Raw genomic sequence first — 72,089 nt, 5'->3', positions numbered from 1 at the left:
CCTCTACAACCCTCATAGGGTGCCATCCTAAAGGATTTTGACTTTACATTAAAGATAGAAGATGCATGTAAGGAGTTACAACCAAGACATCCACCCTTCACATGACTTCACATGGCATTCAAGGTCTGTTTTATACATAGTAAATAAGGCACATGTATACATATTAAGATTAAGAGTGTCCTTTGAGCCTTAACACCTAGCACAACTTGGTGGATGACTTGGTGGATGACTGCATGGTAGCCATCATTTGAACCCACATATCCCTTCATCCAAAGTGAATAATGGTATAACCATTTCAAAGCTACATGCCATGGTTGGAAACCCATTAAGCAAAATACCAAGAATCTTTGCCAATCTTCATTATTCTAAAAGAGTTTTCACCAATTGTTAGTGGTGAGTCATATTGCATCAAATTTTTTCTTACACAAAGTTGTGGTTCAAAATTTTCATTGTAATACCATGTGTGACGTGTCTGCTTTGAGACAACCTCAATTGTTGTTATTGAGTTTGCTATAGCACTTCTTGTTGCATATCATGCATTTTAAAATGCTAGCTTAGGATTTGTTTCTGTCATTTTGTTTGATTTGTTGAGTGTGAAACTTGATAGCCTTGGTCGAGCTTGGTATTTTTTTTGGATAGGATGCAGCTTGTGTTTATCAATAGCTACTGAACATTGAGGAGCTAGGTATGTTTTCTTGTCGAGACTTTTGCACATCACGGGGATTATGGGTTCACGTTGCACTTGTTGATGCACTGCACTCAGGGGTCGTCTCCTGTTCTTATCAAATACTTCCATGCCATGGATTGGGATTATACACGCTTTGCACCATCGTTGAGTACTTGCGCCGCATGAGATCCGCTGCAACTATATGCAGTAAATTTTAGATGCATGCGCATATGAGAGAGCACCTCTCATTGAGCATACACATTTTTGCATGCATGATATTTGGGATGCTCATCACTAAGTTAGGAACCTCTGGTTGAGAGTGTAAGGTGGTTGGGTGAGTTTGATCGTTGTGTAAAGGATGCTACCAATTGTGTGATGGGTTGTTCATATCTGGTCAACATCTTGAGGACCATCATTTTCTTGAGAGATTATGAGAATTGGACGGGTGGAGCAGAGATTGATATTTTATTGATGAGAGTTGAGAGGTGAGGATAAGGAATTTTAAATTAATCAAGAAATTATGTTTGCATTTTGCATGACGCATTAGCACGTCTAGATAGGCTAGGCACAACTTCTTTAGTGCATCCATATTTTTGTGTGAAGCATCGATTGAATGGTTGCATAGCATCGATTTTATATTGCATGTTTTCTCAAATCATGTATGGTTGTGCACGGAGTTCATTTAAAAAAACCATATTCCTACTAGGGCACACTACATAAAAAACAGGTTCATATCCAGAGAATGTTTATTTTGAAGACTCAAGGATCAAAGGAAAAGGTCGTAAGTTTTACATCGTCAGTGAGTATTTCTTGAAGAAAAAAAGGGTATATGTTCTGAAAGTGTGTGTAATTACAAGAACAATAGGCCAAGGAAGGGAATAAGTCATCCAAGATAAAAGATAGAGAAAAATGATGTGATTTACAAAAATCAATATTTTTGCTCAGTTTTGATGGATTTTTGTAATTCTGCTCGCGCAACCTTGTCGACCAAATGCATTCCAATCGTTTTTAGTACCCAAACAACTATATTCGGAGTTCAAATGACGAAGTTATAATCCAAACAAGTTGCAAACATGCATAGGGCAAAAAAAATGAAAATAGTGAAAAGCAGTAGAAAAGCAAAAGCCAAAAGCCTAATGTGTGTGTGTGGATAGAAAACTATATAAGGAGATAAGAATGGAGAGTTAAGGGCCTTCCCCCTTGATTACAATTGTATTTTGTGAGAGAGAAGAGTGGAGGGTCACATGCTAGAGTGAGCTCTTGTCATGCCAATTTGTAAGTTGGAGCTTTTAGGTGTCGAAGCGCTGAGCATCGGCTCAAGGTTGTTAAGGTACGAAAATATATCTCACTTGGTTTGTTTTCGAATTGTTGCTATTTTTGTTGTGTTGTGGTTGTGTGATGCTCTACCCACATTCGGGGTTTTAGTTGTTTTGAGCTTCAAGAGGCATTGTGTGTTGTCTTGTTTTCGTGTGTGGTTCATGATGTTTTGTCAAATATTTGAATTTTTCAAGTTGTCTTGTGCATCCGACAAAGTCAATTACCCTAATCGGCACTCCTTATCATCTCGTTATCGGGTTGTGAGTGAGGCTTGCTTTCGATCACTGCTCGTGTAACATCTCTTTTTTGGTGCCTCCACTGAGGAGTGCCAAAAATTTTTTGATTTTGTGTGTGATTTGTGGATTGATTTCTTGTTTGTAATTCGATGGCTAGCTCTTTTCCTAAATTTTATGGAAAGAAGGGAGAGGATCCTCAACGATTCCTCGAAAAACTAGAGCTTGGATGTATTATCTAGTGAATAAATGACTCAACCCTGAAAATCCAAATTCTGAAATTTCAATTGTTGGATGAAGGTCGTAATTGGTTTGAGGATTATGAAAAGACCCTTAGATTGAGAAATCCTCTTGTTCCTATGGAATATGAAGCAACTAAGTAGGCATTCCTTGACCGTTTTTTAAGGAAACTGAGACTTCCCATGACCTTTGGAGAAAAATAGAAATTTGCAAAAAGAGAGAAGACCAGACCATAGAATTTTTTGCCATGGAGTACGTTAGACTTTGGGATCGTTGGAATGTACCTTTAGGTCCAGGAGAGAGAGCCCCAGAAATGTTGAAAATTAAACATTTTATTGAAAAATTACAGGGAGAGGTTAGGAAAAAATTAGAAATTAAAGAACCTAGAAAAAAGAGAGTCATTTAGAACACCTGTTGAAAATAGAGACCAAAATTGGCAAGGACAAAATTTTCAAATGTTAACGAGACAAAATGCCCAATTAGCACCAGAGATTGAGGATCAATTGTCTAGCCAATTAAAAAATATGAGATTAGGAGCTATGAGAGGAAGACCTTGGGGAAGAGGAAGTGGAGGACATGTAGGACAGACCAATCAGGAAAATTTAGGAAGTGGGAGAGGAGCAAATGGTAGGCGATATTTTCGTAGACTGATGGTGACTTGTTTTTCCTGTGGAGAGTTAGGTCATGTGAGCACAAATTGTCCTTATCTGCCTAGAGCAGGAGGGGATATGTATCCTTTACCTCAAAATTTGCTTAACAGACAGAATGATTTTGGGATAGAAATTAAAAATGATTCTACCTTGCAAGAACCTAGGTTGACTGAAGAAGAGAAAGAAAAAAGTGCCATAAATTGTATTCTTTTAGAAAATAAAACTGTTGATGTAATGCCTGCAATTAAAAGAAGAAGAGATGTTGAGAGAGATGAACCTGAACCTAGTAAGGCTAGTGAGAAAAGAGGATGAAAAACAAAGGGAGGAGAGAAAAAAGAGAAGAGAGAGGAAAATAAGTCAAGAGCATCTAGGAAACATTATCATGCTGTGAACATTCCTTTGGGAGAGGATGAGAGTCAAGAAAGTTTTGATATTTCTGATGAGGGAAGGTTTGATGAAAATTTTGATAGTCATGGCAGTGTTGAAGAGAGTAAAGACAATTTAGAGAGTGAGCTTGTTTGCCTTGGTGATAGTATAGATGGATCTAATTGCTTAAAAGTTGAAGAGAGAATAGAGGATGAATTTTTGAGTTTGTTAGAAGACCATGAGGGGGAGGGCTTAGAAACTGTAAGTTTTCAAGATGAAGTTAAGGGTTCGAATTTGTTGCCTGATGAGTTTGTTGAGTTTGGTTATGAGTTTGTTAATCAAGAGAGTATTGAGGTTTTGGGTTCTAACTCTTGTTGTGATTCTGGTATTAGTGTTGTTGACTCTGATGAGTCTTGTGAGTTGGTTGTTGATGGTTTGAGTAGCCCTGGAGAGGCTTTTGTTTGTGATGTTGATGATGTTGTGTTGAGTAGACCTAACCTCATGCTTCTTGATAGCTGTGTAGATAATTGTTTGGTTGATATAGGCAACAATGACGAAGAGAAAACTTCATCTAATAGTCTTTTAGTTTCTTTGACTTCTCTTGAAGTTTGTGATGATGTTTGTGAAGATTCATATTGGGGTTTTGATGACCCTGAGAGTGACATTGAAGAGGATGTGAGATAAAATTTAAATAAGGCTTTGGAAAGGATTGAAAAATTGAGGGAAGAGAGATCCAACAATAAGGGTAAAGAGTGTGAAGAAAGTTGTGAGGTTGAAGAAAATTGGACAATTGGGTGTTTGGATGAGGATAATGACCTTAATGTGTTGCCTAAAGTACCTATTTGTGAAAAGTATTTTGAGAATGTTTGTGATAAAGAAATAGAAAAAGTTGACTCTTTGAAGTCTCGTTGTTTAGATGGATGTTTTGAAGAGATTTGTTTTACTGAGATTTTTGCAATGTTTGTGGATGAGTTTGATATTGGCAGTATAGAAAGGGTTCAAACCTTGTTTCAAAACCCTAGCTTTGTCATGTTTTTCTTATGGGAGGATGGGATGGGTATGTGGATTGTCATTGTGGGTGATGAAATGTTTTGCTTTGACAATGTGAGTTGTTTTAAGAAATTTCGATTTGAAAAATTTGAGGATTTTAAAGAGAAATTTATGGATGATGTTTATGTGTCCGTTCAGAAGTGGTTTGAGAATGGTGTGTCATGCTTTTATTTGATTTATGAATTTGAAGAACTCAAAGATAGATCGTTGGACTCGATTATTGATTAGCTCATAAATGTTGCATCGTTTTATGAAAGCAACTGCTGCACATGAATGTTTGCAGACTAGGGGAAGGGCTAAATATGTCAAGCGTTTTTGTGAAAATAGAAAAACCCTAGTCAAATTGTAGTTAGGTTTGATTTTTGTTAGCTTAGTTATTTACGTGATAGTTTGTTTTGTTATTTCGTAATTGGATTTCTTGTGTTTGTCTAGCTTAGGATTTGTTTATGTCATTTTGTTTGATTTGTTGAGTGTGAAACTTGATAGCCTTGGTCAAGCTTGGTATTTTTTTTGGACAGGATGAAGCTTGTGTTTGTCAATAGCTACTGAATATTGAGGAGCTAGGTATGTTTTCTTGTCGAGACTTTTGCACATCACGGGGATTATGGGTTCACGAACACTTTACGTTGCACTTGTTGATGCACTGCACTCAAGGGTCATCTCCTGTTCTTATCAAATACTTCCATGCCATGGGTTGGGATTATGCATGCTTTGTACCATCATTGAGTACTTGCACGGCATGAGGTCCACTGCAACTATATGCATTAAATTCTAGATGCACGTGTACATGAGAGAGTACCTATCATTGAGCACACACATTTTTGCACGCATGATATTTGGGATGCTCATCACTAAGCTTGAGGATCATCATTTTCCTGAGAGATTGTGAGAATTGGATGGGTGGAGCGGAGATTGATATTTTATTGATGAGAGTTGAGAGGTGAGGATAAGGAATTATAAATTAATCAATAAATTTTGTTTGCATTTTGCATGACACACTAGCACATCTAGATAGGCTATACACAACTTCTTTAGTGCATCCATATTTTTGTGTGAAGCATCGATTGAATGGTTGCATAGCATCGATTTTATATTGCATGTTTTCTCAAATTATGTATGGTTGTGCACAGAGTTCATTTTAAAAAACCATATTCCTGCTAGGACACACTACATAAAAAACAGGTTCATATCTAGAGAATGTTTATTTTGAAGACTCAAGGATCAAAGGAAAAGGTCATAAGTTTTAATCGTCAGCGAGTATTTCTTGAAGAAAAAGAGGACAAATGTGCTGAAAGTGTGTGTAATTACAAGAACAATAGGCCAAGGAAGGGAATAAGTCGTCCAAGATAAAAGATGGAGAAAAATGATACGATTTACGAAAATCAATATTTTTGCTCAGTTTCAATGTTTCTGCCCGCGCAGGCTTGTCAACCATATGGCTCAGATCATTTTGAATACCCGAACAACTATATTCGGAGTTCAAATGATGAAGTTATGATCCAAACAAGTTGCAAAAAAACACAGGGCAAAAAAAACGAAAATAGTGAAAAGCAGTAGAAAAGCAAAAGCCAAAAGCCTAATGTGTATGAGTGTGGATAGAAAACTATATAAGGAGATGAGAATGGAGAGTTAAGGGCCTTCCCCCTTGATTACAATTGTGTTTTGTGAGAGAGGAGAGTGGAGGGTTGCATGCTAGAGTGAGCTCTTGTCATGCCAATTTGGAAGTTGGAGCTTTTGGGTGTCAAAGAGCCGAGCATCGGCTCAAGGTTGTTAAGGTGCGAAAATATATCTCACTTGGTTTGTTTTTGAATTGTTGGTATTTTCGTTGTGTTGTGGTTGTGTGATGCTCTACCCACATTCGGGTTTTTAGTTGTTTTGAGCTTCAAGAGGCATTGTGTGTTGTCTTAATTTTGTGTGTGGTTCATGGTGTTTTGTCAAATATTTGAATTTTTCAAGTTGTGTTGTGCATCCAACAAAGTCAATTACCCCAACCAGCACTCCTTATCGTCTCGTTATCGGGTTGTGAGTCAAGCTTGCTCTCGATCACCGCTCGTGTAACAATGCTTCAAACTACAACAAGATTTAACTTTATGGCATTCATGATCATCATGCCACTCATAAGCATTATCAAGTACATTCTCAAAAGAACTCAAGTTTTCCCATGCTCTATCCATCCTTGAACTTGCACCCTTCTTTGTTGTTGAAGAAAGCTACCGAACTGCATACATAAATCAACTATGAAGAAATACTTGCAAGATTTCCCTCTTTCACACGACTCATAAATATATAGGCAACATCTTGAGGTATGTCCATGGTCAAAGCAAACTTTGCATCTCTTTTTCTTCTTCTTAGATTTACCCATGATAAAACATGCATCCGGTTTGCAAATAGCCTACTTTTCTTTTAGCCAACCTCCTAACTTTTGCAATGATGAAGTATTAGGTTTTCAGCCTATGATATTCAAGTTATTCTTGTAATTTTTGTAGTTCAGGTTGCCTGAAAAACTATTTTGCAAGTATTTGAAAATTCCTATATTAATCAAACTTCTCTCTCTTATCAGGCTGCCTCTTATAGATATTTAACAATTCAAGTTACTCATGCCATTTCTATAGCTCTTGTCACTTTTCCACTTTAGGTTATACTTAAAACTACTATAATTTAGGTTATTCGTGTCATTTTTGGAAATTCTTGACACTTTTGCACTTTAGATTATTCTCTCAAGATTGATTGTGGTAAAGCAAAATCCTTTCTTCTCCTTATTCTTTATCTTATCTTCTTCTAGATCTTCCTATTTGTCATCTTAACTTGAGAAGTATTTCCTACCAATCCATTCCCCATTAATGCATTTTCTTGAAGTTGCTTCTAATCTCCTTCTTTGTTGGTAGCACTTTTCTGGCAAGTCTTCTTTATATTATTTTCCACCATCTCTTGAATATCCAAATTATATGAATTGCATGAATTTGCCTAAATTGCAGGAAACTACCTAAGTTGTAGAAATTTGCTTGAATTGCAGGAATGTACCTGAGTTGTAGGAAACTCTATGAATTAGAGGAATCTGCTTGAGTGCATGTCTATCATGAAATTTCCTGAATCTCTATTTTGCTTTAAAATAGTTTGAATGCAATACATTTTAAAGAAGGGATAACTTGTACCCTCCATTTATAGAAATGAATCATAATGTCTTCCTAGATAAAGATCGCCTTTCTTTCATCATCTCTAGTTGCCTCTCAACATATTGCACCCTCTTTTGTTGCTCTTGTATCTTCTTCTACTAACATTTCAATTTTGAAGAAGAAACCTAAAGACTTGAAATTAGGGCTACATCTTGAAACTCCCAAAACGAACCCTTGAAACTACTAGTTGTCATAGATCTAAGATTTCAACTTGGACCAAACTACTTTGAATCCACAACTTGAGAACTCTTGAGTAGATTGAGATTTCATACTATCGACTAAATCATTGTAATGTTGTGTTGTTTCCATTGCATGAATCTTGAAATTCAAGCATCAAAAAAGAACTTATAGCAAGGACTTCAAGAAGGAAGACGAAACTTGAATGATCTGCCTTATAGACATGACCAAAATATTTTTTGAATAGATTTGCATACTCTATTGCATCAGATATTCAGATATTATAATATTGTGCTTTCACATGCTACTCCTACATATTTCTTTCTTCTAGGGCTGACACCTAAATCATGAGTGCAATGCAACATGAACCAAATAGCAAGATCGCCAATGTGTATTGGCCTATTCTACCACAACAAAACAAGAATGCCAACCAACACAAAAATCTACCCCAAAGAATACTCATAATTCAGCCCATAGATTCTTGAATCAAGAAATAATAGAACACACCAAAGATTCATTAGGAAAATAGTGCATAAGTTCAAGTTACATCATTGTAGACAATAGAGGGAAAATGTTGTCGTGAAAATACTATAGTTGACATTCTTCCTAAATGAGAAAACGATAGGAAAGGACATTAAATTTTTAGGAAACTCGTATAAGATTTTAGGTCACATCATAAATAGCCAAGAACAACCATTGTCTTGAATATTACTGATCACATATTTCCTAAATGAAGAAACCATAGTAAATGACATCAAAATTTTAAGAGACAAAGATAGACATTCAATTACGACATGTATAAGCCTCATAGGGTGCCATTCTAAAGGATTTCAATCATTCGTCAAATATAAAGGATTTCAATCATAGGTTGTTGATGATGTCGAAGATAGATGGTTGGTTGAAAAAGGCCTTCATAGTTGTTGGCTTGTCATGTTGCCGCACGATGTACCTGAAAAGAAGAAGAGTGCACTTTCTAGGGGGTGTGTCTACCTTATTGTGCAGTGTACTATACAAGTGATGGTGGAATTGGGAGATGGGTCACGTTGTCCCACACTTGAGGATCCAGTTCATGTAAAGAAAGTGTTGTAAGTGACTTAGGGAGATAGATTTGTCAAAATGTCCTACCCTTGATGTGCCCTAAGTTTTGAAGTGGGAGAGGGCTAGGGTGGTCCCTAGGTGCAGTGATTGTGATGCTCATAAAGTACAAATGGATAGACCTCATTTTTGTTTCCTTTCCTTTTCCACTTCATTATCTTCTTTTCTTTTCTACTCTTTTTATTTTTCTCTTCTTTTTTTCTTTTCTTTTTTAAATTACAAGGGAGCACATTAAGTGGCATCCTATTCATGGGCAGGGGCCAAGCTCTTTGGGGAGGCTTAAGGGATTTTCTTAGGAAGGCCCTACTTTTCATGTAGCCCTTCAAGTTAACTCATACATTGAGGGGCATAGATGACAAAAAGGGGTCATTACACCCAATGAACTTGTTGTCACTTATATCCTCCAATAGACTCATACAAAATGCTAGCAAGAGGGTGGCTCTCATCATGAGGTGGACCATTGCGTAGCTATCTATTCCTGCATTAATATCAAAAAAGAGAGGCGGTAACCTCTCTCCTCTGCAATAGGCTTTTGTTTTAGTAGTATTCACAAAAGGTGGAGATAATTACAGGTGGTAATGAAAGCCAGATCTAGACAAGAGAATAATTCTTTGAGGAACCCTGCTATTGATGGACAAAGGTCCGTTTTAGTGAAGGTTGAGCATTCTTCAGGAGACAAGGCATTCCCATTGTAGATAATAAGGAAGTCATAAAATAGTGACCAAAGTTGCAATTTATGTTGCTAGATAGTTCAATAAATAAAATTTCATTTTGACAAAATAGTATAGAAAGGTTGAAGGAGTGTGGAAAAATCATTACCAAATCATGAGGACCACAAGATATGTAGTATAAAGCTACACTCCTCACCAACCTACTTGAGAGAAGTGACTAGCCATGGGCAAGAACCTCACCCTTAATCGAAGGCAACCACCTTGCAACAACTAGACCTAGGGATGGGAGCTCAATCTACTAGATGAACAACCAACAAGGTGGATGCATGACTACTATCAACTCTTCTGTCAACACAAGTATCGTTGCCCTTGGGGTAACTAATGAGGTAAAATCAGGGGTTGTGGAACACCTTTAAAGGTGTGAGTTGAGAGATGAGAAAACTATGCAACCAGATGGAGTCAATAGTGACACTCACATACCTAGTGTGACACCATCTCTAGTGGTAGGATCACTACAAATAAACACATTTTGAGAAGGGACCAAGATGGGGGATACAACACAAAATGGCATAGTAGACATAGGAGGAGTGAGTGTCCTTAGCCACGCTGTACTACAAGCTTGGCGAAGTCCATATGTGGAAATTACTAAATTCAATGTCACCTTGGCTAACAATATGAAAGTTTTCCCATTTGAAGTACTTAAGGATTGGCCAATCGAGATAGACAAAGGGCATATTTCCATGAATTTCATCGTGATTATAGGCATGGACTACAATATCTTGCTGGAAAGAGCTTAGATAAGAAATGCCCATGTAATAGAGAACTGGGATAATGGAATAATATTTTTTGGAAATAGAAAGGTAGTAGTGAGAGTGAGATGGACACTTGGAAGACCTCACCTATTGACCTTGATGCCATCTCAGCCATGCTCAAAGGAGAATCATAGAGTAGTCCCAACTACAGTCCATTAACCAAGTATGTACCATGTCTAGAGGATGAGCGAGATGCATGTACTTACAACCATCGGCTTGCTACTCTCTGACGATGAGGAGGACTACAAAAGGGCTATGGAAAAGGCAAGCACCTTCATTTCCCAAGCTAAAACTCGTGTAGAAAAGGATGACATCTTGCCTATGGTACCCCTGTGCATGTTGGGATGAAGCTCGAATATGAAACCATCATCCATGACTTATCATATTCCATTGAACAAACTAGAGCTCCACAAAATCTTTGAGTATCTAACGAGAGAATTGGCCTACAGCCCTGTAGCTAACCTAAAGCCCATCAAGGATCACCTGGAAGAAACAAGATGGAAGTGGACCCGAGTGCATGATCTGAACCCTATATACAATTGGGCTTCATTGAGAAAAAAATAAAAAATATGCAGGACAATGAATTAGTGGAGGATCAGCCGAGAGGATTCTGATGACTAGTATGTGGATTGTGACTCTAGAAACGAGGAAAGTGAGGAAGAAGCAAAAACCATGGACTACAACACTGACAAGTGGACCATGGAGCAGATAATTATGGACTCTAAGCCTAAAGGTACCAATGCCTTCAAGATAGAGAAAGGGATAGTGAGGGTGGATTTCAATTAGACCTAGTTGGAACATCTAAATGTAGTGGATTACGAGCATATAGGGCTAACCCATCATACTATCACAACTTCATATGAGTTGAGCTTTGACCACTTGGTGACTCCTTGTTCCAATGAAGGTTGTGAATTCAACTCCGATTTTGAAATAAGCTTTAATAGCGATCTTGGAATTTTGAAAACCCATAGGACCTAATGCACCAAAGGAGACCTCCCACTCCACTTGAGGTGTAGATGACTAAAGGAAGAGGCAATGAAACAATCTAAGGACTTTGATGCTAAAAAGCAGAAGAAGCTTCAGGATCTACCCAAAGTCAAACTAGCAAGGCCATTAAAGTACTTACCAAGGTTAAGGAGGTCAATATGCCTGGAAAAGGTGAAAAACCTCGGTCAATGTTCATAACAGATGACCTGACCACCGATGAGGAGGTTAACCTCATCAATCTCCTAAAAGAGTTCTTTGATGTGTTTGCATGGTCCATTGAGTAGCTGAAGGGTATCGATCCAAGCATAGTAATCCACAATATCTCTATGGTGCTTGATGCAACATATATAAAGCAAAGGCCATACACAATGAATCCTATGCATGCTTACATGATGAAAGAATAAATTAATAAAGTCTTGAGTGAAGGATTCATCTATGAAATTGAGCATACGGACTAGTATCACCTATTGTGATTATACTAAAAAAGAATGGTAAGATTAGAGTGTGCATAAACTTCAAAAAAGTAAATGCAACAACTAAGAGAGATAACTATCAATTGTCATACACCGAGCACATGCTTGAGAGTGGTAGGAAAGGAGTCATATAGCTTCCTAGATGGATTTCTAGGCTATAATTAAGTGCAAGTCCACCTTGATGATACGCACAAAACAACATTCCCTAGTGTTTACTTGCATAGTCATGCCATTTGGGCTTACTAATACCCCAATCGCCTTTCAATGCCTCATGTGTGCAATCTTCAAAGACATGCTCAAAAGCGGTTAGAAGTATTTGTTGATAACTTGTGTGTTCACACCAATTGGACAAAACACCTTAAAAAACTATTCATAGTCTTTAACAATGTAGACAATACGGTCTCTCATTGAACCATTTGAAGTGCCAATTTTTGGTAAAACACGATTGCATCTTAGGGCACGATGTGTTAAGGATTGGAATTGCCATGGACTTCTCAAAAGTTAAGGTAATTGTTGATCTTCCACCTCCGACCAACTACAAGGGAGTTCAATGCTTCCTAAGCCATACTAGATACTATTAGAGATTCATATTGAACTAATGCCTTGATTACTAGACCGTTATACAAACTAATTATTGTATTTGAATGGACAAAGGAGTGCCAACAAATCCATGAATGACTTAAAGATGCTCTGACATCACCGCCTATCCTACGAGACCCAGATTGGACCATTACCTTCCATGTGCATATTGACACATCAAAATTTGCAGTGGGAGCAATGTTGTGCCAACCTAGTGAACATAACACAGATTTCCTAGTGAATTTCGCAAGCAAGCAACTCACTGATGCATAGATGAATTACTTAACAACAAAGCGGGAAGGGTTGGTAATGATATTCATTGTTAAAAAGTTTAGACATTACCTTTTGGCTACACCATTCACCTTCTTCATTGATCATCGAGCATTGCTTTATCTGGTTAACAAGCCTTGTGTAACAGGATGCATTGCTAGATGACTGCTACTCTTGTTAGAGTTTGACTCTTTAGTAGTTGTGTGAAAGGGGAAACAACATTACATGGTAGATCACATGTCTCGCATAACCATAAGAGAGCCTACTAGAAAAGGCATCATGGATTATTTGCATGATGCTCACCTTTTCAAAGTATCCGGCAAAAAAGAGGGCTAAATTGAATTGGCTCATCTTAAATATTCAACCATACCAAATGATTGCAAGATAGCTTTATCGGTTAGGGCAGACAGGTTGTTAAGACACTATGTTTCCAAGAATGAAATGCGTGATGTGCTCACTGAAGCACATGGTGGAATTACAAGAGGACACCATTCCACGAATGGTCTTGTAGTCCCAATTGTGGTGGCCCATGCTATTCTGTGATGCTACTAAGTTTGTTAAACATTGCGATGAGTGCCAATGCACCAAAGTTCCCATATGTAAGGACAAGATGGAGTTGATGCCAATGATAGCATGCCAACCATTTGAAAAGTGGGGGCCTCGACTTCATTGGACCCGTCAATCCTATTGAGTACTCACAAGCAAAATATATTATAGTATCCACAAAATACCTCACAAAGTGGATAGAGGCTAGGGCAACAATGAAAAACAATGTAAGAAGCACTGCCAAGTTCCTTTGGGAGCAGGTCATCTCCAGGTTTTTGGTTGTCCCATTAAGTTGGTTAGCGACCAAGGTACTCATTTCGTGAACGAACTAATTAAGGACCTATTGTCCACCTTCTTAGTCATCCATCAAAAGTCCTCACCTTATTATCCCCAAGCCAACAGTCAAGTAGAAGCTACAAAAAAAATATTGGTCAATGTTCTGATGAAAACTGTCTTTACTTCGCAAAATAATTGGGACAATAAGCTAATGGTAGCCTTGTGGGCATATTGCTAGCCTATAAAAGAGCTACTAAACAAACATCATTTAAGCTAACCTATGGAACAAAAGCGATCTTGCCAATTGAGTTCTTTGTTCCAAGCTTGTGGATAGCTGTTCAGGAGAGATGGGAAGGCTAGGAGGTGTGGATTAAATGTTTAAACAAATTGAAAAGACTATTTACAACTCGGCTTATTGCCACACATGCGCTCATTTGTGAAAAGGCACAAAGGAAGACCTGGTTTGATAAGCATGTCAAACAACATGATTTTGAAAAAGGTGACTTGGTGTTGCTATATTTGATCAAGGGCCATAAGCAAAAAATGAAGTTTTGTCGATTAGGGCCCATTCAGGGTCCATCAAATCAATAGAACTAGCAATATGGAGCTCTACACACTAGATGGGGAGGTGATTGACTTCTTCAATGGAAGTTACATCAAGAAATGCTACCCACTACACAAGCCCCCTATGTTATTGCCACCTACCAACATACGAGCTATGTCAATCACTGAAATTGACTCAGAAGATGAGGAACCTATTGCACCATCTTATTTGCACCTACATGTTACGATTGCATGAGATCACGTTCCAATAACTGATGAGGGAGTCAACAACAACATACTCACATATGAGGATTCTACTAAGATTGGCCAGCCACAATTGATCCTGACCAATGCCAAAATCAACTCGTATGGGGGAAAGCCATACTCCTTGCTAGGAAAGTGCATGATCATGATTACCATCAAGATTGAAAGCCTTCATGTTATCTTTTATGTGCTTCCAAACACTAAGGGAGTGGTACAATAAACATTATTGGGACAGACCTTCAAGAAACAAACTCAATGCAATGTTGATTTATGAGACCCAACATATTCATCTCACTCTCACCAACATTAGGATAATAACAGCTTTTAGCAAGGGCACCCACAAGCCTCATCCAAACCTATACCACCATCGAGGTTTTCATCTATCACCGATTCTAGTGAGGGGGATAAAGATATACTCCATGAATTAAAACAAGCTCAAATAGCAAAATGGAGGCATGTAAGTGAGGTAACCACTAGTCAACACATCCACACACGATTTAACACTAATACATGCTATGGAACTTTGATATGTAGACCACTTAAGCCTCGCACACACTCTTGGAAAAACAACATAGAGGATGGCACTATGGTGGATACCTGTATGGCCACACTAAGTTCCCAAGACCTTATTACATGCCCAAGGATACTATGAGGGTAACCAGTGGCTATCGATGCCAAAGTGCCCCATTGTGAACAAGACCACAACTTTCGCTCCTCCATCTACCAAGAAACTTCTAGAGCCCTTGATGTTATTGGATTGAACTTTATGCTTCCTTGTTAGCAGCAACCACCAAGGCCCCATGACCAAAGCCAAAATAGAACGACTCCCCACGACACCGAAAGCAAGAGCCAATAACTCCCCACACCATCCACCACATCCATCTCCTCCACAAGTGTAGGCCTAAGCATCCAGAGGTTGCAACCCTTCAACACACATCCATGCAAGCTACACCACTAGACTCCAATTGGCAGCTTATGGAAACAACTTGCCTTCATCCCTAGAAAGCACACCAAACACTACCATTCCCAATTAACCTACAGCAACCACAACACCTCTAAACATAGCAACACTGGATGACAAATAAGCAAATCCTCTAGCAAGGTCAGGTAAAGGTACACCATTGGTAAGTAACGTGAAACCCAAATCACCTGTTGAGTTATTGCCCTCTTACCTTGGACCTTCCATTATCGAGCTTATTGTAGACATGGCTACTAATACTAGTGAGAGTATTATTGATAGCATCTACCATCTTGACAATACCTTCACCCTATTTTCTTGCAATTATGACTATTTGGACCTAGGCTTATTAGATAAAGACACTACAATGACACTAAGAGTAAAACACTAAGATTATGTGCTGCAAGCCCTTTGTCCTCTAAACCCTTAATCCTATGAATGATTATTCTCAATTCAGAGGGGGAGGGAGGAGGTAAGCTGAATCAAACCAAACACATAAGGAAAACAATAAAGGAAAAGCACACATGAGGGATCTCAAGGGTAGGATGAAACAACTTGTGATTGAGAAAATGTTAATAAAATTTAAAATCAACAGACTAATTCTGTACTAAAAATATTTTAATCTGCCAAGCATGAAGTTTTTTCTTCTAATGAGTGATTGTTTGGAAAAGCACTAATGACAAGCCATGGCTTATGACAAGAGTTAAAGATGTCGCAGCAAGACCGAGCCCATCGCCTACCCTTCACAGAAGAGGAAAGAGAAAAGTACAGCCTCTCCCTTGAGAACCAGGAGTACAACCAACTTAGGTTTAGGAGCATCCACAACATTGAAGGGGTAGTGACCAGTGAGGAGGCTGTCAGGAGGATCATGGACCAATGCAACCTTGCCATGTACATCGAAAAGTTCAGACAAGAACCTGACCACACTAAGCGTGTGGAATTCCTGAGGACATATGACCCTGATAAGGAGAGTGAGACAATGTCCTTGGCAAGCAGAGAAGGAATCAAGGAGGTGCAGGTCCTACTTAGCAAGGCCTTAGTAGAAAAGGCATTGGGATTGGAACCAAAGGTGGAGAAGAGGCATAAAAGATATGCCTATGCCATGCTGGGGACGAGGAAGGAGAATGCCTTGACGAATGATGACATAAGCATCTACGACATTCCCAACGCAAAGGTCGAGCTACAATCCAAGGTGATCCACGCCCTCTTCTCCAGCCAAAGATACAATTCACTCATGCATAGGATCAACATGCTCGTGTTGGAGAGTGTGGCAGCTCATTCGCTGCATGAAGTGGATTTGAATGGCTACATCAGAAAAACCATAGATCAATCAGCTAGGACACTAGCCCTTGGAAGCAGACCGGCGGGTGGAGAATCCCCAGCATCGAAGGGAACTGAAGAAGAAGCCCTCAGCCAATGCCTCATTCATAGGGTATGGAGGAGTCGTGACCGCCCTTATCAGAGAGGTGATAAAAGAGGTGCAAGATGGAGAAGAGGGATCGTATGGAATGCCTAATAGGTCACCTCCTCGTCACAACAAAGAACAATCAAGTGAGAGGACTGTTAGTGAAGAAGAGGAAGAGCAACAAGCTCAATACAACAAGAGGAAGGTGAAGACACCTAAAAAGAAGATGACAAAGAAGAAGTAGGAGGAAGAGAGGAAGAGAAAGGAGGAAGTGGACCTACTAAAAGCCAAGGTTGAGTCAAAAAGAGCCGAGGAAGAGTGGAGGAGAAAAGCTGCCGAATAAGAGGAGGAGTTGAGAAGAAAAAAAGAGGACTTGGCATAAGCTGTGCACATGTCCATAAAGCATTAGTGCAAGTAGGAGGAACTAGCAGCAATGAGCCCATCTATGCAGGATAGGATAGGAACCAGTGGCCAAGCATCAGAAGACTTACCTCCACCCATCCCAGAAGAAAAGGGCAAGGCTACACTCCACCTGACCTTGCCTATCCTCTTACCAAATACCCTGACCATCACAACAATGCCAGGCACTCCAAGCATAGTGGATGCCAGCAACCTCATGGCATGGGTGCAGTTCTTGGTCGATAAGGCACGTACCCCAATGCCCACCTCTAGTGCAGGAATCCCAATGATATGAATGAAAAGACCGGCAGCTATGGATGTCGAATCTCAACAAGGGCCCAAGCGACCAAGAACATGTACTACTACCACGGAGCCGCAGCCCATTGACCAAGATGAGCATGACAAGGAGCTTTATGCTCAATTATTTGAAATGGCAAAGGAGGAGAAGAGAGTAGTAGTGGCGATGTTGGAAATGAGAAGGGAAATATTAAATGCCTTCTAGCTAGAAAAGACCCACCAAGTGGCCTTGCAACAAAAAGAAATCCATGCGCTAAAAGCGGAGCTGAGTGCCAAGGAACATGAAGAACAACAGTGGCGAAAAAGACTGGAATAAGACAATCAGGAGCTGGTCGAAATGCAAAGGGAGTACAAACTCCTGGTTCTACAGCAGGCGGAGCTCGAAACACAGATGAGAAAACTCTAAGAGAGCATGGAAGAGCTCGCCACGTTAGAACCGGAGAGAGCACTGAAACAAGAGGAACTGAAAAAAGAGAGGGAAGAAGCAAAGTGTGGAATACAGAGGCAAAGGGAAGAACAAGAGAGACTAGAAAAGGAGATATGGCACCTAACAGAAGAGAAAAAGGAACTTGTACAAAAATGGAAAAGACAAAAGCTAGTGATAGTGGCCCTCTCACAAAGGCAAGGTGAGGGCTTGGAAGAGATGAACAAGAAGGGTGAAGAATGGGCTAGCCAAAAAGAGAAAAGAGTCAAAGTCTTGGCACGCCATCTTACTCAAGTCAAAAAAGAAAAAATATCAAGTGAGCTTTCAAACCCAACAATGCGCCTTCCTGGATACCCTATTGGACGTCACCCAGGCAGAGGAGGGAGAGTTCATAAAGACAATGAAAAACAAACTGGGAATGGCTTGTAGAGCACTAAAAGCAGGACTGCAGATGCCGCCACAACCCAGTGGAGTTGGCCCAAGCTTGGAAGAGCAACACCGTTATCTCCTATTGGCAGGCCTAACCTCGCATGGGAAGTGGATGCACTCAGGTTCATCGAAGAAGAGCAGCAAGAGCCAAGCCAAGAGAGGGAGGTGGATGTAAACTTTGGAATGGGACCACATGAAGAAGAGCTTGTCCCACTGCCTCCTTCCCCACAGGCTGAAGAGCAGCAACATGCATACACCTCCGCAGAAAGAAAGGTGACACTAAAGGAAATAAGAAAACAAATGGTGGAGGAGACAATGAGAAAATGGAATGCCAAGGGAGTGAGGGCACCCCAGGCACCTATCCCACCATGCAAGGATGATGCCCCAATGAGCTTCCACACCAATCAACCCTTTGAGCGGAATGATCCAACCTTTATGCCTTACCCTCGAAAGGTGGGAGTGGATTTTGACTCCAATTTCCATGGCCGCTATGACTTCCCTATAATCTATAATCCTCATTGTATTACATATGAAGAGGCCCTTGTCTTCACATCAAAGAACTTGTATGATACCCTAATCCAATTCACTAACGAATTCTCTTCATGCCTTGACCCCGCCTTTATTACTACCTTAGATTGCTTAGGATACTCCTTAGGCATGACCCCACCCCGCAGGAGCACGGCCTTGTACTACTCCATTTTGATCCTAATGCTATAGATAGTTGCGCGATGGCTCGACTAATGATGCGAGTGGCTCTATTACCTTCATTTTGCTTAGCCCTTTTAGAGGACATGAATGATAGCCGCTTCACCCACTACAATCATCCATTCCTCTCCACTACCACTCTTCAAGTGTGTCTAAACCTTAAGGGGTATCTCCAAAGCTGCCAGTTTCTTAACAAATCTATTAAGTCCCCTTCTCCACCTCACTCTGATGATGAAGACTTAACTTATGTCATGACTATGTAACTTGGGCAAAAAAAAAAGGAAACGGAAAGAGGTATCACATGTAAACACCGCAAGCTGCACATCGATCATAGTCACTGCACCTAGGGTTCCTCAAGTTAGGTGCGTCTAGTGGCCTCAGTCAGCCAACTTCATGCCTAATCCCCTAGCCCTTTGGATTTCCCACGACACTTGCTTAGGGCACATCAAGGGCATGACATACCTAGGAAGGTAATTGGTACCTATAGTTAGACCTGTCACCCTAAGCCCCATGCACTGCACCTCCTCTCTGCACAAACTGGGTCCTCAAGTGTGGGATACCATCGAGGGCTTGCCCAAAGTTAGACCCATCTCCTAATTCCACAAGCACGGGCAGCACGTACTCCATGGTAAGGTAGAAACACCTCCAAGCAGTGCACCTTATTTTCTTTCTAAGTACAAACAAAGGCTCCGACCACCAACTCTAGAGGCCCCATTATCCATGCAATGCACTCCCCATCTTATGCGACATGTCATCATGCAAGCACAACAAAGCAAGGGGTGGCAACAGAGGCAATAGCCCTAGTCAAAAAGTGAATGAAGAAGCTCATTTAGAACAACACAAGAGAAGGAAATTGTGAAGGGCTAGCAGAGGGATCCATCCAACCCGATGTTCCATTCCAGTACCATAAATCCCTCCAACACCATGGCTCATATCCAACTCAAGGGCCTTTCAGAACCATAAATCCCTCCAACACTAGGGCTCATATCCAACTTAAGGGCCTTTTAGAACCATAAATCCCTCCAACATTAGGGCTCATTCCAAACTCAAGAGCCTTCCCGAACCATAAATCCCTCCAATACTAGGGCTCATTCCAAACTCAAGGGCCTTCCAGAACCATAAATCCCTCCAACACACCTTCTACCAGGGCTCATATACAAACTCAAAAAGACACCTGGCTACCCCACCAACCTCCTTCGACTCACCACCCACCACCAACGGTGCCATGGGACTGGCACTCAACTGGGAGGGGGTAATATTTACTATAAAGCAAAGGAAGCAGAAAACGAGGCATCAAGAGGAAAAGCGCAAGGTAGAAAAAAGGAAAAGGTGCCCTACAAGAGAGTGGGATCGGAAGAAATCTAAAAGCATGGGAACAACCACCAGGAGTACAAGACGCAACCATGGAAACCGCAAGAAGCCAAAAGCAAGAAGGCACACCTTTAAATATAAAGGCACAACCAAAACCTCTGTAAAAGAGCAGGCTCTCTCCTGTGCAATTTGTAACCATGAACGTACGATAGGACTAAGCTAGGAAGAGAGGAGGACAATGGGAAAAATGGCCTAGGCTAGCCATGTAAAAAAGGGGATAAGGAGATGACCGCCCAAAAGGGATTTAGGGTTTTGTATATAAAGTTCAAAAAGTGAATGAGAGCTCAGTCTTTGTTGTGTAGCAAAGCAGACTCTTCTTCTCTTCTCTTGCTTGCTTGTGAGCGCTTGAGGGAGGGAGTGTGAGTGTGTGAGGGTGAGGGATTTTGGAGATGAAGCCCTCCACCATCTCCTCTCTTCTTATTCTTCTTCTTCTCTTCGCTTATCTCATCCCACACGTGGCTATGAAGGATGGAGCTTGAAGGAAGAGGCTTGAGGATGCTTGAGAGTACATCACAAATCGTGGAGCTATCGGAGTGCTCAAGAGAGGAAGCAACTCAATTGGGCGTTAAGGTAAGCTCATTACACTGGTAGAGAGGGATAGCTCGTCGGCTATGTGAGAGGTAGCCATTAATGCTTACTTGAAATGCTTGAACAATAAGCGGTCCATGGGTCTTGGCGGTTGAGTGTGAGCTGGCCTCTACACATTGCTTCAAGTAAGATATCCAAATGTGGGTTCAACCCATGACAAAACTTGAACAATTGCTTGGAATTTTCCATGGATGACATATATTTATTGAGTGTAATGCATTTTGAGTAATAAGCCTCTAAGCTCAATGCATGTTGGCGCAAAGTAAAGAACTCATTAATTTTCATGGTGTGATAGACCGACGGAAGGTCTCTCCCATGCATTGCATCCTTCAACTACTCCAAGTGGTAGCTAGTTCAAATATTTATTGATCCTTACACCATTGTTTCCACCATAATGGAGCTTTGCATAGTAGCTAAGCTTGGCAATTATGGCTTGGTTTGTAGGACTAGTTTTTGTAGTTAGGAAGTAGTCTTCAATTGTCTCTATCTAAACTTTTGTGCATGTTTCCACATCTCTCACTTTCTTGTTAAATTTGGTTTTTGCAGTTAGAAAGTAGTCTTCAATTGTCTCTATCTAAAATTTTGTGCATGTTTTCACATCTCTCACTTTCTTGTTAAATTTGGGGAGTTTGACTTACTTGAGGAGAAATTGCTTCTCCTAAAATTTGAGAGGGTTTGGAGTAGTTAATGACTTATGTTTGGAAACACACAAAGTTAACTTTTACCTCAACTTATTTAAGTCCTTGTTCATGTTTTCAATACAATTGTGATGAAAGATGCAAATAAGTACTCTTTCTCTGTAGGTATCCTCCCCTTTTCATATTCCACAATCTGATTAATACAATAATGCAAGGCTACAGAACTGTCTTGAAAATTCTCTCCCTCAATATCAAGAGTTGCTAGCAATTCCTCTTCATAACCTATAAAATTCTTATCATTTTGACCCCATGCAACAAGGATTGCCAAGCATTAATCTTCTCTAAGATAAAAAAGGTGTTGAATAGCATTTAGCAATACATATCTCTTTTTGCTGATGAGATAATTGGGAAATGTTGGGATACATTCAAGAGGACTTGTTTCAATCTTTGAACTTAACTTTATCTCCTTTCCTTCCACTTTTGTAATGTTCTCACTTTTAAACAAAGTAACATCAAATCCATGCACTAACTGGTTCTCAATATCCTCCTGAAACATTTCACCCTTCTCTTCGAATTCTTTGTCTTTGCATGTAATATCCTCCATCTTCTTCTCTTGTATTGTATACGAAGAACAACTATCCATATATTAAAGATATACAAGAAATCCAACATCCTTCTATACAAGAAGACATTGTTGCTGATTCTCATAAAAATGGCAATCTGCTTTCCACTTCTTGAATTCTTCATCAATAAGGCCAAACCTTGTTTGTAAAGTTATTCTAGCAGCATTAAAAGCTTCCATTACATCGCTATAATGGACAAATCTCTCAATCTCTAGGCCTTTCACATGTCTATCATAAAACACCTTAAAATCCTTCAATTTATCTTCAAGATCCTTCAAAAGGTCTTGCAAATCAAAGGGAACATTGAGCATATCTCTAATGTAAATAAATCTAGATAAATTTTCAATCGCATGAAGAAAATCAAATAGCTTTTCATCACAGGTGATCTCCAGATCCTTCTCCTACACTCCCTTTAAAGACAAATTCCTTTTAGTCATCCTGATTACTCACAAAGGAAAATCCATAAAACAAAAACAAAAATAAGAAGCATAATATACAAATCCACATTTTCTCATATGTAGTACACTAAAGAAAGATCGCTAAGTAAATTTAAGAAATACAAGATGAATGAAATGAATTAAAACTTTATGGAACAGAGAAAACATGAAATTCCAAGTCTCATCGATCAAACTTTGTTAAACATTTTCGACTCATGAAACACGAAAATAATGATTCAGACCACCTCACAATTTACAAAATCGTGTTTCACATGTCACTTATAAAATAAATCTTGACGAATTCGAGTTTTATACATCCAAAAAATTTGAACAAAACAATATGTCAAGAACATCAAAACCCCATCGTTTTACATGTGTACTAGACAAATATTGATAGAAAACAATGTAAAACCATTACTGAATTTATAAGTAACTCTTGTATCTTTCTCCTCTTAAACAAACTAACATCTTCAATGCCTCGAAATTCAGGATTGCACAGAAAAATAGTTAGAAAAGTGTGATACCTGAATTTGCAGGCCTTGATCTTGAGAAAAAGTTGTTTCTTGAAAGAATATGCTTGGTTTGTCTTGTGATGCTTCCAAGATAAATAGCTCGTCGAAGACAAGACAAGATACGTGAAAGAAATAGTAACCAAAACTTGAACCTAAGTGTTCATATATATATATGCCAACAATCACTGCATGCTTGATTAAAAAGTACATTGCACTAATTCGGAGGACGTGTACTAAAAATAAAAATGAAAATGAAAAAAACTTTAAAATTAGAGCCATTAAAGCGCTATCATGCCGAAAAAGTAAGTGACACGTGGCACAACTTCCCAAGCAAAATGGTCTTCAGTCACACGTGTGAAATTAACTATGCATTACAGCAGCCACACGTGCAAACCAAAATTGTCATAAAACCCATTTTTGAACTGCAAAAGAGTTTTTTCGAAGACAAAGCCCTCTCTATGCTCAACCACACCAACATAATGCTAATTTGATCACAATACAAAATGTAAGTTTTATCAACAGCATACGCACACCAACACTCAAGAATGTAAGTTTTTTGCTAAAATATGACTTAGTTCTGACTCACTTAAACAGTCCTACCAAATCATCCCCAAAAATGCAAAACTTATGAAACACAATAGGTGCTAGGTTTCTCTTGTCCATAAGATCCCTCCTCGTGTTCATATGACTAAGGCCCAGACTTTATGTTGTGACATGGGTGTAGCTTTTGTCTTATCCATTTAAGCCATCCTCACGTTTCATTCGTTTAACTTCATTTATGTTATAGAAATTTGAATATGCTCTATGATCTTTTTTCAAGCTCCAAGGAAATAAATAACTAGGTCTAACAATAAAACTTCAAATATAAATTGTGCTTCCTGATAGTGAGATGGAAAATGTTGCTTGAAGGTACTAGGTGAGAATACCTCTTCGAATAAATGTGTTGAATGTTTGTTTTAACATCCAAGCTTGAGCCCTTAAGTAATTGGATACAACATATTGTCCTTTGAATGTTATAGCAAGAATATGCATGTATGAAATGCGATGGAAGTAAGGTTCTCTTGTCCTTGTGAGGTCTCCTCGCGTTTCATATGACTAAGGCCTTCAAATGTGACATATGAAATGCAATGTGTGTTATGTTATTTTTTCTAAGCTAGGCCTCCATGCGTTTCATATGTCTTGTGCATTGTTTTATTGAAATCGGATTTAGACTATATGATTAGTGTTTGTGTGTTGTTTCGTGATTGTAGACAAATTGATATCAGAGATTACAAGATCTTTCCTAATTTGTTTGTATTATTTATTTATTTTTGGATGTTTCAGATGGTTAGAACTAAGTTCATTGCAAAGAAGCATAAGTTGATTCTAGAGGCCTAGCTTCAAAGATCCATCAATCCTCCAAGCCTTCCAAACTTTCAAAGAAATCAAAGCCAAGAAGAAGGTTCTCACAGCATGTGAGGTGCCTTAAGGAGATTAGAAGTGCAATGAAGGCTCAGAATAATGCAATTCAGAAGCTGTATTTTTAGAGGCTTGTTAGAGAAATCTGTGACAAGCATAATCTTCATAGTTTTATATGGACTAGGGCAGGTCTCAACTGTATTCATGAGGCTACATAGGATTTTTTGATTGAGTTTTTCCAAGATTCTTATATCTGTGCTGCTCATGCACATAGGCTTACGCTTATGGATAAAGACATGATAATTCTTAGGAGATTGAGATATGAGTTTTCAAAGGTCCTTGAGCCAGTCCCTCTTTCTGATGTGAAGGCATTCAATATTTTAAAATTTGCCTCCATATAGAAAGAAGAAAAATGATACTGATCTGAAGGTTGAAGATGTTACACATGAAAATGACACAAGACATCATGAGAAATAGGAAAATGCCACTATAGAGCAGGGAGATAAATGGAGAGAGTATAAAAGAAAGAAGGAAGAAGAATAACTCCCATCTTTTGAAGGGGAGTTAGCTACCCTTCTTGAAAGGGCTGACCCTAAGGGCTTCAATGCTTATTGCTTTTGCCCTGGTGATATTAACAAGAGATCTGATATGGTATTTTTGGATTTTGATTGTGTTCAATTTTGTTTTTACTCACCGTATTTTTCTAGCAATAGACTTTTATGTTGATGCTTACTATTTCCATTCCTTTACTAGGTGTGTAATACATGAGTTCCCCTTCAACATACAACGAAAGATGGAGGTTCTTGATCCATCTATCTCATATTATATGAGGAGTGACCTTGATGCAAGTGCTTCTGACCATTAAATCAATTCAATTGACTTTGAATCTTTGGAGCTTCTTCTAATTCCATACAATTAAAAGTAAGTAATTTGATTTTTAAAATTTTTTATGAGATCTTGTTTTACTAGATTATTGAAATATTTTTGTTTTTATTTCTCATTGGAGCCTAATTGGAATAGATTGTGGAGAGACAATGTTTCCTCATCAATTCTATAAAAGGAAGCCATGGAAATACCAAGTTGTAAGTTATATAATCTAGGGTCTCCTTGATATTTTGATCTTTTTGTTGTAGGTAATCTAAATATTTTGATCTTTCTTTTGTAATAACTCTAAATTTTATTGCTTATTTGGTTCAAAGTTTGAAAAAGATTGATTGAAGTGCTAGAGAAAAGGCCTCTCGTGCCTTCTGACTTACTTGCAACAATGCAATATAGACAAGTTGTGGTAAGTTTTTGATTAATATGGTTGGAACACACTAATAAAATTTATTCTAAAAACTACCATAAACAAGTTTCATAGTTTTACTTTATATTGTCGATTGCAGTGTCCTCATCAGGATGATAGTTACTCTTGTGGCTGGAGAGTAATTGTAAATACTAGAAGATTGGTTCAGTTTATTTATCTCAATGATGATAAACTTATAAAGGTAATGTGAAACATACTTAACTTTAAGATAGAGTTTTATTGCAAAATAGTCCATTGTAAAAAATAACAATGAACTAAAAATATTTTCTTACAAATGTATGACAGTTTACAAGGGATTGCTATACAAGTGAGCACTTTTGGTATATAAGAGCAAAGCTCTTGAAGTACATAATGGCCAATTGTATACAACCGACAAGAAGTGGGGGCTTGGGCATTAAAGGAGAGGATGTGCATGTAGCTACAACAAGTAAAGCTATGCCTTCAACAACCAAAGCATCAAAGATAGGTAAAAGGACTTCTAAAAAGGATGTTCCTTCTCAAAAAAAGTAGCTTTGCCTCAGATTATAAGCCCTTGTTTATAAGTCATGGAGATGGCTAGCAAAAATTTGTACGTGTATTTTATATTAATAGTAAAGAAATATTTTCTTCAATATCCTTGCATTGTATATTCTTCTCTCTCCTCGTTGATATCTGTAAAAAAAAAGTTACAAATGTTTATTAATCAAGAAGTGAAATCAAAGATATATATCTAAGTGAATATAATATGAAATAAAAACTTACTCGTTTGTTATTAAGTTGGAACACAAATGAGTATGGTAGTTCAATATTTTCATTCTGTAAATCCATCCTCACTTGATGTAGCGTACATGATGATCTAACCTTTAGGATTGCAATAATGTCCTCATTGTACCAAACATCAAGATCCACTATAGGATCTTAGCTAAAATGATCAAGATTTTGGTCTAAAGCGACCAGACTACCGCCAACATAATGCCATCTACTATAATAAAAGCTAAGAATGAAATTTTGAGTAGCAATCATATATTTACAAGCTATAGAGTCTTGATCTATCTTACATATAATTTTCCCTTCTGTCCTAGTGTCCCATCTCTCATTAACAAATTGTATAACATGATTATATGCTAGTCTTCTCATTGAAAGCATAGCCTTTGATTTTCTTATCTTAGCATTAGAAAAGAAGTCAACAAATATATTAATAGGCATGAACAAAGTAACTTTGCTTAGTCTACTTGAGATACTAGGTTTTAATGCTCTCCATATCTTAGAAAATATTTTATATCTATAGCCCTCACTAGTAGCTGGACTTGGAAAAGGGCACTCAAAGAGCACTCAAAGCTTGAAAAATCTAGCAAAGGAAGGGGGAATATTGATCCCCATTGGCTACATTGCATGGGGACAATATAAGAATGGTCATATAATAATATTCTATTCTTTGCAAGCTTTGTCTTCTTTCTACCTTTGTACATCTCTTCTCCAATCAAGCCATGCTATAATGGAAAACCTTAAACCGAGTTCAAGAAAAGAAAAACTTTAAGAATCAAATCCTTACAATTTGGTTTATGCATTGGAAGATTTGAACTTCTAGGTTCCAAATATAGCTCTCTATGCATAAACACATGTTGCACCAGAACCTCTTTTATGCTATTCTTAGTTACTCTAAGCTTGAAATATCGAATTCTACCCTTCCAAGTAGAGATGAATGAGCTCTCATATCTTCACATTTTCCCACATTTTTTCCTATTGCATGGTGATCCAACTGCCTTTGCCAATGATTATAGGAATCCATCTTCCATATTTTTGGAAGGAGCTAAACACTGATATGGATGTGATTTGGGAGCTTGGACGCCTTGTTGAAGGTCGAATTTCTATATCCATAGCGCACACGCACACACACAGAGAGAGAGAGAGAGAGAGAGAGAGAGAGAGAGAGAGAGAGAGAGAGAGAGAGAGAGAGAGAGAGAGAGAGAGAGAGAGAAGACTAGGCTACCATGAGAAGGACAAAAGAGAGGGAAAAACATGAGAGGGACAAAAGAAAGGAGGGAAAAAAAAAGTGCCAAGCTTTTTACTAATTTGAATTTAGATTAAACCTGTCATTATCATTGATTCATATATATCATTAAATAAAAGAGACTGGGATTGTATATCATTAATGCAAAGAATTTCATAATCACGAATATAAGAGGCTAAAAATAGATATTGATAATACAAATTCGTAATATTATTATATACGTATCTTTTTGTAAAATAATTTATTATCTTTTTTAAAATAAAAGTTCCGTTACGGAGGCTTTGCTCCTATTGGTCTAGAGCACTCTCTTTGTATCTCCTAAAAGGCATTTTCGAGACCTCAAAGCTCTCCTAATGTCTATTCTGCATTTCTTATTCTACCTTTGTTTCTCTATCCCTCACACACACACACACACACACACACACGTGCGCGCACACACAATCAATCAATCAATTCACCCTCTCACATCTCCCTCAACTTCTCTTTCTTTATCTCAGTTGTAGTCTTAAATAATGAAAAGAAAGAAAATCATCCAACCTAAAACTTACTCTAAGGGCTTAATACATAGATTTTAGACAAACTATGCCTCCTTCTCTCTTTTCCTTGTTATTGGCGACTCGTGATGTTTTTTTCCACGGTGCTTACTTCCTCTCTTCTCTACTTGTCCAATCCTATTTGCCTCTACCTATTGCAATGATAGTTGCCTAAGAGATAGAGCATCACTTAACTCCTACTTCATTGTTGCTTACTTGATGATTGTTGTATCCCATTTAGTGTTCATGCTTCGATGCCCAGCAATGTCATGATGACATTTTTGAGATGATGATGCCCATGAAGGAATTTTGTGGTGGTGATAAGCTTAATGGTATAGACTTAAGTTTAGTTCGAGTTGACAGTTGACGTTGATGGCATGTGATCCTAGCAATAATGACAATGACATTGGTGGTAGCTATAGTTTGATGGGGCTTGAAACAATAGATTTAAAAAAATCATTAGTATAAATTTACCCCTTTGGCTTTTAACCCTTTAGGATATTACAAGGAGAGAGTTGATCGGTGAGAAAAAGAGTATGAAGGTTACATGAGAGGCAACCGTATTGGATTTGGTCAAAGCTCTTAAACAAAATAATAGTACATCCCATCATTGTGATTGAGAGACATGACAACACCCTTTGTACCTATGATAGAAGATGATAAGTTATCCAAACCCATCATAAAAAATGGCTCAAATCATGGCTAGATATATGGGACCCTGGAAGATTGTACAACAATGTAAAATCAAGAACACATAGCATGAGTGGACGATAAGAGTTTTCCAAAAGAAGAAAGGCTATTATCTAATGGTCATTGCTATCGTCAATAAGCATCCTACTAGGTTCATGACAATGTCATTAGGGAAACTTGTCAAGAAGAGCTATAGAATGAAAGGCTTAAGCTACCCCTTTGATAGATTCTTCCTAAGGCTTGGATTGCATGGAAATAATGTCCCCTATCTAGGATGAGCAATTGGAAATAGAGGCTTAAGAAAGTATGGATTTCTACCCTAGTTGTTGGTCTACAACTATTGCTTTGGAGAATCTTGATGATGAAGTTGCCACTAGAGGTAGGATAGCTAGTAAAAAGAAAAATCTTACCCATGTGCCCACTTTATAATAGAAAGGAAGAATTGGCAGCCCACATGTTATGGGATTTCACATTGGTGTGACTAGTTTGAAATGTAGTTAAGAAGTTGCTTAAGGAGGCAAATTTCAAACGAGCTCACTCTCAAAATATCACTTTTTGCAAGTCAAGGCTCCTAGAATCGAAGTCACCATGCATGTGGTCAGCCTTGTCTTGCTCTAACGCATGTCTGGAAACATAAAAACAATGCGATTTTTAGAAGAGTTAAGTATAGAACTCTAGAGATGAGATTCATATCGGTAGGGAAGCCTTTGTATTAATTTTGAGGATGCTTAAAACCAGGGGCCAAGTGTATAAAGTGCTTTACAGGAAGATAAGCAAGTGTTAAACTTATTGATAAGGCTTATCGCACAACAAAAGCGGTAAATGTTGTACCTTTTTAATACATATTAGCACATTACCAAAATATTAAATTTCTATTTGTAAATTAGTAATTGGAGATAAAAGCATTTACATGATGATAGGATGAGTTTGAAAAGGATGATGGCCAGAGTTTAAGGTGGCCTCCAAGCACCTCCTCGAAAACATTTTGAAGTTGTTCTCGTGAGGATTTCAACTTGGAAATATGTTTTGGAAAAATCTCCGGTTCATTAATTAATTTGTATTCACATGAGGGTTTTTGAAAAAACTTCATTCAAATAAAAAAATCCAAAAAGAAAATTTGCAATTCCCAAAATTGTGGAAGAAGGACCTTTGAAATACACATTTTCTCTAAAGTAGCATGTGGTTTCTTGTTGCAAAAGTGGGTTGGGATTTTGCATAGGAAATAGTGGTTTTCTCAAAGGAAAAATTGAAAACTAATCAATGTGACCTTAGTTTGGTGTCTGGTTTTTTGGAAAAACCATTGGCAAATCCCACTCAAAACCGCAGCATGGGAACTGCTCCATTATTGTCCAACGAAGGAGAGGCCAAAGCCCCAAGCGCGTGAACACCAGTGTATACGTGATGCCTTTTCCCGGCAGGACCAACAAATCTAGAACCACTGTAAAGTAATAAATATGCACGAAAAGGCATTTCTTTTGAAAAAGGAAAGAATGTCAGGCGATGGTGCGACGAGGTATCCGTGGATTCGGCCACGTGGACGTGGAGAGGCGGAGGCGCCCTTCGGGAGGGCTGACGTGGAGATTGAGGGTGACGTGGCGGCTTTGTGTGGCGTGAGACGTCCTGCCAATCGGCTCGGGTGGGGTCCAAGGACAACACCGATTCTCCTTCTGCGGTTGGTGTTTCCGCTTGTGGATTTGGGCTCTCGTTTTTGCCTCTCGCGACTGTCTTCCAGAACAAACGCGCGTTGCAGAAGTTTTGTGGTATCAGAGGGACCTCTCCCCGCCTTCTCTTTTCTGCTGTGTTGCTCTAGGGTTTCGCCATCGTCCTCTTCCCCGTATCGTCTCTCGATATTTCCTCTCCTGCCGCCGCGGCCGTCGCTCCTTACGGCCCTCTTGACGTCCAGGTTCCGTGTTCAGCTGGCCTACGTCCATTTGCAGATGAGAGTACACACCTTTTGCCTTTTGATCATTCCTGACATGTCCATGTTCCTTCCCTAGGGTTTTCACTGAGCTCTGCATCATGCACATATGCAGGTCGGCAAGTGCTGTTTTTCTCGAGCTTTCCTGTAAATTCTAGCTTCTCTTGTGATCGGTGATTCAACCGCTTCCAACCGTGTCTACGGAGCTGGTTTTCATTGAGGTATGCACTGCGTAGTCACATGCCTGATTGATTATTAACTTTGAGCATTTTTGCACGTTCATAATTGGACCTGCGAATGCCTCTTCAGTGTTATGGAGTTGAGCTTTGGCACTCAAAAGAAGGCTAGCTACAGGAATACATTAATTTAGCGAACTTTTCACAAGCTGATCAGCACATGCAGCAATGAAGTAGCGGTGCATGAAGCTGTCAGTGGCAGCTTCGTAATTGCCAGGAGACATGGAGGGAGGTTAACCACAACCAAGGGTCGAGGACTAACGGGTAAGTCGAAACTTTTGTATCATCACATGTTTATCAAATTGCTTTTTGTTTCTTCAAAACATGAAGTGCGATGACTGTTAGAAACCATTAAACCCAAGGTGTTTAACTTGAACTTGAGAAAATGTATTTTGTTTTGCTTCAGCATGTTTTGGCGGAGTACTAAAATGGTCTGCCAATTAGTAAGAGTTGAACTAACAAGATCCTTTGAAGAAAAGATAGACAGCATGTAAAACTGAAGCAACTGTTTCACTTCCTGCACGTGTTTGTATAATTACAATATGTATTACTCAGTATGTGCACACTATAAGCATTGGTTATTACCGACACATTTTTTATCTTAACCTGAATTCTCTTGTATTTTGTTTGCAGGAAAGGACATGATGTGGTTCAAATTTGGTCGAGCGAAAGCAACTCGCCCAGCATGGTAATACATCCTTCGCATCGTAATGTGCAGGCAATATTAATGGAGCATCCTCTCTTGATTGAGATGTCTGGGCACGTGCAGATACTCATATGGTCACTTCTGATTTACTTTGTTGCTGATTGGAATCCCAACGATCTCAAAACATTCTCGCAAGTGATAGCATTATTTGGTAGAGATACTCTCAACTGTGCGTTAAAGCCTCTCTTTCAGAGTTTTACAGTTGAATACATTTACTATGTTTTTTGCTTGTGGTTTTCTGATCTATTGTCAATGGATTAATTCTTATCCACACAGTCATCAAGTAATTACTGCTGCTTATTAGTTCCCCCCCAGCAGGTGCAGGTGCAGTTGCAAGTAGGCATGCTAAGAGGTCTATGAGCTGTTCTCTGACAGTTTGGACACGAATGGAAGGGTCAAACTCCCCTCTGAATAAAAGTGACATCCCTGCTGATGCAGTTTTGAAAGAGGTGAAGTTAGGGAATGACCTGCTTTATACTCTAGAAGGTAACTTATGTAAGGATAAAAGCCTATGCATCAAAAATGATGCCGATGAGGTGACAGCTGACAGAATTGAAGCTTCAAGCAAATTATCTACAGAAAGACAGTCTCTAACTCCTGAAGGAAGACCATCAGTAACAGTTCATGAGCAGGGAAATTTTACATCCAATGATAAACACGGACCAGGTTTTACTGAGTCACAACCAACTGTGGAAGAAAACAATCTGGTTACTGGTCAGCCTGGTGCTTTAGAGAATGCTGATGATGGTAACAAGCTTGCAGGGGTGCAAAGCTTAAGATTGGGAACAACTGGACTGAGTGATTGCTTGAACAGCCAAATTAGTACTCCTGCAGGTGAAGGTTCATATGAAGAGCCAATGCAACCGAACAAAGAAAAGTCCTCATGCAACCAAGAGCATCAAGTCACTTCAGACCCTAGCAGTGAAAAGTATCAAGGAAGAGATATCTCACCCTCAAACATCAGTATGTCTCTCAGACACTGGCTTGGTAATGCAGGTAGAGTAGTAGACAAGGTGGAAAATTTGCATATTTTCAGACAAATTGCAGAGTTTGTAGAGCTTGCACATTCACAAGGAGTTGTCTTGAGGAACATCAGACCTTCATCTTTTCTTCTTTCTTCATTAATTCGTGTCTCCATAATAGATTCAGCCAGTAGTCCGACAAGCTCAGGCTCATCAGAAGAATCCACTGGTCGAGCTGCACAACAAAGATGGGAAGGCTTGCAGGAATCACCATCAGCCAATGACAGGAAGATACGTGCCACTTTTGATGATGCCCCTAGTACCACTCCTGCAGAAGCAGTTGAGAAGTATGGAAATAAGGAAGAATCTTCAGCAATCCCATCCCGGGGAATTAGAATGGAGGCTGCAGATATACATCAAACCAGTAAGGCTGCTAGTGCTCCTTTTTCGCATATACATCATCAAGCATCCAGAATTTCTCCTGGCATTGGAGTTTCAATTCAGAATGAACCTGAATGCATGCGATCTGACTCAAAGTTGCTAGCTGAAAGAGATTCTGTGGAGACCGATCAAGAAAGTAAAGATTGTCAATCGATCTCTGACAATGAGGGAGTTCAACTGCCAGAAGAAAAGTTTCCTTTGAAGCGGATATTGTCCATGGAGCAGTTGTGGTATAAGAGTCCTGAAGAATTGTCAGGAGGCACAGCAGACTTTAGTTCCGATGTTTACAGCTTGGGAGTGCTCTTTTTAGAGGTGAGAATCTGTGCGTTTGGGTTTCAGGCTTAAGTACCATTCATGTACTGTAGTTGAATTCATTGTTCTTAACCATGGATCACTAACCATATGTTAATAAAGTTAAGTGCTGGTTCCTTTTAGTGTCTTATGCATTCAATCTGTCTATTAGCAGTTGTTCTATACACCTGTATCTGAAGCTGATTGGGCACGAGCAATGTCAGATCTAAGACACAGGCTTCTACCCCCAGAGTTACTGTTGCAGTACCCAAAAGAAGCTGCATTTTGTTTGTTGCTGCTGCACCCAAATCCAGGCTGCAGACCAAAAGCCAGGTTGGTTGGTAAAAGTCGTCTCTAGAATTTTTACTTCTTTATCCTTATGAATAAACTGTAGCCTTTGTGGCCATTCATATTCAAGATAAGATGCATTTCAATAATTGCAGGAGCTGCAAGGGAGCAGTCCATCACAGTTATAAACAAGAATCAAATGATCCGTGCTCTTACTGACAAAACAATTTTGTTTTAGCTCGTGGCTAAATAAATCCTGATGCTTCTACCATTATATTTTCAGTAAAGGAACAGGAAAAGGCATTATAGGTGTCTTCTCAGATGAATCAACAGGGTTACTCTCAGAGGACCCACTTTTTTAAATTAACTATTCATATGTAGACATAGCAAATCCGGGATGGTTGGACACAGTGTAAGTCAAGGTTTTAAAATCTTATCATATGACCACTGTCCCCCAGTCCTCTTTTTTGTCCATGAATTATATTACCAGTCTACAGAATATCTATTCAAGTTATTGATCTCACAGACCTACGGTATTCTGGACTTTCAGTATTGAATGACTCAGATTTGCAATGCTTTAACATTTTGAGTTCATATGAGTTCTCACATGGTTATTGTTTGACCTTCTAAAATACTCGAAGGTACGAGTCTGAAGGTCATTTGTAGGCTTTTCCATTCCAAAGTTCCAGAGTATGTAGCTGATCATAGCATTCCAAAGTTCCAGAGTATGTAGCTGATCACTAGCATAACATTTTGAGTTCATATGAGTTTTCACATGGTTATTGATTGACCTTCTAAAATACTTGAAGGTACGAGTCTGAAGGTCATTTGTAGGCTTTTCCATTCCAAAGTTCCAGAGTATGTAGCTGATCACTAGCATAGCATTGGCTTGAATCAGCAGCACCTGGGATGGCTGAATGCCGTTTGCATGCAGAATCCACATGTGACATGACAAGGATCTGCAGGAAGAGATTTTTCTTAACACCTCGGATGAGAGAAAGCAAGGAGGTCTGGCTAAAAGCTAGTGTGCTATAGGATTCCATGGAGACACATGAGTCATTACTGCTATCTGCAGCGCGCTTACAAACAAAAGAGCAACTATGACATGCACATTTTAAGAAAATATGAGGATTGACATCTCCCATAAGCGAGTATAGATCAAGTGCCCTTGAGTGGTCAAAAAAGTTGATCTTGATCAGCTATAGCAAGGAATGTTTTCTCTCTCCAGCATGTGCAGTATTGAGATGTTAGCATGGCAGCTCAAGTAAGAGGGTCTGTGCCAAGGTAGAATCTTCAACAGGTCTCCTTCATGAACGAGGTAGCTTAATACTCGGTTTTTCGTCCCTTGGACTGAATCTGTTTGAAGTAAACATATCTTGGACTGAATCTGTTTGAAGTAAACGTGTGAGGGTAAAAATATTCAAGGTGGTTTTGGAGGTGGTTTAGGGTTGATCTTGCTGCTTCTTTGCCATGATTGTGTTTTTGCCTGAGCACATAAAAGAATGAAATAGGACAAAATCGGTAAGGAACAGTAAAACTATGATACAAAGCGAAAAAGTTTTCTGCTGCCACAGTTTCTATCCATTGTTTCCTACAGAATCAGGCAATCTACTATACTCTCTGTTCACAATGAGTCCTTTTTTTAAGAATTTGCTTCTTTCACCATAGGATGATACCAACATCTGTAGGGGTAGAATCATTGGCACTGTGCTGAAAACTTGGAAGCACTTCACTTGAAGTTTGGACTTACACTTAAAAATAGAAAATAGAAATATTAATGTAAGGGAGTCTTTACTAAGAAGCGTGTTTGCTCATGGCACCCCCACATTGACTGCTTCTAGCTGTCATCAGCCCTTCTGCTGTATCCTTCAGCCTCTCACGCTCATCCTTTCCTTGCCACATACCTCCCTCCTCTCATGCTAGTTGCGCAGACCATCTTTTGCCATCCTGCTGACTTCGCGTCTGCTGCCTCCTCTCCCTCTCATCTCGAGGATGCTGCCAGCCTCCCCACCTTTTCCCTTGGCTCAAAAAAGGAAAACAAAAGATTGGCAATATTTGGTCTTCAAATATCTTGAGTGTGCATTTGGATATCTTTTTGTGCACTTGGAAGCACTCTAGAATTTAAAGTTGAACCCTCACTATGTCTGCACACGCCTAAGGAACTTATTTGCTTGTATAATCCTTGTCAAAAGTGCATTTCAATCATTGTAGAGGCCAAAGTTGAGCCCCCACTATGTTTGCTTGCAATTGACTTCCCTTAGGATCTTGTTTGCTTCCATAATCCTTATCAAAAGTGCATTTCAATTACCAAAGAGCAACCTCGAGGTACGGAACATCTCGAGGGTTGATTCATATTGCATATACCTTTCGAAATCAAGTTTTGCATACTTCATGTCTCAAGTGCACTACAAACATTGCTTCTAGACCATTTCTTACCCTTTGCTTACCCTTTCCATGTCCTTGCACTCGATTGGACTCCAAGTGGCTTTCCACGTGCATTTTGACAACCCATAGCCATCTGTTTTGAATTCCAACTCCATTCTTGAGCTTAGAATGGTATACCTCTCATAATTGCTAAATTCAATCTTTTGGCATCTTGACATGGTGTACACTTTGCACACCAGAACTCAAGGCCAACTAGCTTTTGCAAGAGACTTTGATTTGCTGTTATGCCCGAGAAGACGCACATCCTTGCCTTGAATAATTTCAACACAAGGTATTGGATTGCCTTGAGTAGATATTCTTTTGTGCTAAGACCATCATTGCATGTCTAACTTTGTGAAAGTGAGGGGCCATACTCTTAGGCTACCAAATAGGATCTCAATTCCCACTTGAAATACCTTGTGTTGACAAAGAAACCCTCTTGTCTAGAGTTTCTACATACTTGAGGTGGTAATACTAGGGTGTTTTGAGTTGTATCTCCATTCAAGTCTTTGTAACCCATTGTCAACACTTTGCCTATCTAGAGGCACGTTTTGTTTGACTTGACTCCAAATGGGCACTCCTCTTGGCAACTTCCAATAACTCGGGGTACTTTAGAAAGGATTATTGAAACATCCCCACACAGAGATGCGACACAAGTCATATCCATGAATAATAGGGATTGGACATTAGACTCACCTCCCAGCTAGAGCTTGGGAGTTAGCACTCTGGGTCACGACCACATGCCAAGGGTTGGCATCCCACATGCTGCCCAGTTGATGGTGATGAATGATCCAAAAGGATGTTCTTGTTGGCAGTCCAGTTTATCATGCCTTATCTCTTGCCTGTGAGCCTTAGTCTGAGTTAGAGAGGGCTCTAGGAGCTTTGACTTGTCTTTCACTTGTTTTGACGGAGGAGTTAGCTCTTTCTAGAGTAGTCAGTTTATTGCCTTTTAGTGCATTTTCTCCTCCAATAGGGATTTTGTGCATTTCTTGGGCAGTTTTTGCATACAGCAATTTGCCTCACTTGTGGGATATTGTCCACTATTTTCGGGATTTTTTTGAGCATTTTTGGCATTTTACCAGCATTAAATGCTGATCAGCCATATTTTAGCCCTAGATTTCAAGTCAGCCTGATTTGGGGATATTTGGCTATTTATAGTCTTCCCCACTCAGTTGGTAGATTGTCTTCCTCCTTCCTTGGTAGGTGCACACTCCGACTCCATCATCTTCTTCCGTCTTCATTGTTGTCATCACATCGATGAAGCATGATATTATCTCATCTGGGTGGCATAGAGATGGGGCTGCCAAAGCCATTGGAAAGTGGCCACCAAGAGAACTCAATGCAAGAAACCACCATCCTTTGATGAAGACCGAAGGAGCACCAAAAATCTAGAATGAATTTGCAAGACTCGAAGCGCGGGTGAAGCAAAAGGTGAAGAACTTGCAGTTGTGAACCAAAGAGAAAGGAACCTCCAAGCTTGAAAAGAAAACCTCAAAAGATCACGGTTAGACTATGATGAAGAAATATCGAGCCACTCAGACAGAAAAGTCAGAATGAAGATTGGTGATTTGCGAGATGATGACAGAGATACTTGGGGCACTCGTGGTCAACCAGCCCAAACAATCAAGAGTTCCATGACTTACAACATAGCTCACACACACACACACAAGTAGTAGAAATAAACAAAGATGGGAGCAGCAGTTAAGTGTAGTGTAGTGAATAATCACAACAGCAACTTAATAGACCCTCTATAGAATTGAAAACACAAAATGCAAAACATAAAAGTGTGCATATACTCAGATCAGCAAAAACACAAAGATTAGGATATGTACCAGTAGTTGAACCACCAAATGCAAGGTGAGTAAGTGTCGTGTCAAGTGGATGACAGCTAAAGATGCCTTGGCAAAGTCTCAAACAGCCTGAACAGAGCGAGAACAGCCAAAAATGATGGATAACCAGCAGGCTGAGGCTGGAAAACAGATCATCCAGTATCAAACTGACGTTGACCAACAGGAAGTCAAGTTGCCTACACCAAGCAACGGGCTGAGAGAGGAAAACACAAAGTTGGGACAGCTCCACAATATTAAAATGCAGGTTATAGCAGCTCTTAAATAGCAATCAGGCCTGAGAGCAGCAAAACACAATGATTGCAGATCTGAAATATTGAATAATAGAAGTACAAAGCACCAAAACCAACACCACTAGTCGTTTGATATCATGTATAGTGGGCAGCAAAGGAAGCAAAGAGATGTTGCCTTAATAGATTGCAAGAATACAAAAAACAGAGAAGAACACAAGTACTCAAACAATGAATGAATGTGCAATGGAATCCGTAATGCAATACCAGTGATTATGGTACAAACCACAATGCTCCCTCCCTCTGCAAGTGGATGTGATTTGGCACAACAAGAATGGAGGAGTGGAGTATATATAGGCCCTAGGGAGAAACCTAGGACAAATGAGCTAGCCTTGAATGGGCTGCCCAACTGCCCATTGATGTGCCCAGTACAAAGCCCAATAAAGAGTCTAACACCGGTGAAATGTATACCGCTACCAAATATATGTCACAACATTAGTCGAAAGATTGCCATGGTCTAGGTGGCTAGCAATATGCAATTCTTCTTTCTTGAGAATCTTGTCTATATGAGGATGATATTCAGTTTGGGTGTTGCAGAAATTTTGTGCATTGCTGCAGTCACTTTGAGGGACATAGGTTCTATGTATATAGTTTTGCTCGATTCTTTGCATGAAGGGTTCAGGAGACTAAAGTGGTGTGGAGGTGTTCCAAGTCATTTTCCCTCTTTGAACTTATTTTTGATGATGAGCTCTCTAATCAAAAGCTTGGGTTTCTTTTCAAAGTACCTAGCTTTGATACCATCTAAAGAAATACTCATCTATAGATAACAACACAATCCGATGTCAAAACATTGAATGATTAAGTACACAGTTAGGGTTAAGGTAATTGAGAGACAATGAACACAAATATGATGAATATATAGGATGCTTAATGCAACAACAACATGATGCAAAGTCAATATTGACCCTTGAATGCTTGCCTCTTTACTACTGGAGTATCAGTTGGAGAGTGTAGTACTTTGATGGATCTTGAAATGCAGCAGAGAGCCTCCAGTGATATTTGGCAGGAGTAGATGTAGGTTTGTGAAGGTTGGATTAGTGTCAAATGGAATCAATGAGCAGCAAAATAGCGAACACAGTGAGCTGAGGTGATGTGGTAGCTAGGCAACTGCTGCAAACAACAAAACATAGGCTGCAGAATGATGTGGTAGGGTTGGTGGTAGTCGACAGTAGCAAAATGCTGATTAGCTGATGATGTGTGAGACCAGCCTTCCTCCTTAGATAGGGTGGTAAATATCCTGATTAAGCACTACTTACAGCAAGCATAAAATTCAAGTAAACTAAAAATGCATACTTTAGTTTGGACATTGGAAATCCTATTGGCCACAAACTGGCACTCTTCGTAGCATTTCATCTTGTATTGCAAATGGAAGGAGTATAATTGAGATTCTTTGATCTCCTTTGTATATCCAAGTGCCACCTGCTATCAAAATTGACCAGTAAGCCTCCAAACCAATTTTCCCTTTGGTTTGCTTGGGGATTGGCCTTCACCCTGCTTCTTGAAAGACAAATTCAATCCTAAATTTGATATTGATTGGTTGGCCTCTTGAATCTCCTTGAAATTCTTCAATTTCACTTGTTGGAATTCAAGTCCTAGGCCTTTAATTTTGAGCATGCATCCCGAGGTGATTGCCAAACCCTAATTTTTGTTGTGAATTAGGATTTATAGCAAAGATTAATTAAAATTTCTTTCTTTGATGGCTTAAATTGCTAGAAATGCTGAGATAACTTGAGAGATAACTAGGGGATGAGAGAGAACGTTGAAATTTTAGAGTTTCACTACAGGAAATGTTGAAAAGCTACTATTGCCTTGCTTAAACGGCCATGGAATCTGTCATCTATAGCTTAGGATCATCGAAAAGATTGTTGTCCCGTCCTATGTGCTGTCATCTGCACCGAAAATACCTTGGGTTGTTGTCGCTTGCTCTTGGAGTGCTCCAAAACTGCTGTCACATGTTGTAGGATTGATCCTTGGTGGCTGCAAATCACATTAGCAGTCTCTCCTTACTCTCTAATAACCTCCTCTCCTCTGATAATGGTTGGAATAGACTTCCACTAGTCCCTAAATACGTTTTTTTCACTTGTATGCGCACTTTTGCCAAGTGGTAGCCTTCTAATCCTATTTTTCATTTTTATCAAGCTTACTATATCAATTTTTAGAATATTCATTAAAAAATCAATTTAATAATTATTTCAGTGTGCAAAAAAAGTTCCACCAGTCAATATTTGAATTGGCTTGGTCAATTTGTCTTCTAAGTGTCACGAGGACGTGAAAATTTGATGCTTTGCTTATGTTTAATTGACATTTGATTAAAGGATTAATCAAATGTGCAATTAAAAGATGCATATGTGAGGTCCAAGCTACTTTTTCACATTTGAAGGCCGAAGGACCTTGTGAAAAAGATGGGTGTCAAAGGCAAAAGTTGTAACAAGTTACACTTGTTAGATTCTAGGTGAATTTTGGTGTCAGTTTGCCCCTAGGATCATTAATTGGGTGTCAGTGGTGACACTAGGGACTAGGCATTAATTAATGGATTAATGCTTGTTCAAGGATCAATTAATGCATGGGACCACATTGGGTTGCTAATGGCCTAGCCAATTAATTTTTGGATGGGCAAGGTCAATTTTCTAGGCATGGATTAAGGGTTGAATTAATTTTCAGAATTAATTAATTCTGAAAATTAATTAAATGACTGGAAATTACTGAAAATGGATTAAGAAAGCTGCCACTTGGCAAAACTTTCCCATGCAAGTGGGGGAAAGGTTAAATAGGGTTGAAGGGAGAGGAAAATCTCGTTTTTTCATTTTGGAGCTGTTGGGAAGAGGTGTTGGACTGTGGCTGCCAGCTTTTGGGGCCATTTCCCAGCCATTGGAGACCATTTTGGTGATGGACATTGCATATTCTTGACCTTGGGAAGTTGGCAATTGCTGCTGATGCACTTTCTCCTGAAGATCACAATCTCTGATGCTCCTATTGTTGTTGATGCATCCGTTTGGGGCTGGTACAGCAGGGCAGCAGCTGATTTTGATCAGTTCGCGACAAATGTCAGAATTTTCTCTCTCTACAGCATTCTCTCATCTCCTTCAGCCTATGCTCAGCCATTCTCAGCAATTCTTAGCCATTCAGAGGAGATCTCAGCCATTTTTGGTGGGCTGATCTGTAATTTTTGCAGCAAACACTAATTTACAGTAAAAATTAGGGTCTAGTAGACACCTTGGGATCCGTGCCAGAGATTGAAGGCTTAAGGGACTGAAATCAGCAGAGCTGATAATTAAAGATTATCAAGGGATTTCAGGAGTCAGCCCATCCCGAATTGATTTGGGGCAGCATTTGGCCAGCTAAGGGTCAAATTGGAGAAGAAGTCCTGGGTGAATCAAGGGGCAAATGACCCAAAAGGCTTGCTGGTCATTTATGATAGCAAGAGCAATTGGTTAGTAGGAGGAGATTGAAGAATCTCAAGTTGTACTTCTTCCAATTGAATGAAAGCTAAAGAAATACCGCAAGGGGCGCCAGTTTTGGGGCCAACAGGGAGTCTATTGTCCAAGAATGTTATGGTAAAGTGTGTATTTCATTTTATGTGCATTTATTTATTGCTGTAATTAACTCTTAAATCAGGTTATCACCACCCATTCCAAGAAGAAAAGCTGGTTTCACTAAGTATCCTTGAGGAGTTATTGACATGAATTAATTAATTAATTAATAGCTAGTCTCTAATGTTACCACTAATATTAGTGGCCAATGAATCGGTCTAGGTCTAGATTTGACACCTAGTACCACCTAGTACCTATTAGGCATAACTTATTACAACTTTTGCCTTTGGCACCAACTGATATTTCGAGGTCTTGTGTGCTACACTCTGAAATAATTAACTTGCACCTCACATATGTAAGTCACATTAAAATAGATTAATTTTTAATTAAATGCTAAGCAAAGCAATAAAATTTTATGTCCTTGTGACAATGTGGCATGTTACCGATAGTAGAACAAATTCAAATGCAAGTTGCAATAGTACATTTGGTGGTAAATGCAACAACCAAGCTATGGTAGCAAGTTAAAACTAGTCATTAATAGGAGAGGGTTGGACACTAGGTGCCAGGTGTAGAACAACAATAGAGAGCAGCTCGAATTGGGATATCCTCTACAAATGGGGTGTGAAATGCTAAGCAAAACAATAAAATTTTATGTCCTTGTGACAATGTGGCAGGCTAGCGATAGTAGAACAAGTTCAAATGCAAGTTGCAATAGTACATTTGGTGGTAAATGCAACAACCAAGCGATGGTAGCAAGTTAAAACTAGTCATTAACAGGAGAGGGCTGGACACTAGGTGCCAGGTGTAGAACAACAATAGATAGCAACTCGAATTGGGATATCCTCTACACATAAGGTATGGACAACAAAGACAAATGCCAACAATTTATAAAAGAGGATTAAGGCTAAGTGGTGGACAATTTATCTATTTATAGATGGGTGGGTTTTGTGAAATAAAGGTTTGTCTTATGGGACATGTATATGCTCTAGGATCGCATTTCTTTTATAATGGAAGTTGGCAATTTGTAAGCATTTTTAGCTCATCACAATGGAGGGTAGAAGTTCCTCCCCCCCCACTGCCCCCCCCCTCGGGGGGCTAAAAAGCATCAAGCAATGCTTTAGACCCTTGCTTAGTTGAGCATGATTGAGCTCGACCTAAAATTGGCTCCAATTGAAAAGCAAATTGGTTTGAAGGCTTATTGGTCATACAAAGCAATGGCTGGTAATGCTTTAGTCATGGGGATGCGAAGACCAAACATATTTGGTATGCAGCCACCACAATTATCTAGATATGACAATTGGAATGGAAAATCCAGTGTATAGCAATGTTGGTATGATGCTAGGGCACAAAGTGGCAAGTTTGGCAATGTATATATGCAACTCACTATGCTTGGGACTTATGGTATTAATACTGGCTATGCAAATGCTCCATATAATGTTGGTCACACAAATGCTTCATATAATATTGGTCATGAGAAAAAACACAACCAGTAATGCATGCAATGTATGGGAAATATATATTGGTATGGTTTCTAGTATGCAAATTCGTATACATGGGCACATTAGAATGGTCCAAAGTATGCAAACAAGAATGTTTCCTAATGCATTTGGCGCTCCTAGCATGCCAGGTACATATGAGAGGCTAGCCAATTGGATGAAATGTTGCATATTAGTGAATTTGGATTTGTAGCAATGTGAAAGTATAAAGCATTACAATACTCAAGAGGGAAAAAGGGCTAGAACCTATTGCAAGATTTGGAGCATGAAGAGTTAGAGGTAAAGTATCCATGTGCTTCTTGGTGAAGTTTTAGTATTGTTTTACTTATTGATTGATGCTAAGTGGATGGAAGAGAGTGACTTGGCAAACCACTCTCAATTATTGCAGCTTTACCTCGAGGCTTTTTAGTTAGAGTTGACTTTGGAGTGGGCTCAGTTAGGTTTAGCAAAGTAGGGACTAGAGCATTGCTTGATACTCAAGGGGGAGGTAGCACTTCCACACCTTGAGTGATGGACAACTCTCGTGTCAAGTTCGATAGAGCAAGGACTAGAGCATTGCCTAATACTCAAGGGGGATGTAGCACTTCCACACCTCAAGTGATGGACAAGTCTCATGTATAGTGGATCTTGGGTATATTCAGCATGTATCCAAGGTACAATGTTAATAGTATGTTTGCCATGAAGTCACAGTTCAGTGTACTTATCATTGTAGTTTGGTATGGTTTTCATTGTGAGAGTGTGCAATGGAAGAGAAACACGATTACAGGGAGGGAGGGAGGGAGGGAGGGAGGGAGGGAGAGCAGAAGATGAGGAAATAATAATGCACTGACTAAAGAAGAATGTTGATACAATGATAATGGTCTGATAAGTCCCTGCATACAGCCCAAAGCGCCAGTGAGGGCACCGGATCAAGCTGATGATGATGGCAGTACCAAGCATTGAAAGTCGGACAGCTTGTAGATGTTGTCTCCTGCTGTTGATTATTCTTCTTTTGCCCCTGGTTGCCTCAAAAAGTCCTCCAATGGCTGCAAATCAGGCCAGCAACCTCCCCTCCCTCTCTCTTGCTGGCTGAATTTATAAAAATGTCTCCCTCCAGCTTCTAAAGACGTTTTTTCAGTCTTGTATGGGCATTTTTGACAAGTGGCAGCCTTCCCAAATGGGGTTTTTCAGCATTTTTCATAATTAAACATTAATTTTTAGCCTTTAAATACTGAAAATTAATCTAATAATTATTTTGGTGCCTTGAAAAATAATTTGATTGGCCAATAATTAAATTGGCTAGGCAACTTCCATTCACGAGTGACTGTGCGCAATCTTTGACCATAAAATTGGTGTTAGGTACCATTAAACGCCACTTCTCTAGTGTCACCAGCTAACACTTATGGCCAAATGGATGACCTAGGCCAACAATTGGCATCAAGTACCTGTGCGGCAGAACTTATAGTAACTTTTGCCTTTGACATCTTGTGATTTATTTGGGTCTCGGGCTCGTAAATTTACTTTAACCCTAGTTGCACCTCACATGTGCATCATTTACTTAATTATGTGATTAAAAATTAATCCACATGTTAAGTGAGGTTTCAAAAATACATGTTCTCATGACAACCCTCCTCCTTGAAATCCTTGCAATCGTCCTCGATTGCACTGTCAAATGCATCAAAAGCAAAGTACTACACGGGAATTTCCGTAGGGTATCATAGTCAACACAACATTGTGCACTGCTGTTCAACCATTCTTATGCCCAGCATGTGCTGAAAATTACCAGCCAACATAACATAGCATAAGACTCATAAAAAATATCAAAAACATTGCGAGATTATCATGTGACATGTCCATTTCTCATGAGCTCAACTCATCTGGAAAAACCAACCCTTAGCATAGCATAACCAAGCATAAATCATGGCTAAAACATCAATGGCATCATAACATATGCTGTTGTCCATGGAACTAGATGTAAACCATTGAAAACTGAGCATAATCTGATCACCTGCTGATCTGAGAACTGATCACAAACTGTTGCAAATGTGACCCCAAATTGATCACAAACTCGTTGCAAAAACTGACTAGCAATTAGTGCAAAAACTAATGCACAAACGATCCAAAAAGTGACCATAAATGGTTCTCAAGCTAATAAAAAATTGAGCTGAAACTGATGAGAATTTTTGTCTCAAAATTGAGGAAAAATTCATGCTAAATTGATCATAAGCTAATGCAAAAGTATAGTTCCAGTGCCCGGGTGAAACTCATATTTATTTGCATACATCTCATAGTGACTAGTACACTAAGTAGTGATCTCATGGCAAACATACTGTCAGCGTAGTAGCTTGGATGCATGCTGAATCCACTACATACGAGAGTTGTCCATAACTGGAGGAGGGAAAGTGCTACCTGCCCCTTGAGCATTAGGTAATACTACGGATCCTTTCTCTGCTAAACTTAACGAAGCCCGAACTAAAGTCGGCTCTAACTGAAAGGTATCTAGGTAAAGGTGTAACAACTGAGGATGGTCTGCCAAGTCATCCTCTTCCATCCATTTGGCATCCATTGGTGGATAATTTTGAAATTTCACCAAGTATTCCCTAGAAACTTTACCTTTGACCTTTCTTTCCTTATGTGCCAAAACCTGCTCAGGTACCAAAATCTCATCTAGCTCCTCAACCTCATGCTGAATTTCAGCAGACATATCCTCTGGCACATCACCATGAAAAGGCCTCAACAAACTGACATGAAATGTATTATGTATCTGCCAATGTGGAGGTAATTTCAGCTGATATGCCACATCACTAATCTTCTCCAATACCTGGAAGGGCCCATAGTATCTCATACTCAACTTCCAATACAATCTTTCTCTTCCTTTTATCTTTTTCAGCCTTGCCTTTTGAAAACGCAGCAATACATAATCACCCTCTGCAAATTGCAAAGTATGTCTATGTTGATCAGCTGTCCTCTTTTGCTTTTCTTGCGATCTCTGAAGTACATATTTTATCTTTGCATAGGCTACATCCAAGTTTTCCACATAACGATCAGCCTCAACGATATTATCCTTAGTTTGTAGAATAGGTGGTACCTTCTCGCCACCCTCAACCACCTCAAATGGAGCTTTGCCCGTAGAACTATGCACTGTGTTGTTGTAAGCAAACTCAACCAAGGGCAAATACTGCTCCCACTGTGTCTTGTGGTCTGAAACATAGCACCGCAATAGATCTAACATTGTGGAATTTGCTTCCTCAGATTGACCATGTGTTTGTGGATGGAAGGATGATGAGAATTTCAATGTGGTACCCATATTCTCAAACAAGCCATTCCAAAATAAACAGGTCATTCGGGGGTCTCGATCACTAATGGTCGACTGTGGCATACCATGATACTTAAAGATGTGTTGTAAAAACAATCGTGCCATATGATCAGCCTTTATTTTCTTCCTGATCGGAATGAAATGGGCTTGTTTGCTAAACCTACAAATGATAGTCCATATCCCATCATTCCCTGTAGATGTCTTAGGAAGCTAAAAAATAAAGTCCATTGCAATGCTATACCAAGGCCTATCTGGAATAGACAAGGGCTGCAATAAACCTGGCATCTTTTTCCTATCGTGCCTTACCTTTTGGCATATGATGCTGCATGTCTTAACAAGTTGTTCTACATCATGCCTCAAAGCTGGCCAATAAAAGAAATGCTCCATTGCCTTGACCGTGGCATCAATACCTTTGTGTCTTGCATATGGAGGAACATGACTTTCAGTGATAACTCTAGGCCTTAACTACTTTGTGACACATCGTCGTCCATGCATCATCAGAGATCCATCTCTTAGCACAAAGTGTTTATGCCTTTGGCCATTGCAAAGCTGATCATAAACATTAGCAAAGTCCGAATCGACAACATATTGATCTTTCATGGCATCCAACTCAATGTGCTAAACCATGCTAACGGCTGAAATTTGTGGCTTATGTGATAGTGCATCAGCCACAACATTCTTTTTACCAAATGTGATTTAAATACACATTCCAACCATTGAAAAAGAAATGTAAGGTTGGAAATTGGATCAAGTAGTGTGAATACACCTAAGATTGACTAAAAAAGAAATGCGTACTCTAAATAGAGCTGTCTTCTCCGTCAAAACACAACTACTAATTGAGTGTTAGAGCTTCTAATGTCCTTGTTTGACTAAGCTTGAGGCTCACAAGTTGGAGATAACTATGTAAGACACACGACTGCTAATATACCCTCTCAGGTCTTGGATTTGATGAAGATTGAAGAAGATAGAATGGATGCAAGTGTAGCAAAAGAAGTGCCAATGATGGCGAAGTCTGTGGATGTAGTTTGTTAATGAAGAATCTCCTCACGATCCTTGGAACCCCCCTTTGAAACACAAGGGGCCAAGGAATTCATAGATGCATCATTGATATCGTTTCCTTGTATAAGGTATAGGAGGTAAGATGAAACCACTAGAGGAGATGGTGGGGAAGGGGATGGAACTTGTGGAATAGGTGGTGCATAGTCGGGACAACTGTCTTGGAGGGCCTTGTACAATAAAGGGGAAATGGAGCATGTATATGTCTCTCTCCTAAAGAAGGATCCTCCATAAAGGCAGCTTGCTCGGTGAAGACAGCTTGGGTATTGTGTCTAGTAATGCCATGAATTGAGAGGGGTGGAAAAAACTCGAGTAGGAAATATGTAGGATTTTCGAAATCGAGCTTGATGGGCAATCAAGAAAAATGGCAAAGTGCCAACACCACTAATAGACACTGAATAAATGTCAATAGTGACTATATCCTCTAATGGATGGAGATGACAATAAGCGAAGGCCTTTTTGAAGATGAGATAGTTGATGAAGAAGGCTCCTTCATCTTATGGGTGCAACATAGTTGTTAGGCACGAAAGGTACGATACAATATTGTATGCTAAGATAGGATACTAAATGGTAACTTATGGTTTTATAAGGCACGTTATGATATTAGTAGGAAAAAAATTGATTTAAAAAGAGCTATGAATTATAAAAAATAGAACACATGTTTATAGTGAAAATAGCCATTTCATTACAAAATAAGTTGAATACGTGAGGGTGGTTCTCGTGGTCGCATACACTACATCGACATGCAATACAACTAGAGTCTAGTATATACATGGGTGATAGATCACAGTGGATACAATGATATTAGATACAAAAAGGAGAGAGACCCATGTATCTATGATGAGGCATCACTATCATTCTCATTATCATCATCGGAATTATCTAAGTGCTCCTTAAGAGAGTTTGGAGATGACTTCTTGACATCGGATAATGAGACACTCTCATACTCATCCTCACTGATGAGGTTACCAAAATCATTAAATGATGGCTCCCTAGGTGTTGGCCGTGTAGGTTTGTTTTGGAGGGGGGGGGGGGGGGGATATCATCATGAGACATAGGATGGGAGCTACTTGAGCCTTAACTTACATATGTTTGCAAGCCACTCAAACCATCCCTCCTCGATGTCAAAGGGTGCCAAATGACAATGCCCTTGCTACCACCTACTCGGACTCCTTCACCACGAGCACGTTGACTACGAGTGTTACGAGCATTTGTTGCTATAAGGTCTTTGTGGGGCTCTGCAAAATCATCTCCTTCTCCTCAGCCATCTCCTAATGTATGCTTGGAAGAGTGTCACACGTCAACTTGAATGTATCAATATTCACCTACACAATGTATATAAGATTGTAAATGCTAAAGTCTAAATTGTAAAGTATAAACTTTAAAGTTTAAAACAACAAATTTTAAATTTTATGGTCAAGTGTTTACTTGCTTTGGACCATCCATACTTATCACAGCCCTCATCATATGTAAGTTAGTACAGCAATAGACTAGCCGCTCTAATTATTCTGTGCTAAGCCAATTGCGAATCTTTGTGTGAATGAGAGAATAGACACTCTAGTTTCTCTCCCATGCACACGAAGAGCAATCCTGAGCAAGGACTCTCATGGCTAAGGGTTGAAGGGTTTTTAACACGCATCTAAAGTTTTGCTACCAAAATAGAGGCTCCACAAGTGTCTCTCTTCTCCAACAAGTGGTGTAAAGAAAAATACCCTAACACAGAAACATAAACAGAAACCGTACGACAAAGCACAGACTGATAAAAAGAATACAGTTAGGGTTAGGGTTAGAGTAACTCAGAGACAATGAACACAATGAATAAATGAAATGATATGACTACTAATAATACGATGCTCATGCAGCAAACACACTATGTAGTGAATGAATATTGAAGCTCGAACTCCTATATCTCTAGTATCAGGGCAGGGGTAATGAGCTGGAGGGTGTGTCGTACTCCGAACGGATCTCGAATCGCAGGAAGGCAGTCTCCGGATGTCGAACACCAGCAAACGCAGCAGTGAGAAGTTGGATCTGATGTAGACAACAGTGAGGAGAGAGAAATACTAAAAACGGAGTCTGCAGGAGAGAGAAAGACTAAAAACGCCAAAACGCAGGCAGGACAGCCTGCAGGAGAGAGAAAGATTGCAGAGACTGCAGACAAGAGAGAGAAAACTGTCAGGGTGGCTGTTGGAGCTTGCAAATGCAGCAGTTTGCTAGCGTGGCAAGCTGTACGACAGCAATGCAGATGAACAACAATCAGTCTCCAAGCAGAAACATCAGCAATTAGCATATGGAGGGCTGGAAACATGCGCCAGATTGTAGGGAACAGTGATGGACAGCAAGGGCTGAGATGTCCTCCGTGACCCGGGTGTGGGCAACAAGCTGGTAACACCTGAAACCTGCAAAAACGAGATTGTAAAAGAGTGGAGGGTTGACTGCCAATTTATAGAAAATTAGGGTTCTAGATCCTCTCCTACTTAACTTTTTTGATCCGCTCCATGTTTTAGGGTTTTGGCTAAAATAAGCCTAAAATAAGCATGTTTTGGGACTGTTTAAGTGGCTAAGTGCATTTCTTAGCACAACACCCTCTCTCAGGCCCAAAATAGGGTGAGAAAAGTAGGCCAGCCTAAATTTTGATTTACCCCAAGGCGTCCCAACCCAAAGCAGCCAGGGCATCGGACAAAAGGTGCACATCGATTGCCCAGTGACCTACCAAGACTACAGAGGCGATGGATATCTTACCAAGGGAGCCCAAGTGATCATCTTGGAGAGGTCAGGGCATCGGACCAAGGGTGCTTGTCGGTTGCCCAAGGGCCTACCAAGGCCTACAAAGGCGGATGGAATCAACAATGGATTTGTTTGTTTTGTTTTTTGAAAAGTGTTTTGAAAACATATAAGTAATATAGGGACAGCGACCGATTAAGTGACAAATAGGAAAAGATAAAGAGAGTTTTAAACCCAAGTTATTCACAAAACTAGTAAGTCAATCCCTCGCAGCGAGACGAGGATAAGTGCCTAAGGATGATAAAAGTGAGTGTATGTGCCAATCATGTGTTGAATATGTGAGAGGCAAAAAAAACAGTGGGCTTAGCAAGACAAGCAAAGCAAGCAAGGGTAGGGAAACTGCCTTTAGGAGAACTGCCATGTGTTATGGTACGAATATGGTGGATCCTAGAGTCGACCACTCCAAAAGATCGAAAAGGGATAAATGCACACATATGCATGTTGACATGAACAAAATGCCAATGCATAGGGTAATGCAAAGGGAGATGCAAGATGTCATGCTCATGCAATATGCTATGCAACGGTGCCACTGGAACAGTGCCCTCGCAGGGGAAGTGCTCACTTGTCTAAGTGCCCTTTTACAATTAGGTCATCCTGATAGTGCGGATGAAGTTACAAATGCCCATAATACAATACAAAAGAATAAGTGAATGTAATGTCTAAAAAATTGTAAGCATCATCACTGTCACGATCAAGAGTAGGAGCCGCCCCCTCTCAAACTGGAAGGGAAAGCAAGAGGGAAGCACCCTCTCCCGCCGTCAAGCTGAAGAAGTAGGGGAGGGTGTATCCAAGCCGATCCTGGGTAGCAGGTACTGAAGAACCGGCTGGTTGACCGCTTTGGTCAAGATATCTGCAAAAATATCTGATGAAGGCACAAACTCTAGGCGAATAGTGCCTAGCTCAACCTGCTCTCTGGAAAAGTGGAAGTGGAATCCCACATGCCGTGTCCGTGGTGTGATGATTGGATTGCCCGCAAGGGCAATGGCACTCTGGTTGTCGCAGTAGACAACTGTGGGAGAGTCAAATGGAAAATGAAGCGCCGCCAATAACTCCTTAGATAGATGGCCACGGTGGTGCCATCGAAGAGAGCCCGGTACTCGGTCTCGACCGTGGAAGCTGCCACCGTCTCTTGCTTGTGGTTGGACCAAGAAATGAGAGCCGTACCCAAGGTAAAGAGGTAGCCGCCATGGGAATGCCGGGTGTTAGGATCTCCTGCCCAATCAGAATCAGTGTACCCCTGTAAACATAAACTAGAACCATATGTTAAGCCATAAGAAAAAGTACACTGCAAATAAAGCAACACACGAAGACATGCAATTCAATGTGACATCCTAGGTGCTGTGAAATACTGTCTGAGTATGCTAACTGAGTAAGCTAAATCTGGCCTAATGTGAATCAACCAAAGAAGTTTTCCTACAACAGGACGATAGGTGTGTGCATCGAAGGGCTGTCCTAGGGTATCCTTCGACAAGTGGACAATAGGATCAATAGGCATGGCCACTGGTTGTGTCTGATCCGAAGTGTACTGTTCCACAAGAGCTGAAGTGCGTACTTCTGCTGTGTCACAAAAATACATCCTCCAGAACGAACTACCTCCATCCCCAAAAAATAAGACAACAAACCAAGGTCTGTCATTTCAAATGTAGCTTTAAGCTTAGCCTTAATTTCAGCTATGACAGCAGAATCTGAACCTATGATGAGTAAGTCATCAACATATAGCAGGATATAGCTAACCCCCTCTGGAGTGGATCGAACATATAAGTTCGGGTCATAAGGGTAGAATGGTATCCATGAGTCTGTAAGAACTCATCCATTCTATGGAACTAAGACCGCGGCGCTTGCTTCAGCCCATAAAGAGCTTTTTGCAAGCGGAATACCGTATCCCTAGGGTTCCCTAAGGGAAAACCCAGTGGCTGCTCCACATAGACTTCCTCCTCCAAGTATCTGTCATACTCACGATACGTAGTAAGCACCTTTATCTTTATGTGAAGAAGATAACAACTATTGTAGCGTTGTGAACCACCCTCTTCACCCACTTGAGCTTCTCGATGTTCTCCATGAGTATGTCTGAACAATGACTGCCCATGAAGTCTACACAATCGTGGGAAATTGGGCCTCAAACAACCAACCCATTTGTTGATGATTCGATTTATTGTAGATAATAACTTGCACGACATTCGAGAGGCCCATCTATAACCACAAATTTCTATATATATATATATATAGAGAGAGAGAGAGATAGATAGATAGATAGATAGATAGATAGATAGAGAGAGAGAGAGAGAGAGAGAGAGAGAGAGAGAGAGAGAGAGAGAGAGAGAGAGAGAGAGAGTTGAGCCTGGAAAGATTCAACTTTCAAGAATCAAGAGAGATAGAGGCTTGGGGTGAAGAGAGAATTGAGATAGACATTAAAGAGAATAGGGAGATAGATAATTATAATGTATACCTCATCGATAGCTCGTCGAATTTGGCGATAGATGAATGCATTTGTCATTTTCCTCCCCCTATTGTCAGTGTCTACGGCCCGCAAAAAGGAAGGTCCAAGTGGACATAAGATGAGCATGTTGATGATATCCCGTTTCTTAAGGACTCTATCAATCCTCTCCTTCTCTTCATCAATCTTTTTCATCGGCATGTCATTGTATGTGACACTGATCCATCCTTCACATGGATCCACATTGATAATGGTTTTTACCATATTTTTTCATTGCTCTTGCCTTAGGACATTGAATGCAAGATTGCAATAATCACCGTGCATATAATTTCAATGTCCACAAGAAAGGCAACCGACCCATGCACATGACCGGGAGCTTGAGAGAAGGAGATTACCTCTCTGGTGCTGCATGAGTCTCCACTCTCTGTCTTTTGCCAAAGCCGGATGTGGATGTGGATGTGGATTCCCCACTACCAATGGTGGTGGTCTCACTCGTATCGGTTGAAGATAAGCCCACATTCGATACTTCCTTATTAGTAGGCTTAGATGTTGGTGTCGATACGCTACTTTCTCCTCCTCTAGTGGATCCCCCTCTCATCTTGGCGAGAATCTCGCCTATGATATTTTGAGGGATTTCCTTGCATGGAGCAACTTGCCCTCTCATCTTGGAAAGATGTTGGAGAAGTTGGGTCACATTGCTTGTATAGTGCTTTCCGTAATACTTATATGTCCAATGGTGGGAGTTGGACTTCTTTGTGTCCCTCTCCACATGGGTGCTATGCGAATTGACTTCCTTGTGCTTCTCACGAGTGATGATGCCAATGGAGAGGGAGAATCATAAGTGAGAGAGCCGAAGGGATAATGAGAGGCTTGAGCCTTGAGTCTTGAGAAGGAGAGGGAGAGTGAGAGACTTGAAAATTAGAGAGAGAGGGGGGGTGGAAATTGGGATAGACTTGAATCTTGATAGATAGAAGATAGCTTGCTTGAAGAGAGAGAATGCTTGTTGATTTGGTGTGGAAGGATGAAGGGGAGGAGCACCTTTTATAGGGTAGAGAAGAGAGTGCAAGAAGAGAAAAGTCTCAAGAATGTGGAAAAGAGCATCCAAAGCTAAAGCATGGGATCCAAGGGGGTTGGGGTGGGAATGGGCATCCAATGGCCCAACTTTCCAAGTGGCAAGTGGCAATGGGCTCCAAAGTGTGGTGTGCAATCAAAAATGGGAAAAAAATGCACAGTATTTGACTTTGATTGGACACTGAATGTGCTAGATGTGGTGGACCAAAATGTGCAGCATTTTTGTACTAATCCATACGAATACATATTGTACGGATTGTATAGTACGAACCTTGCCGTACGACCTATGGAGACAACTATGAGATGCAAAGGAACATGGACTCGTGGGTAATAGTTGGAGCGAAGGTAGAGGAAGGCTTTAGATGATTTAGGTCCATCCTTTGCATGTGGATGAAGAGGATACTTCTTCCAACACTTCTCTTCAGGATGGGTATCCTTCCCATAGTGTTTAGGCTTTGCTGAATTGGTGTTCTCTCAAAGAAGACTTTGTATCTTACTTCTTTTTCTTGTTCTTGGGCTTCCTTTCTTCCTTGTTGCCCCCTCATGAACCTGCAGTAAAAGCTTTGGTCAGGCTGGATCCAATTGCACCAATCTCCTTGAGTTGCTACTCATGCCCAAGAAGGAGAGCTAGCTCTTCCCATAGAAGAGTTTCTTGAAACTTGGAGGTAAGCAATTTGGTGTAGAAGACATTACACTTGGGAGATATTAGATGAGTGATGAGAATCATTGCCATGTCCTCTGATGAAATCATCCTACTAAGGGATGCAAGCTCATCCTGTGTCCTTCATTTTGTTGATGTGACCTACATGGAATAGGAATCATCAATCAAAAGCACTTGGAGTTTCGATTGTATGGTGATATGGTGGGCAAAGGTCTTTTGATGATAGAGCGAAGAGAGCTTTATCCACACCTCCATTGTGTATGGTGATATGGTGGGCAAAGGTCTTCTGATGATAGAGTGATTGTGGCTTTGAATGTCGATCTTTGCATTGCTCTTCGTGATGTTTGATTGATGGGATTGCCTATCAAAGGAAGATTGAATGGTCTCCGCATTTGAGTCATCAAATGCATTGAACCAATGGAGCTCCATAAATGTTATAAACTTGCAAACACACAAAAAATTGCTGTATTTTGGTATCAGGCTGCTTGAACAAAGGGTAAAATCAGCTACATTGCTAGGGGAAGCTGTAGATGTCCCTCATACTTCGTAGAAGGCCCAAACAAAGCAGCAAATCTCTATTCTCTATGACAAATCTGCTCCAGACAGCATGCTGAGTGTGGTTTTCTCTCCTTAGAACCTTAAGAGTCCTCAATTTTGGCTTTGACACCATGTGAAGTGCGCAATGGAAGAACACGAACATGAAGAGAGAAGGGAAGAGAAAGTGAAACTGGCCTTTGAAAGCCCAAAGATAGTAGACCACATTTAGCAAACACGTAATTTGGCTTAATAGTAAATCCAACAAGAAAAATCCACAACTGGAGTTAGAGTGCTCCTAAACCATACATGATACGTGTTGGCCCCAAGGTTGACATCCCTTTTGATATTTCTCTAGATTATTGATGTATGCTCGAAATTGGCTACAAATGGCTGTATTACAATGATTCCTCACGACACAATTGATCCCAGTCCAAGCTGGCCATTGCTGTCTACAACAGTCTGGCGCCTGTTTTCAACCTTCCACCCATTGTTCAGAGCTGATCTCAGCCAGGCGACTGCTGCTGCTGGTTTTCCCTGATGTCATCAGCCTACCACATCACCAATCTGCTTGTGTTTTGCTGTTGGAGTTGTTGCTTGATTAGTTTAGTTTTCTCTCTCCTCAGCTGTTGCCACACTCTATAGGCTGTATCTCAGCCTTTGTTGGGTGCATTCGGTAGTTTTCTCTCTCCTGCAGCTATCGCCCAGCCCTAATAGGCTGCATTTTATTGTTTTCTCTCTTCACTTTGTGTTTACCGCATGTTCTCTCTCCTTTATGCCGTCTATCAAATCCAGCACTTACATTGTTGTGTTCGTTGGTGTTCAACATCCAGAGGCTGCCTCGCTGTGTTTCGAAATTCATTCAGAGTATGACACACTCTCGAGCTTAATACCCCTGCCCTAATCCTTGGGATACAAGAGTTTGTGGTATAGTATTCACTCTCTGCATAGTGTTTAGAGCATCTCATCACAAACAAGACTTGATCACCCTTTACAAATGCCAAAGATTTGTCGTGACGGTCAGTGCCTTTCTTTTACTTTTCTTGAGTCTTTTATAGAGCTATCTTTACTTTAGCATAAGCTTCATCAGTTCTCTTGGATGGGCGGGATTCTTTTTTGCCCTCTTAACAATCTCAAACGGTGCCTTGGGAGTGGAACTGTGCACACTGTTGTTATAAGCATATTACAAGAGGCAAAGACTGTTCCCATCTGGTTTTATGCTCAAACACATATCAGTTCAAAAGATCTATGACAATATCATTTGCTTCTTCCATAGCGGAGACACTATTGAGGATTTGGATAGAGATCATTCACTCTCTTTGCAAGAGATGGTATAGGAAGGAAGGGAGTTTTGAGAGGATGAGGAAAAGAAGAGAGGCTTTCTTGTGGACATGAGATTCACACACTTTCTTCCTTACTGCCCCTCAGATGGTTTGGCATTATGGATTGTCATTCACACAACCATTGTATTTGTGATGTACTTAGCTACACTTTCCAACGTTCCTTGTACTTAGCATTTTACTCCAGGTTTTTTCGCGAGGTGTTATCAATATAATTTTCTTTCTTGGAGAGAGAGAAAAAAAAGAGGAATCATCTGAAATAAGGAATCTATCTTACTTGGGGACAAACTGAACTCTGACCTCTATTATTGCATGTGGTATAGATGGTGTGCCTCCAATAGTTTTGAGAACATCATCACATGCACCTCCCCCCCTTGTGTGTTGCATTGAATATACAACTTTTGTTTTACCAAAAGGTGTAAAGCTAATGTTTCTGGTAGGGGTAACTTGCCACCATGATGTTGTAACGAGGTAGGAGATTGGCTTTGTGTTCAGCTTGAGTGAGCAATTCCAGTCTTCTTGAAAAAACAAATTAACCACTTTGCAAACAGACCAATGATGAGGGTATTGACCTTTCACAACTTCCATTCTTTGCATCAGTACTTACATGTTGGATTTATGTCATTACTTGTATGATCCGTATGAGAATTGTTAATATTATTCTTCACATTCCCTGTTGATGTATTGTCCTGGAAATAGATTTGCAAGCATTGAATTGTGACATTGAGTGGGATTTTCTGGTCAGGGAAGTGCTACATGCAGATATTTTCAGTGAAGTTGGGGACAAGCTTGCAGAAAGGGAAGCATTAATGAATTTAGAAGAAAAAATAACAGAGGCAGAAATCACTATGGACTTCTTGCTGAATGTCCAACAGGAAAAGAACACAATGTCACAAAAGCTGTCTCAGGAACTCAGATATCTAAAGGCAGATGTTGAAGAGGTAGAGAGATGGCAGCAGATGGTAAATACTAAACTGCAAGGGAAAAGTACTGGAGGTCCTCACAGCAACATAGATGGACATGATCTTTTAGGGAGAAAATCGGTTCAGGAGCAAGAGTTTCAAGGCAGTAATAGCATGGGTAATCTCAAAGAAGAAAAGCATCAGCTAATTTTAGCGAAGTCTGCTCAACTTATGCAAAACTTCTCCAGTTTAAAGAAGATCTACTTTTCCATGATGAGCAAAATGAATTTGCATGATGTTGACAAATCAAATTATCAGGGGCAAAGTCTAAAGTCTGAGAAACAGGAGTCCTCCAGATTCAGTGGTAACAATGGGAAATCTGGAGATCATTTGACTCAGTTCTTTGACAGCTTGTGTAAGTTTATTGGCTATACCAGATTTGATGTGAAGGCTGCATTACAATATGGAGACTTGTTGAACACAGGAAACATGGTATGCTCAGTTAATTTCGATTGTGATGGAGAATTTTTTGCTACTGCTGGAGTCTGCAAAAAGATAAAGATCTTTGATTTTTGTGCTTTGTTGGAAGAGTCTTTGGACATCTACTATCCTGTGATTGAGATGACGAGTAGAAGAAAGCTCAGCTGTGTTAGCTGGAATAATTTCCAGAAGAATCAGCTGGCATCTAGTGACCTTGACGGAGCTGTTCAGGTAAGGTTAAAATCGGAATAACCAGATCATGTAACATTATTTTCACTTGTGTTTCTGAGGCTAATATTGACTGTACTTACATCAATTTTGCAGTTATGGGATGTAACAGCTGGCCAAGGAGTGATGGAGTTAAAAGAGCATGATAGATGTGCTTGGTCTGTTGATTTCTCTCGTGTAGACCCTCTTAAGCTGGCAAGCGGAAGTGATGATTACTGTGTGAAACTCTGGAGCATGAATCAGGTATTATAGATGCCAGGTGTGCGAGTCTGGTTTTCCATGTGAATAATTATGTCCTAGTCTCAATGTTCTATCTTGGGGATGTGTTGGAAAGATGATTTTTAGTTGCTTATAGTTAGATTTTGAACAGATTGTAATACTTCTCTCTCTGTTTCAGAGCAGAAGTACAGGTACAATCAAGACAAAGGCTAATGTCTGCTGTGTTCAGTTTTCTCCTGCAATATCTCATTTGTTGGCATTTGGGTCAGCTGATAGCAACGTCTACTGCTATGACCTCCGTCAGATGAAAATTCCCATGCATGTCTTGACAGGCCATCAGAAGGCTGTCAGTTTTGTTAGATTTGCAGATTCTACAAATATTGTATCTGCTTCAACTGATAGCACTCTCAAGCTGTGGGACTTGACCAAATCAAATACCGTTGCAAAGGGAACTTCCTTAAAAACTAGGTCACAGAATGCTTGTGTCACAACCTTTAAAGGCCACCGCAATGAGAAGGTCGTTTCTGCTATGTTGCACTTAAGTTTTATACGAGCTAATCATATTATCTGCAGTGAGTACTTACATAATCTACCTAACGTTGTGTCAACAGAACTTTGTTGGATTGTCAGTCACTGAGGCAGGCTATATTGCTTGTGGATCTGAAACAAATGAGGTATGATCCACAAGCCCTGCACATAAATCCCCCCCCCTCCCCCTCCCCCTCCCCCCCCTCCCCCCCCATCCCGGCCCAAACCCCCCGGTGCCTGTGCAGGTAAGAATTGACCTTTGAAATCTATATTTTCACTGTGAAGCTTCATCATCATCACAAGAAGTTTCAGAAAACCTGCTACTGTTGCTCCAAGAACTTGAGTCTCTAGCAAAATATTTGTAACACCATAAAGGCCCCATCATGGATAAGCAGAACTAACCTTGCATGGTCCAGAGCTCCTGCAATCCCTAAAATCTGTGTTTGAGATTCTTATCATTTGCTAGAACCTAGATGTAGCTTGCAAAGATCTTCTCATGGTTGGTCTGGTACTAGAAATTTTATACTCTTTATTGGAGCTTTATCAAGTCAGTTGGCACATGGTATATGGGTGATGTAGGATGGATGGAGACCATGTTCCGTTAGTTTTCTAGAGCATGTATTAGTTTGACAGTGGGGCACACTGTAGCAGTGTTGCAGGAGCTGAACATGGGTAACATGACTAGGAGTGGAACAGGTGGGGCCAAGCTGTTAAAACATCACAATTATCTAATAAGAGGTTGAACAATAGAGAAGAGACATGCTAGAATGAAGGCCCCAAGTTTTGAGTGCCCTGCTGATTTGTTGCTTTCTGATTGAGTAAAGCAATTTGCTCCTCTCTACAACCCTCTCCAAAACTAATTATGGCGACTTTTTACCGAACTAGTTAATGACAAAATAAGATAGTTTGTCATGACCTTGATATTACACATGTATATGCTTTACACTAATTATGGTGACTTTTTACCAAACTAGTTAATGACAAAATAAGATAGTTTGTTATGACCTTGATATTACACATGCATATGCTTTACACAAATTACCATGGGCTACCTAGTTGGTGTTCCAACGCTCCTCTCAATCTTGACTTTTGCCTTCTGAGGTTGTTCCATGTTTTCTGTCAAAGCCTTTTGGAACTCTAATCATCGGGTCTTCCTTTTCTCTAGATAAGTATTGCTCTTTACCTCGCACTTTCTGAATCCTTACACTACATGACAGTTCTCATTCCTTTTTGCATGCTACTCTGTATATGCACAATTTGCTAGTTATTAACCTGTGATGAAGTTGGATGTCTTCCAAAAAGAGAGGGGTAGCTGTTTTATGGAGAGATGTGAAAATCCTATGTTGATGCAAGTTAACATGCCAACTAAAGGCTTTATTTCCCACCAGAGTAAACTTGTCTAGAGTGATGGTTATTCATAGAGTACTTGTTTATGCACTTATCCTTTTGGTAATATCAAAAGGTGGGACCTTGTTGATTTGCTGCTTGCGTTTTCAGGTGTTTGTCTACCATAAGTCTTTGCCGATGGCAATGCTATCCTACAAGTTTGGCCATACTGATCCTTTATCAGGCCAGGAGATTGAAGAGACTGCGGGTCAGTTTGTTTCAAGCTTGTGCTGGCAAGAGAAATCTCAAACATTGGTTGCAGCTAATTCTGTTGGGAACATTAAAGTTTTGGAGATGGTATAGAGAAAAATAAAGGCATGCATTTATAATTGGGAGTGGCATATGATACCAGAATCTCAATGTGGGCAATTTTGTTACCTTATATTCGGTTTCATTTATGAAACCGAGAAGTAAGAGATGGCATGAAAATTGATGCATTTGCATTGGGAGTTCAGAGTCATATATGGTAATCACAACCTCAATGTGCTGCAATGGTGTTTTCTCAGAACCAGTTTTATCGGAGGGACTGAAATATCAAAATCAAAAGTAACCAAGGACACTTCTCTTATAGTATTCCTCTGCTGAAGTAGATTCTACATTAAGGTGATGTTCATCTAAAGCATTGCAGTTGGTTCCTTGAGCTACTTTCGAACTGAGATTGAAAGATGATGCCATACACATGTGGGGTTCTTCAGTCAAAATTGATACACTAGCTGGCCTCAACCATGCCAGCCTCTGTAACATTAGCTGAGCCTGAACAAAGACTTTGGGGGCTGCATTGTATCTGCTTGTACCTAATACTGCGGTCTGCTAGAGTTGACAGTCACATTGTGAAGAGCACCCTTCTATCAAGGGGATTGTAAAACATATCTGACTGTAGCTGTTCTTGTCATTGTTATTCGACTCTCTCAAGGCAGAGAGCAGGGAAAGATCAGCAAATCATTTTTTGTTTCAAGTGGACTGGTACATTTTTCCAAATTATATATCTCAACCAGTCAATATACAATTCCTTCTTCAACCAATGATCAGACTTAAATGAAGAGACACTGAACTCTTTCAAATTTCCTGATTTTCGCCTGGTTATAATCTGCTGGTGAAAAGCCTAAAACGGAAAGACAAAACTTTTAATTGTTATTCTATTTCTCCTGTAAAACCACTTTTGAGGGGATGAGCCTATGGAAACTTCCCTTGATTGCAGGGGTGGTCCCATCACTGCATTATATGCTAACTGCATGAGCAGGCTGGCAGTAAGCAATGATGGGGTTTGCGAAATACTCAAACTGGTCAAATGGTGGTAGATTTGAAGGATTCTCTGGTAGCTGTTAACAGGGCTTCCATGTTGCTGCGATTAACACATGTACCTGAGAAGATCTGGTAACAAGGCCATATCCAATCGCAAAAGGCATGTCACATGATTGGCGCTCGATTTTGGTTTCACAAGGTTGCTAGCTCCTTTCCTTCTCATTCCAACAATGTTTTACTTCCACCTCTATAGCATCTGTACCTAAACATTTCTTCACAGTGCTGCGCATGGTAAGTGTCTTGCTTTCTTGCAGTGTATCACATGGGTATTACCTAGGGTAAGGGGCACAATAGTGTGATAATCCCTGACAACGTTACAAAGCAGCCCCAGTAGGACATGTTGGGAAAGGTTTCGAAACAGTTAATTGTCATTCTCTAACCGTCACAGTGATGGATTCTTATAGACGGTTCATAAAACTATATAGACCTGTCTTGTTAGTCATGTGTCAGGAGGCACTACTATCCAATACCCTTAAAACTGTGGCAAATATTCTTGTGCTGAGGAACACACTTTCTCAATGGTTCACTATCTATTAATAACTCCAATGCTGGTTCAATTGTATTGGTTATCTCCTTCTCTTTATTCTTCATGGTGCCATTCTTTTGATATGCTTCTTGGCACGACAATCTAGAATTGCATGTCCTTTCTTCTTGAATCAGAGCGTGTGATTGGTTATGAAGAACTCTGGTTTTGTCCTTTTGGACCTGCACTGTCACTCTTTTTTCAATTTAAACAGCAGGTCTGCGTTAGACTTAGCGGATTCAGGTGAGGACAATTTTGCAGCTTCCCTCCGTCACAACTCTCGCTGTGGCAGCACACAGCAAAAGGATCCAGCATGGATGGCCCCTCTACCCTATCGCATTTTCAGTCCCAACACGATTATCGTTCCTCCACTGAAAGGACTTACTGGTGCCCAGCCCCTGCCAATGATTGACACCTGACACTTTGGGGGTGTACGTCCATGCCCATAGCAAGTCCCAAATTGAGACGCCCACGAGGCACTACAATCTGCAACTGTTGCCATACTCTAAACACCACGCCACGCAGCAGCAACCCGAGCGCGGTGACACAGTAGTGAGCCATTACGCGGTGCAGAACCTGAGGCCAAACCAGCCAGATCGTCCAGACGCGGTGCGCCTTGTGTCAGAGTCCGGGCGACAGGGTACGGGTGTCAATAAACCCCCGGGCCCCGATAAGAATAGAGGAGCTGGCCGCAGTGGCCGGCAAGTTTACGCTTCGAATGAGTGTAGTGGTAAGTGGAGAGCCGACTTTCTGACTTTTGTCAACGTGTCAAGGGCTGAATGACAAATGTACTGGTGGGGGTTCCAGATTGGAAATGTTGGCACTTCATTGGACCCTCGTACCGAAGTTTAAATGTGCAAATGTTATATAATTTCATGCTTGTTCCGCCAATAGTTGAGTTAGGCGGGACAAAAAGTTTGACATGGTAAAGGTTGGGTTAAATAAACCCAGAGGTAAGTGGCGGTTGTAACTAATTGGTGGATGAAAGGGAAAAAAGGCTCCACGGCTGTGAACGCAAGAGAGAGAATAGTAAGGATTTGCAAGGCACAGCCAGACTGGCTGTTTTGATCATCTGACTCTCTTCTCAGTATTCTTTGTGTCAATTAATTTGGAGCCTTACATCTTTGGTGAAGTTGGTCGAGCGATCACCATTTAGTCCTGCTAGTCCACGCACACCATCACACGATGAATGTATGTATTGGCGGCCAGAACAATCAAATTATATGAAACAGACGATGGCACCGTTAAGCTCTATGCTATTGCAAATGATTGACACACATCATGCCTTGCTTTTCTTGAACATCAACAGTAACATCGACACATCCGTTCCTACCCAAAAGCGTGCCCCAGGTGTTTGCTGCGCTTTCAACGGAGGATGTTTTATCCTAGCTCGATCATTAGTAACATCGACACATCCATTTCTATCCAAGGGTGTGCCCCCAGGTGTGTGCTGCTCTTTCAATGGAGAATGTTTTATCCTAGGTTGATCAAACGACAATGTTGTTGCCTATCATGGCTGGAGTGAAAACAAAAACACCCGGGGAGGTACACACTCTTGGAAGGCATCGCAGTTACTTAGTATGTATATCGGCCTGCACATACCAAAGACAAACTGGGTTCACCTAAAACAATCTTTAGTGACGTACTTTGCCAATCAGAATATAACCTGATTTGCACGCGAACAATTGAGAAAGTGTGAACAATTACTAGGCGAGTCGGTAGCTCAATTTGCAGTAAAGTTTAATCAAATAATTACAAGAGTAGTTCCAACTATGGCTGAATCAATGAAACTCTATTTCCTTTGGGCATGCCTTCGATTGGACATAGTTAGATTGAGTGCAGATCGAGGTCCACAAACCTTATACGAGCCTATTCACATTGCTCAATGCATAGAAGGGGCAATAGATGATGTCGAAAGGTAAACATTGGATGCACCAACAGACATAGTTGTCCAAAATGCTCAATTTCATGATAAAAGATCTCTACTAGCACGTGGTGCCCAAGGCTGCCCCAAATGTTTCTATTGTGTTGAGTACCAACATGCCAAAAAATTATTGCAACAAGCTGAAGGACAAGCCACCTCAAATCCAAAATGTGCAACTCTCTAATGGCCAAGGAGCAACATTAGCCATAGTTCAAGAAAACATTTGAGCAAATGGTTGAGGCATAGCCATTCATAGGTTCAGGCCTCTATTGTTCACATACAAGATCGTTTGGTAGCTCTCATTACAATCACTCTAGGAAATAAACCCATCACAATGTTTTTAGATTTAGGTGCTTCCTCTAGTTATAAGACAATCGTTAGTTCACAATTTAGATTTAGACAAGCAAGATGCTAGACCCATCTTGGTTCTTTTTGGGGATACAAAGAACTTATACCATGCTAACACACAAGCCATAGCCAAACTGCCCATAGGGGGACAAATGATTTATCACCCAATCTATAACTTACCTCATCAATGATTTCCTATAACATTAGGGTGCTATTGGTTGAGGCAACATCAAGTATCATTGAATTCTAAAGGTGGAAGTCCTAGAAATATCAAACACACAACTAATTCCATTTCTAACCATACCATTGAATTCTCATTTCAGATAGATACAAGTGGGCATTATACTCATACATCAAAGACAGAGACATCCAAAGGATAATGGTAAAGTATACAAACTTGTTGCTAGATGCAAATAAGCACACGATAATCAATGCACCCATATGCCATGCAATTCCCACCTAGCCAGTTCCACCCATAAAGATATGAATGAGAAGATGCTCATCAAAAGATACAAAAATCATAAATTCTATAAAAGACATAATAAAAAAAGGAGTCATAGAGCCATCCAAGAGCCCATGGGTGGAACCATGTTTGGTAAAAAAGGACAATGGATGACACTGATTCTGTATTGATTGCTAACAACTCAACAAAGTGACAATCATGGATGTTTATCCACTAACAAGGTTAGATTATTTTTGGATCAATTAGACAACTTAAATTATTTTACATTGACTTGGCTTCTAGATATTGGCAAATTCCACTTAGTCCAAAAGATGCATTGAAAACAACATTCAATATACCAATGGGTCTATTTCAATTTAAAGTGATGCCATTGGAGTTAACAAACCTATCAAGGACATTTAGGAGAATGGGCAGCAATCTCTTTCAAGACTTAATAGAAAAAAGATTTTGATATATTTATACACACAACCACTTAGATAGCCCATCTAGAAGTAAGAAGAAGTGTTGAGGAGAAGTTTAGTATAAAAAGTGCACGTGGGGAGCAATCCAAAGTGGACCTAGCAAAGATACTTGCCATTTGAAATTATGGTGAACCCAAAATAGTTAAACAACTGCAAAGGTTTCTGGGACTTATGGCTAGTCCTATCAAATTTATACCAAATGTTGCATCCATCACATGCTCGTTAAGAAACTTTTGAAGAAGAGAGAAAAGTACAAATGGACAAAAGACTATGAAGAAGCTTTTGCAAGGTTGAAAAAACACATAAGTCAATTGTCATTATTGTAATATGTTGGATTTCAAAGACCATTTTTGCTTAGAATTGATGCATTGGATGTAGGACTATGAGTTGATTTAATACAAGACCAAAAAGGGCAAGGTTGGCAACCCATATGCTACATAAGCATGAGTTTAGCAAAGGCTGAAATGAACTATACAACAACATAAAAGGAGTTATTAGCAATCGTGTGGTCCAAATTGCATCCATGTCTATATGGACTAGAAGGCATCATGGAAATGGATCATCATCTATTAACAAGCTTAGTTAACAAATAACTTCCTCTAGTCTTCTTATAAAGGTGGGTCCTGGCACTACAAGAGTACAATGTTAAAATAAGATATTGAAAACGAAGCACCAACAATGTCGCACATGCTTTTAAGTCAAAGCTTTCCACAAGTACAAAACAACCAACTTCATGTAGTGTTGCACACAAAATTACCTTCAATAATGGATCAGATGGCAATGGCTTAGAGCATAGATATAGACCTAATCAAGATATTGGCAAATCTTCGATCAACGAACCTACATCCCCATCAACAAAAGTTCATGGTCCAAAACTAAGTCTTACATTATGTATAACAAAATGCAACACCAAGAATTTACATATTGCCTAGCTATAGCAAATCTACATTGATTATCACCATAACTATTCTCTTTTCCAACGTCATGTAGGCACCATGAAGGTCTTGGAAATGTTGCAAGAAATATATTTTTGGTCACTAATGTGACATACCATCAGGGCTTATCTCCAAACATGTGCACAATGTCAATAATTTAAAACACCAATAAGGAAACGTAGAGGATTATTAAAATCAATATAATTTCAGCATCCATTTCAGTTTATAGCTTGAGACTTGATAGGCCCATTACCAAGAAACAAACAAGGTAATTGCTGTATTGCGGTCAAAGTAACAGATATATTGTGGTCTTGACATAATATCTAACAAAGTGGTTAGAAGCAAAAGCTATTCTAGAAGTAACATGCAATCAAGTTGCAAAATTTTTAGTCCAAGATGTCATCAATCGGTATTCTTGTCGAGAGTAGATACTGTTTGACAATGCTAAGCAATCCACCTTTGAAGGCATGCAATTGAGTGCATGCGAGAAATGAGCTTTTGAGTGAGGTTTTGTATGAAACCTCCAATTCGTGTTCCACGTAGTCCACTTATTCCTCCTTTTGACTTAGGCATATATCAAGTACCATTATTGCTCCTCCCTTGGCACCACCATCTCCACTACCACCTCCACATTCATTGCCACTGCCACCACCACCTCCACTACTAGTTCTCCAATACCACCAACACCTCCACTACCACCCCCACATCTTACTTGTCCCCTCCTCACATTAGCACCACCACCACCAGCGCCACCAACACTTGGTCTCTTTCTCCACCCATGTTAATTTTATCAAGTATCAATTCCTCTCTCTCTCTCTCTCTCTCTCTCTCTCTCTCTCTCTCTCTCTCTCTCTCTCTCTCTCTCTCTCTCTCTCTCTCTCTCTCTCTCTCTCTCTCTCTCTCATTCTTCTCCCTCTTTCACTTGCTCACTCTTATCCTCATTTGATTAGGCTCACATATCAATTGAAGTTATCCATCCATTTACAATAACCCTTGTAATTTTGCAAGATTTAGGGTTTAGGTTTATACGAGATCCATTGTTACTTGTTCAATTGTGCACATGTACTCTCACATGCACATATACATTCACATTTTTCTCCACTCTTAATTCTTTTCATGTTTTTTTCAATTATATCCTAATATATTAGTACTTCAATGGTGCATATATGAGTGAAACCATAAGTATTTTTCACTAGATTTAATTGTGCTCTCTCTCATCCTCAATTGATTAGGCTTGCAATTGCTTCGCAGTCTTTGTAAAATACAACTTTATATAGCATTATTTAGTTAATCCTTCCAAGATTGTATCGTTCGACACTTGAAACTTTTAACAATCAAATAATTTGATACATTAATAGATTTTGCATTAATGCATGAACTTATTGCAAAAAGGTACGATATTTGTTTTTTCAAACTATTCAAATAGTTAATATTATGATAATAATATTATCACATTGTTACTCATTCAATTATGTGTGTGTGTGTGTGTATTCACATGCATGTATGTGCTCACATTTCTCCCTCTCTTAGTTCTTATCACATGCTTTATTATCACATCTTAATGTATTAGTATTGCAATTGCACACACATGAACAAAACTACATGCACAAAATTCATTCACTTGCACTTTCTCTCTCCCTTTCTCTCGTTCTCTCTCATCCTCACTTGATTACACTTACAACAACCATTGTAATTTCTAAAAAATCTTTGTAAAGTGCAACTCTATATTGTCACATTACATGTTACAACTATTCCTTCCAAGACTGTATCATTCAACACTTGAAACTTTCAACAAGCATACTAAGTCCACAACTACTTTTACAAGATGGTGAACCATTGTGCGTAAAGAGAATGTACATATTCATTAGGCACATCAAATATCAATAGAGATCCATTGTTGGATGGTAGAATGGGTGATCCCTAATAAACTCCTAGACCCCTCTATAAATACATGCTAGCTCAATCAAGTAGAAAATTATGTATTCCAAGAGGATGGTATCCATAGGATTTCCCTCAAATGAGGGTGGATATATAAAGAAGGTGAATGGGTTTCTTTTGCATCTTCTTTACTTTATCATCCGCCACAAACATTATCATTGTTGGGCTAAAATATGGCCAATCAATATCATCAAAACATTTCAAAAAGTGTGGCTTTGCATGATTCTTCCGAAAGAAGTGGTTACATAAATTGTTTTGCACCTACCTTGTCCATATTCAAATACAAATTGTGGTGTTTGCTTTGTCTATTTTACACAATCACTTCTAACTAATTGGAGTAGCTTGCGCTTAAGTGGTCCTTCTTCATTGAGCTACAAATAGCAATGTCAAACCAAGGTAGATATTTCTTGCAAAAACTTATCAAGGCTTTTGACTGCAAAATCATCCAATATCTGCCCACTTCCAAGGGCTTCATTGGTAATGATCCCTTCTACTTTGGCCACCTATATAGAAGTACCCCATTCACATCGAACACAATTAGCTTCCGAGTTGTTGGGGGGAGCTACACATGAGCAATTGAAAGGATGAGCATGCACATATTGGTATGACAAAAAGAGAGCTAAACTACAATCAAACATTGTATAGGCTTACATAAACATATTACCTACAAATCTCCCATCTTCTTCATAGTAATACAAGCATGCGAGTTGTCTTTGAGAATCTAGCAAGGTCACCACTCCCTACATTGCAATCTAATATGGTATTCCCTTCTTTTGTGTATGTTTGTAAAAATTAGCTGCAAAAAGCCCTAGCATATTGTATGCCATGTAGTAGATATTATTGACACTAAGGGATTAGGAATATACTAAAAGCCTAGAAAACGACTCTATAATAGTTTCAACAATGGATCTCATATTGACCTCTCAATATCTCGCATCCACTCATTCATAGTAATGTTGTCTTTTGTGAATTTCAAAGGGATAGTTGCCCCAGAATTAACGTCTAAGTGCATGTATGCTAGAATATATATATCACACATACTTGTATTGAAAGCGTAAAACACTAATTCCAGCAATTGGAGTTAGTAAATGGAATGTGATACAGAAACAGAAACCAACATGACCATATTGTGACTTTAAACCTCTCGCCTTTGCTAGTAATGGACACCTTTATCCTCAATAACCTCCCACTTAAATGTGAATGCGCCTCTAGTGAAGAGAGAACAAGAAAAAAGTGACAAAGTATAAATGTACATAAAGTACAACAGGATGAGAAATAGATGTCATCTCATTCTACACCCGTCATCTTCCTGAGGAAGGAAAAATGTTATATTGAGAGCTTTTAATGAGCAAATATGCAAGATTCTCATCAATGTCAAGATCTTGACAAGCTACAATATACTCTACCTCATTAGTAGATAAGGCCATGTATTTCTGCACCCTAGACATGCAAGAAATGACACCTCTAGCAAAAGTAAAGACATATCTAGAGGTAGACTTCCTACTATTTGTGTATCTTGCATAGTCAAAGTCAGTATAACCCACAATTGTAATATCTTGGTCACCATAGCAAATGCACATATCTGCATTGCCTTTCAAGTACCTCATGATACCCTTCACGACATCCCAATGTCACCAGCCAAGTGTAGCCATATAGTGTGCCACAACTCCCACTACAAAGGCTATGTCAAGGTGCATAGTTATCATGTCATACAATAAACTTTCCATTGTAGATACATAAGGGATCTTGGCCATATAGGCCTTTTGCTCATCTACCTCGGGACAATCCACTTAACTGACCTTTACATAGGAAGGTAAAAGATAGCCAATAGGCTTAACATCCTACATATGGAACCACTCAAGCACCTTTCGTATGTATGCCTGCTCTGTGACAAGTAAAGGTGTCCCTTAGAGTGATCATGCATGATATGCACATACCAATAATATGTGAGGCATACCCCATGTCCTTCATCTCAAAACTTTTCTTGAGCTATCTGCAAAGCATCCAGCTCATCCTAAGTTCTCCCAACAATCAACATATCATCAACATAAAGTATCCATATAATAAGGCTACCATCACGTGCCTTTTTCATGTATAAATACAGATCCATATTATTGCAAGTATATCTATGTGAGTACTTGAAAGCATTAAACTTATGGTAACATTCCCTAGATACCTCTTTAAGGCCTTAAAGACTCTTTCTCAACTTGCACACTAGGTGTTCCCTGCCCTTTTTCATAAAGCCCTTAGGCTACTACATATAGATATCCTCATGCACGTCTCCATGCAAAAAATTCATTTTCACATCCATCTGATAAAGGTCCAAATCTAATTGTGCAACAAAGGCCAATACTAAGCGTAGGATAGTTAACCTGACTAGAGGAGAAAAGACTTCATCAAAATCAATACCATGCGCTTGCTTAAAACCCTTAGCAACTAGTCTATCATTATATGTTGGCTTGGGGAATCCAGGGTGTACTCTTTAGTTTGTACACCCGCTTGTATGGCACTACATGTTTTCCACTTTTAGCAAAGAAACCAAACCCCATGTATGATTTTTCTGCAATGAATCAAACTCAAACTAAATGGCCCACTTACATAGCAATACATGTTTCTCCCGTTGGGCAAAGGAACCAAATCCCATGTATGGATTTTTTGCATTGAATCAAACTCATATTGCATGGCCCTCTCTCAATATGATTATCACCTCTGCACATGGCCTCCTCATAAGTAAGGGGCTCAACAGAGAGGCTATCATCATAAGATGTCTAAGGAGGGCACAAACTGAGTAGGCTAATGTATATCTCTAGTAGACTACCTGAAAACAATATGTGGGGCTTATACATCCTATCCAACATCATGATCGTGGGCCATTGGAACATCAACTTTATTGTAGACTATCTAGCCAGTTGTATGGTAATAGGAGGCCCCTCCTGAAAGATCGTTCCATGTACCTCAACTACCTACTCATGCTAGTTATACATCTTCTCCTCATGGAAAACAACATCATGGCTATAGATAACCTTCTAAGCTTGTGGATCTCATAAGTGATATGTCTCATCTACATTCCCATAACTAAGAAAGATGTATTTCACTAACTTAAGGATCTATCTTATTGCATTTTTCCTTGGGTACATGGCAGAATGCCTCACATTCAAATATCCTAAGACACGCATATGAGAGGGAGGTTTTCCAGATTTGCAACGTGTTACAGACATGCTATGAACCATAGAGCCCAAAAAGAAGCAAAGAAAGACCAAGTAATCCCAAGTTAAAAAGTGAATAGGGAAGCTCGTTCTGCCCAGGTGAGAAAAGTGGAGGAGAAGGCAAGCTCGAAGAAAACGTAAGAGAGCACCGAATATTCTAGCAAGGTACACAGAATATCCTAGCAAGGAAAGCGTAGGGTGCAATGTAATTCATTAAAAAAAAAAAGAGTACCAAGCTCCCTCCTGTGCAAATTGTAAAGTCTAAACGGGCATAGGTGAAGGGATAAGGCAACTAGAAGGGAGTAGGGAAAGAGGACCTTGGCAAGATTGGTGATCATGTAAAAAGGGAGATGGGTGCCCAAGGGATTTAGGGCTTATATATAAACTCAAAGAGTGAATGAGAAACTCATTCTTTGGTGTGTGGCAAAAGTGGTCTCTTCTTCTTCTCTTCTTCTCTCCTTCTTGCTTGCTTGTGTGTGCTTGAGAGAGAGTGTGTGAGGGCAAGGGATCTTGTGGAAGAAGCTCTCCATCATCTCCTCTCTTCTTCTTC

At 39.8% G+C, this 72,089-nt stretch overlaps 1 protein-coding gene across 5 annotated transcripts; it reads left to right on the top strand.

The window, feature by feature from the left end:
- Positions 1-30,790: 30,790 nt before the first annotated feature.
- LOC148021292 (protein SPA1-RELATED 4-like) lies at positions 30,791-62,322 on the top strand. Of its 5 annotated transcripts, none has more exons than XM_087699158.1 (12): positions 30,791-31,035; positions 31,126-31,231; positions 31,320-31,510; positions 31,880-31,934; positions 32,016-32,103; positions 32,277-33,667; positions 33,822-33,979; positions 57,442-58,309; positions 58,403-58,549; positions 58,704-59,042; positions 59,137-59,199; positions 60,551-62,322. In XM_087699158.1, exons 4-12 carry the CDS (start codon positions 31,932-31,934, stop codon positions 60,740-60,742), a joined length of 3,249 nt encoding a protein of 1,082 aa, XP_087555284.1. In that variant the 5' UTR covers positions 30,791-31,035; positions 31,126-31,231; positions 31,320-31,510; positions 31,880-31,931; the 3' UTR covers positions 60,743-62,322. The 5 variants fall into 5 exon arrangements, with proteins under 5 accessions (XP_087555284.1, XP_087555283.1, XP_087555282.1 ...); XM_087699157.1 differs by having other exon boundaries at positions 32,271-33,667; XM_087699156.1 differs by having other exon boundaries at positions 32,016-32,121.
- The last annotated feature ends 9,767 nt before the right edge of the window (positions 62,323-72,089 follow it).

Source organism: Lygodium microphyllum, chromosome 18 (genome assembly GCF_053477565.2).
Source record: "Lygodium microphyllum isolate KBCC chromosome 18, Lygodium_microphyllum_v1.1.10, whole genome shotgun sequence".
In the NCBI taxonomy this organism is placed as follows: domain Eukaryota; kingdom Viridiplantae; phylum Streptophyta; class Polypodiopsida; order Schizaeales; family Lygodiaceae; genus Lygodium; species Lygodium microphyllum.
This window is presented reverse-complemented; position numbering and strand designations above follow the sequence as displayed.

Bases quoted from the DNA above. Each gene is read 5' to 3' on its own strand.
- LOC148021292 (XM_087699155.1), top strand. The intron at 58,310-58,402 runs GTAAGGTTAAAA...TCAATTTTGCAG, and splicing joins ACCTTGACGGAGCTGTTCAG to TTATGGGATGTAACAGCTGG. The intron at 58,550-58,703 runs GTATTATAGATG...TCTCTGTTTCAG, and splicing joins AACTCTGGAGCATGAATCAG to AGCAGAAGTACAGGTACAAT.